This window comes from Lolium rigidum, chromosome 6, assembly GCF_022539505.1.
Source record: "Lolium rigidum isolate FL_2022 chromosome 6, APGP_CSIRO_Lrig_0.1, whole genome shotgun sequence".
Classification (NCBI taxonomy): Eukaryota; Viridiplantae; Streptophyta; class Magnoliopsida; order Poales; family Poaceae; genus Lolium; species Lolium rigidum.
This window is the reverse complement of record NC_061513.1, coordinates 260,350,315-260,415,612: the sequence shown is the minus strand read 5'-3', so window position 1 is coordinate 260,415,612 and position 65,298 is coordinate 260,350,315. Positions and strand designations below refer to the sequence as shown.

At 44.4% G+C, this 65,298-nt stretch overlaps 1 protein-coding gene and 1 pseudogene across 1 annotated transcript; one reads left to right on the top strand and one right to left on the bottom strand.

Moving 5' to 3' along the window:
• Positions 1 to 15,227: 15,227 nt before the first annotated feature.
• On the bottom strand, positions 15,228 to 22,974 carry LOC124659951 (annotated as a pseudogene).
• A 35,132-nt stretch (positions 22,975 to 58,106) lies between these two features.
• LOC124664027 (ankyrin repeat and protein kinase domain-containing protein 1-like) lies at positions 58,107 to 63,573 on the top strand. Its single transcript, XM_047201637.1, has 10 exons — positions 58,107 to 58,311; positions 58,422 to 58,553; positions 58,720 to 58,859; positions 59,468 to 59,554; positions 59,676 to 59,804; positions 61,044 to 61,196; positions 62,074 to 62,175; positions 62,948 to 63,115; positions 63,200 to 63,279; positions 63,503 to 63,573. Exons 1-10 carry the CDS (start codon positions 58,107 to 58,109, stop codon positions 63,552 to 63,554), a joined length of 1,248 nt encoding a protein of 415 aa, XP_047057593.1. The 3' UTR covers positions 63,555 to 63,573.
• The last annotated feature ends 1,725 nt before the right edge of the window (positions 63,574 to 65,298 follow it).

The window sequence follows — 65,298 nt, the reverse complement described above, 5'->3', positions numbered from 1 at the left end:
AACGCCGCCGCCATCCGTGAGATCTCGACTACCGCCGCCTCCTCCCCATCCCCTTATCGGCGAGAAAGCCTCCTCTAGCTGCTCACAAGACATGCAAACATCGAGGTATTGCCTTGCCTTATTGCTTGTATGCAGCACGTGTTCTTTGTTTGGGATGTTTCGTACGTATGATATCCTTATAGCTTTTGTGATTATGGTGAGATCATAGGCAGTAATCGATGTCAATATAATTGTTCTTTGAATTTTAGATCTTAACACTTGTTAGTGGAAATTTTTGTTCAACGCAAATCATCGCTTTGATAAAGATAGCGGATAGAATTATGATCTAAGAAAAAATATCCTGCCCTTTCATACGTAACATAAATATGACTTTAGAAATTATGTTGCATGGCATTATACTTGCACACAAATTTTGACATTTATCTACTCGTTTTTATGAACAAGTAAGTTGAAAATTGGTGTGTGCGATGTGGATCGTTGGGTGGGCTTTGTAACAAGAATGACACAAGCTCAGCCGATGTAAACTCGCCAAGCTGATTTACAAAGCTTGATTCACATGAAGAGTATAAGTCCACGATCGTCTATACTTAGCCTCATGTTTAAGGCATTTGACGCAGAGTCAGAAACATTCAACTTGCAAAAAGATCAACCCTCGATTACTATAAAAGGAGTCGATGTGGAGGAAATTTTTGGTCTCAAGGACAAAGCAAGCAGATGGGCTGGATATTGACACCATCCTTTATGAGGATGGGGAATATGCGTAAAATGATATACCATCTCGTTTTCTCGAACAAGTCCACCGAGCAGTCCGAGTATTGATGGATTGATCTCGACGCAATCAAGAGCGGATTAGCCGACGATGACTTCCTTCGAAGAGCTGTTCTTGTGGCCCTTGGTACAGCTTCTGCACCACAGCCCAAAGAAACAGCTCCGTTGGAGTATTGGACAATTGTTAAGTACGTGTCACGCTTGAAGAATATGAACTTCAATGGTTTCACACGCTCTTATTTAATTAACAATATAAAGAAACCGCAAAGTGAACATGAGATGGTGCAATGGCCCCGCGGCAACCTAGCCCCGCTTCTGTATATTTGTCCTCACCACGTCCATTCTCTTAAAAAAAATCCAACAATGTATAAAGGTGTTTAACTCGTTGTGCCAACATATGCATGATATTTACTATGAAAAAGTGCACCCAACTCGGTTCACAATTGACGTCATCAAAGCCGTTGATGAGGAACTGGACGTAAGAAGAGGCGAGTAAGAGAGACAACATTGAATACCAACATGGACGAGGAACAGTGCTTGGTAAGTTTTCTCTTACTCATGTACTATTATCTTCATCATTTCATGTGGACTTACATCATCACTTCATGTGGACTTACATCATCACTTCATGTGCATTCCTTCTAGATTGACGACTTACATATCTCGCTAACCACGGAAGGGAGGTGATCCACACACCCGACGTTCCTCCAAGATCAAAGAGGAAGCAAAGTAAAAGAGCTAAAGCTTCAGTGTTCAAGGATGATTCAAGAATGGAGGTCATGGTTGAGCAGATTCCGATTAAACCGACCAATCACATAGACACATCACTAAGCAAACATATGGACAAAGCTGCGTACGTATCTCGCTCAGGTGACATGGACTATTTTTGTATGCTTCTATCTCGCTGAAATGCATCTCTACACAAAGATGACATTAATTACCTTCTCGAATTTTGTTCTGCGTAAAGTCCTAAAAATGCTTAACGCGAAAGGAGTTGCGTACAGTGAGGTGCAAGGCCGACATGTCTCGATGACGAAGATCAGGAGGTGGAAGACAAAAGAAGGAGCGGCCTCCACACTCTAGCCATGGCGTCCTTCCGCCTAAAGATTTCATGGACTTTGACGACATCAAGTCGACGGCACCGCATCATTTTTGAATTCAGCTAAGGATCAACATGACGATGAATTGGAAGATGCAAGTAAGAAGAGTGAGCCGATGGATGATTCGAACTTCGTGACACCCACCGACAAGAAGAAGATCGCTAATGCCGGGTACACGACACCGCCGCCTAAGCAGTGGAGACACCCCCGAAGTACCCATAATCATCGACGACAAGGCTACACTCGAATCGTCCCGCTCGGCAACTATTGATTTAACTCTTCCAGTATGCATTAGAAGAATTTGATAGCTTGAACACGATCTCGCCGGAAAGCGATAGAAAGTGGGAAGAAGGAGGAGAAAAAGATGATGTATGTGGCAAAAAGGAGGAGAAAAAGGAAGATGTCTCTCGGGAAGCGCAAACGCAGCTCCTCGCAAATTAAGTTCCCTAAGCATTGTGATGACCGAGAACCGTCCTAAACGGTTTCCACGCGCTAATGTAAAAGGTATATTTTCTCGAAATATTTTGCACTATATCAAGGAATCTTGTTCACATAATTAACTATATATGGTTGTTGTCGATAGGTCCCGATGCTTTGTTCAACAACGAATATGCCACTGACGGATCAAATCCGCCGACACCGGAGATAATCTGACGCGGCTGCCGAGTATATTCTGATAATATGCAAATCTACAAAAAAACGCGTAAGTAAGACCGTGTACGAGAATGAAGACGGGACCGTGGCGAGGGCTGATTTTCTTAAACCTATCCTTGACCGTGGATGGCCAGTGCGGCACCGTAAGTCCAACAACCGATGTCATCCTTCTATTTCTCCTAGGCTTGAATATATATGTGCTCTGGAGTGATCACCTGTTTGAATTATATGCATGTCATTGAGTGTTACTTGGCTGAGCTGAGATTAAAATTGAAGGATAGGACAATATGCCCCGCCCGGAGGGCAAATTCTATAGTCGAAAATCGACCGAGAAGGCAGCGATGGAAAAAGAAAAACCTTGACACGACGGATATTGCAGTAAATGTCAGTTGCTACGAAAGATGCGAGCTGGAATATTTTGGCACTAACAAGGTAATGATTGCTTGTACATTATTAAGTGAGAGGTTTCAAAATTAACTATTAATGCATTAATTATTAACTATGTATTTTTTGTAGGCTTATTTCTCGTTAACATTTCCAAATGCCACCGGGTCACCGTCGTCATGCACAAGTGACAAGAAGGAATTTCAGGTGCTAGACTCGTTATGGCGCCTTGAGCAGAAGCAAGAATTTTGTGGAAAAGCTGGTATGACTTTTGATCACGGAATGTAAGACCACCTTTGGTACTCAAGGCACTCGTACTTAAATTTTATGCTTCACAGAGAGAAGAAATCTTGAAGGACGCCGAGTTTGCGAACAATGAGATATCAAGAAAGAAGTATCCAGACGTTTCGAAATGGGAAATTAGAAGATACCCAATACCTATGCAAACTGATACGTGAGTCTACCGTTAATCTTACGCCATTACTATTGATGCCTATATGCAGATAGTTTACCTCCGATCTATATGCAGGAACTCATGTGGACTGTTCCCGTTAGCATGTATGGAGCACTCGGGATGGAGATAAACTAACGGCCGAATTTTCGCAGTTACCTCTTATCTATAGTATCTTTGTTACACACATGTTTATCTCTCCCGGTAATCTAAACTACATAATAATTGTTGCAGGAAACGATAAACAAGAACAGGAATATGACCGCCGCCAAAATTATAATGGCGTAATCAAACATGCACGAGAAGGCGAAGAAGGATGTCCTTGACATCGCGGCGAAAGCACGTGCGTAAAAAACATTATCAGATATTATTTGCACTAGTTGTAATGCTAGGGTGGATTTGTGTCCGAAGGTCTCATAGACCCGTAGAACTTTTTTACTTTGGGTGTTGAACTTATTTGGGGTTGATGTTATTTGTTCCACAATGAGATAAGTACTTTTTTGCACGATAAAAAGTACGTATAAGTAATTCAACCTTTCGCACGTACATAATTCAAACGAGTAGCACACGACATGACATAGAAAAGCGGGAAACATAACAAACACATGTTAAAACTAATGAAACTAAACATGACCATCCTCAAGTAGCCCCGGCAGCCTTCACCGCCATCGTGAACTTCACTCCTCCTCCTCCTCCTCCTCCTCTCTTCGTCGAAGTTGTAGGGAAGGGTGTGCATCATGTTGCGCTGTGGGAAAGTGGCACTCAAAGTTGGTGTAGATGTTGAACGTAGTGAATGCTATGAACTCGCAGCCGCACCAAAAGACTTTGCCGAGGAGCTCGTACGCGTCGTAGCGGTTGGTGAAGGTGACCGTGAGGAACAAGAGGAAGGCGCGCGTGTGGTCACGCGGCCTCGTCGAGGCGAAACATCACCGGCGCGTCCGAAGGGAGGTGGGCAAAGCCGGCGGTGAGGAACGCGCGGGCGAGCTCGACCGGTCCCCTCCACCTGGAGATGGCCCACACGCGGAGTGTGTTCTCCACGACGACGCCCGCCGGGTAGCGCCGCTCGGGCACGGTAGGAGGCCGACGGAAGACCGGTGCGCTGAACCGCATCCTACCGGTGCGTTGCAAGGTCTTGGGTGGGGATTAGCTTCAAGTGGAGAATATATGGATTGTGTGTCGCGCCGAGTGAAGAGGGAAAGAGGGGGTATAAATAGGGCGCCAAATCGATCAATTACAATGAGGCGCGCCTTACAATGAAACGTCGCGCGTGTGTGTATCCGTGTCAATGCGGTGCGCCCGATTCTGGCCTTTCCTTATTGCTCGAATCGTCGACCATAAATGGCTCTGAATCGTCGTCCCGCTCGCCGAGCGCTCGAGTTGGCGCGGCGCATGCATGGCGAAGTCTCGCGACGGGACAAAACCGTGCAACGGTCCGAACCACGTCTCCTCCCTAGACTAATCATACCGCGGAGTGAGCCTCTCGCGGATCGCCGTCGCTCGCCAGATCGCAGCCGTGCACGGCCTCCATCCAACGGCGTAGAGCTAGGTATTGTAGGGCCCGCCCGGAGTCGCTTCGACCGCCACGTGAGAATGGCCATTCCTCGGCTCCCCGAGCGGCCGCCGCCCACCTCTCGCTAATGAAGTTATGGCGCGCCCGGGTTATTGGCGACGCCACGCGTGCCCATCGCCCGCCGCCCACCTCTCGCCAATGAAGCTATTGGCGACGCCACGCGTGCCCATCAGCCCGCCGCCCACCTCTCGCCAATGAATTTATTGGCGACGCCACGCGTGCACAGCCGGCCGCCGCCGACCACGGTTGCTCGGGGCATTATATAGCGGCGCTCGTTCGGCTGCTCTCATCTACTCCCGCACAAACCCTAGCCGCCGCGAACCCGCACCGTAGCGCAGCCCACCCACAAGCCCACGAAGGAATCCATGGCTGGTTTTGGTGGGCGGCGAGGCGGTCGAGGCCGTCGAGGCCGAGGGCGCGGCCGCCGTGGCCGGAGCAGCATCACCCGGCCCGCTCGTCGTCGCTGCCGCCGTCATTGTCTTCGGAGGAGGCGACGTGCTTCGAACTCATCCTACGCATCGACCAGACCCTCTCAGCATCAAGCGGCTTCCCGGACAAGTCCGCCGAGTTCGTCGATGGCGTCGAGCCGGCAGAGTTGCAGCCTACGGGAGGCGAGCTGCAACTTTCGTCGATGGCGTGTCGAGGCATTGTTCGACGGCCGGGGCAAGATGTACCCGCACACCGGGTGGGACAAGTTCGCCCGCTACCTCGACCTCGAACCCGGCCGCCGCCTTATCTTCTCGCTACGACGGGGATGGCGACATGGTCGTCAAAGTGTTCGACGGCACATCCTGGCCGGAGATACTACTACATCAGCCGAGTCAAGCTCGAGCACCGACGGCTTAGATATTTTCGAGTGTTCTTTTCTTTGTAGCGAAAATGGCCACTGGCCAATAGAACCACTAGTGTACGTTTCCGGCCTGGGTGCCCGGGAGTGTTCTTTCTTGGCAGCGAACACGAGAAACACCCGAGGACGACACTAGTTAGGTTTCCTCATTTTTCAATGTTCTAATCTTGTTTTAAACTATGTAATGGTTTGTGTAATGTTCGTATCTCGTGTTTAAATGAAAAAGAGAAAAAAATTAGGTAAAAGTTATTGGTTTCCAAAATTTGTGAAGTTTTTTATTTATTTCAATTTTTGTGATAGTAAACCTATAAATTTCTGTTAAATTCAGAGCGAAAAAAGTTGATGAGATAAAGCCATGGCCCATGAGTTCCCTCCCGCGTGCATTGGCCCGTTACATGTCCGACAGACCTAGTTTTTTAATTTTTCTTTAAATCTGCAAGCACATCCGGTTAAATTGAAAAATTCAAAAAAGTTTTAACCAACGGATTATGTTCACAAAAACGTGTGACATATTGGGTAAAAAAACTGGATTTTTTTTCGAAGGTCGAAAAATCGACTAGCTTAGAAAAAGTGGTTTGATGTAACCCAAACGATTCCGTTTCTAAGAATGTGGATTTTTCGACCTTCGAGAAACGCTCCAGTAAATTTTTGCACACACTCTCGTATCCATTCTAATACGAAGTGTGAAGGTTTTTTCAATTTTTGAATTTCTGTGAAAATAAACAATTAAATTTCAGTTAAATTCGAGTTGAAAAAAAAACAAAAGAAAACTAGAGAACCCTGATGGATGGGCCATGAGTGTTCCTTCCCCGCGTCCATGCTCCACGTTAATGGGCTTAGTAGAAACCGCGTTACATGTCTTTCGGCCTAGCTGATAAGTTTTTTAGTTTTGATTTGAATAAATCTGCAAAGCACATCCGGTAAAATTCAAAAAATTGAAAAAAAGTTTTAACCAACGGATTATGTTCACAAAAACGTGTGACATATTGGGTAAAAAAACTGGATTTTTTTCGAAGGTCGAAAAATCGACTATCTTAGAAAAAGTGGTTTGATGTAACCCAAACGGTTCCGTTTCTAAGAATGTCGATTTTTCGACCTTCGAGAAACGCTCCATAAATTTTTGCACACATCTCGTATCCATTCTAGGACGAAGTGTGAAGGTTTTTTCAGTTTTTGAATTTCCGTGAAAATAAACTATTAAATTTCAGTTAAATTCGAGTTGAAAAAAATAGAAGAAAACTGGAGAACCCTGTCTGGATGGGCCATGAGTATTCCTTCCCCACGTCCATGCTCCACGTTAATGGGCTTAGTACAAACCGCGTTACATGTCTTTCGGCCTAACCGATAAGTTTTTTAGTTTTGATTTCAATAAATCTGCAGCAAACCTGGTTAAATTCAAAAAATTCAAAAAAGTTTTAACCAACGGATTATGTTCACAAAAACGTGTGACATATTGGGTAAAAAACTGGAATTTTTTTCGAAGGTCGAAAAATCGACTAGCTTACAAAAAGTGGTTTGATGTAACCCAAACGGTTCCGTTTCTAAGAATGTGGATTTTTCGACCTTCGAAAAACGCTCCAGAAATTTTTGCACACACTCTCGTATCCATTCTAAGACGAACTGTGAAGGTTTTTTCATTTTTTGAATTTCTGTAAAAATAAACTACTAAATTTCAGTTAAATTCGAATTGGAAAAAAAGACAGAAGAAACTAGAGAACCCAGCTGGATGGGCCATGAGTGTTCCCTACCCACCGCTCCATCGCCTCCCTAAGGACTATAAAAAGGGCCAACTCTCATCGTCCCTTTCACACACAAACCCTAGAGGCTCTCTCCCCAACCCTTGCCGCCACCGTCTCAACAAGAGTTGACGCCATGGCTGGGAGAGGCGGAGGCCGACGTGGTCGTGGCCGTGGCCGCGGCAGCGCGCACGCTCGCCGTCGCCCGCCACACCGTCGGCTTCATCGCCGGAGATGGACGTGGAGGGGCCCGTGCTGTTCGAGTTCGTCCTCGTACTCAAGGGCGACCCACGCGGCATCCGGACACTTCTCGACCCCTTCGCCGTCTATGTCGCCGGCGACGATCGACCGGAGCACGCCGCATCCGCGGAGGCTTCGTCCGGCTTCTACCGGTGGATCGTCGACGTGATATACGACGGGCGCGGCAAGATGTACCTCCACATCGGGCCGGGAGAAGTTCGCGCGCCACCACGGACTCGAAGCCGGCTTCATCCTCCTCGTTCACCTACTATGGCGACAGGGACTTGAGCGTCAAGGTTTTCGACGAGACGCGCCGCCGCCGGGACAACCACGACAACCACGGCGACAACGACCGACGAGGAGGACGACCGATGAAGAGTGTTGTTTCTTCGCAGCGAATACGTGCACGGAAGTTTCCGGGTGTTCGCCTCATCCTCCCGCTGGATTTTCCAGTTTGGGTGACTCGGGGATTGTTAGCAAGTGAACACAGGAAACCTTGGATGCACGGTCTAGTTAGGTTTAGTTTTTTTGCAAAATTTTATATTTGTGTCCACCATGGTTCAAAATATGTATTAGTTTGTGGAAAACCATGTCCCAATTATGTATTAGTTTGTGGAAAACCATGTCCCAATTATGTATTAGTTTGTGGAAATTGAAATGAAAATACCAAAAAAGTATTTTAAAGGTTTCGTGTGTTCACACGAAACCTTCGATGCCAAATCAAGTGGATGGATGTGGATGTGGATGTGGATGGGGTTGCCAGGGTGAGTCCAACTGAGTGCATGGTTATTTCATGTGAGAAACCTAGGAGTGCATGGTCTATTTAGTCAACGTCGAAATAATCACAAGTACACAAATATGTGACTATTTTTTACCTCAAACTCATATGTGACTATTTTTTACTCCTTTCTTACCTGTACCTTCTATGGTAATCAAACTTGTTGATTTTAGATAACATCTCTACGTGGCAATGACTTTGTTATCGAGGGATCGAACAAGTTTAGCTACTGGAGACCGAGCAGTCTATGTGAAAAACAATCTATGCATGAGAATAACAAACAAGGCATTCATGCATAACAGCTTATAACTAGCATTTATCTAGATAAAAGAGTAACGGTTATAACTAGCATTTATCTAAACAAGGCATTCATGCTTAAAAGTTATAACTAGCATTTATCTAAACAAGGCATTCATGCATAACTGTCATAACTAGCATTTATCTAAGGCGCCTTTATCTAAACAAGCGAGGCATTCATGCATAACGAGTCATAACTAGCATTTATCTAAACAAGCGAGGCATTCATGCATAACACTCGGAGATATAAGTTCTTAATTAGTACTAAGAAATTCCATAAGTAGAACTTAAGGTTCTACGTACACACATTAAACCTAAAAGTTCTTAGTTATCCATTACAACCAGCACGTAAATAAGCTCCAAGGACATAACATATATACGGGGCGAGCATCGGGTTGAGGCATGCATGGTAGGTTCGGATGTTGCGACGCCTCTTGAGGATCCCGCCGTAACGGGGAAGGCGAGGACCCAGCAGAAACCTTGCAAGTGCCTCGTGGTCAGCCTTGCCCTGCCACTCGGGGCGCTGTTGCGAGTGTCCATAGCATGCATCTCAAGGGAAGCCGCGCGCGCCGTCCTTCACCTTGCAGGGACGAAGGGGCAAGCATGCTTTCCCTCCGCACTTGTCTTCGGAATCCGAGACTCGAATCCCTTGACCTGCCTCCGCACGTAGGACTCAAAGTTGTCCTCGTCGACGTCGTCATCTCGTGTTGTACTGCAAATAAAGGGGCACATGTGAGGAAGCGGCTAAAGGATGCAGAACATGGTATGGTATTCACAAAGTTCATATCTTCTTAATATTAACTCGCTAAATTTAATGAGTAATTCTTACAATTCATACCCGAGGAACATAGAGAGCAAACTTTAACCATGGGAGTTTGGATACACGATTTACAAACTGTTAAAGATAATGTATTTATGCTTTCTATCTTGGTACAAGATTTACATACCGCCAAGAAAGGACTTTCCACACATTCGGCAAACTCGAAGAGTCACTACTAAGCATGAATAATTTCAAAAATAATAGCTTACTAAGAGTTTCTACGACATCCAAAAACAAATCAACTGTAGGTAGGCATTCTTCAACCACCTAAAATTTCTAGGTTTGCGAGGTTGTCAAAAGGCGATCCATTTTTGGTTACCTTGTCACATATGTTGCTGATTTTGTTTCCTATATTACTTTTTTCATGAAGAAAGCAGTAGCTTTCATTTGAACATATCTTTTATTTTTCTTAGTGGAAGTCCAATTACTATTTTTCTCGTTCTGTTTATAATTTGAGCATAAGTTTGAATTTCCTTAGGACTTTATGTTCTTATGCAAGCGACGGACATAAAGCGATAGGCTGATATAATAAATATTATTTCTGGTTTGTTTGATACATACATCAGGATGTAAATGATGAGTTTTCCATCCGACATAAAAAAGCTTTCCCATAATTCACTGAATCTACAGGGAAACGGGGCAAGGACCTGATCCACAATCAAGGTCTGAAATACCAATACTTTTTCCTTGTTTAACACTTGTCAGCACATATGTTTAGTATTTATGTCTGTAAAAATTTAGATGTGCCTTATATTGCTTTTCTACACGGTTCAACACTCGTTAACTATGTTTTTCTTGTTTAAAAATTCAAATGAGAGGTCTGTATTAAAAAGTGGTTCTCAAGTCGTTTATCATACATTCTTGCGTATCCAAATCATGGTAAACAGCAAACCTTCAGCTCTTGACCCATTTCAATCCCCAACGGCAAATAGGCTCATTTCTATATGAAGAAGCTCCAAACCAACTTAGTATGACTGCAACTTTCATTTATATTAGGCAAGTGGCTTATTTAGTAGTTGTATCTTATTTGTTGTTTGAGAATAATTTAGCTGAATCCACAATAGTTTGAATGGTATCGTCTTCTTATAGTGGTACACAGTAATGATTTTAATACAAAGTTTATTGCTTTGGATACAAGATCACAATGGTAGAAGAAGTGCAAGAAAAATGAATGTTTGTTGCTTTGGATACAGATCACAACGGGCATTCAACTAGTAATATTAACTCGCCAATGTTTGTTGCTTTTAATACAAGATCCACTTATTTCCGGACGGAGGGAGTAGATCTAACTCGCAGGGCTCGATGTACTCGAGGACATAGCTGCAGCTACCGGATCGACATAGCATCCACGCGCATCTACTACATCTACTTTGCAGGGGTTACCGGATCCGAGAGGGGAGACATAGATTTACCTCGCAGGGCTGGACGTACCGGCTGGCCTCGTACATGGCGTCGATTTCCTTGTACGCCGCCTCCCTATCGGCAGCCGGCGCGAGCAGCGGCAGCGGCCACCGCATCGGCGATGCCGCCCCGGATCAGCACCCGGCAGCTCCCGCGCCGATGTCCGCCGCCGCAGCAGAAGGCGCAGCCGCTCCCGCTCCCGCAACCGCTCCCGCTCCCGCAACCTCTCCCGCGGCCGCCCCCGCAGCCGCAGCCGCAGCCGCTCCCTCTCCGCCCTCCAAACCAGCAGCAGCCGCGGCTAGGTTCATGTCCATTGCCGGATCTCGCTTCGCCGAAGAAATGGGAGTGTAGGGAGAGAGGCTTCGTTCGCCGAAGAACTAGGGTTAGGGTTTTCTCTCCTCTCGCTTTTTGCCGGAAATGGGGATGGTGGGGAGGGGATGCGGCCGGCCGGGGATAAAGTAGTGGACTCTTTTGGACTCGTGCGCGTGTGCGTGGACCCGTGTGTGGACCCGTGGGCATTGACGGGCGTGTACGCGGAAGGGGTACGGGCGTGTACGCGGAAGGGGTACGGGCGTGTACGCGGAAGAGGTGTACGGGCGTGTATGTATTCTCGCGGTGATACGCGTACCTCCTCGGGCTAACGGGTCCTGCGGGTTTTGGAGCGGGCATTTCTATACCCGAATCGAAGTTGAAAAGACGATCCTGCCCCTCGCCGCGGAGTAATCTGGGTCGTTCTTGTGTTCCGCTCAACATACCCGTTCGACGTTGGGGGTCTATGGAAGCAGTCGCCTAATTTTAATTTGAGCCGCAATGCCAAGGCTGCGTGCACCCGCGCAACCATTAAAGTAGTCAATCAACATCGGCAAGAGTACCAACACCAGTATGTCAGGGAATAAAAACCGATCTGCCTTGTCGACGTTGATGGAGAGCCGAGAATACGAATCACCATTGTCGAGGACGTAGCAACCGGGACAAGAACTGCGAGGATAATCCTCCTCGCGGCAACCATGAGAAAAGATCCAAGATCGATCTGGCGAAGTAAGATCTGAACACCCATACCTAGATAACTGTAATCTTTCAGCACCACCATTGACGTCGGGAGGGAGATCTCGTCGTCGAACGAAAGGCCGAAGATCACTTATTGCAGACGATGTCATCTCCATTGCGGGGAAACCAACAAGAAAACGACGACCAAAAACCTAACATAGACTACTGAAAAGACTAGTTTTATTGAAAACTCCACTCATAGATCGGGTTCCCCACTCCTCCCGACGCCGGCGAAGCTGGCCGGAGGAGGGGGAACCGATCTATGGAGGAGGCTGAGTAGGGGCGGCTAGGGCTTTTCTCAAGAGGCGGCGGCTACAGGGCATAATACGTAGTACTTGTTATGAATAGATACATCTGACAATATTATGAAACAGAGGGAGTAGTATTTCTCACACTTAGGGCACCTTCAAGGGACCATGGCAAACGGATATATTGTGCTCGGTTGCTATTCGATCGCGTGGCTAAAACAAGGCCTAGCGGTCAACCACATTTCCACCGCAAACACGGTTGTGTCTATTCCGCCTGTATTTTTCGGCCCAAAATTTGGGTTGGGTTTGCGGTGGCCACAGATAGCCCACGTGTCCACGGTAGAATGCGTTGGGCTCGCTTGTCAGCTACCGGGGAGACGCGGATCCATGGGGTCCACCTGCACGCACGCGACCTTCTTAAATGAAGACTCGTCGTTCTCTGAGGGATCCCACTTCTAGTCCCTACTCCGGAAACTTCCCATCGACCAAAACCCTAGCTCCTAGTGGCCACCCAAACCCTAGCTCCCACCATCCGTGGAAAAGGGCGGTTGGTTACGGCTGAGACGCAATGACCATGAGGCTACTCCTCCGGCGGCGGCAATGGAGGACGCCGCTTCTCCCACGCGTCCACGCAGAGGCTGCCGGGGCCACCTTCGATGCCGCACTCGGAGCGGCGTGTGTATTAGGAGGTGGTGATGGTGCGGGTGGCATCTCAACCAAGCGGGGGTGCTCTTCCCGGCAACCCATGTGTGCAGCCCTGGTCGCCACCGGGAGATCCTACATCACGCACTTTTCCTGCCACCGGATCTGTGGCGGGACCCGTCTTACACCTTGGAATCACCATTGTGGACGTGGTGGTTCGAGGACGAGCATGACCATCGGTGGAAGAACATCGAGGCTCACCTCGAGGACCTCGATGATATCGATATCAACTACGAGGAGGAGGCACCGACATCTGGCCAGGCGCCGCCGACGCCCGTGATGGAGGACATGTTGCCGACAACAGTCGCCAGGGTACATCTTTCCCATGTCGTGCCCCGGCTACCCTGATTGGTCGCAGTACCACGGGGCCTACACCTAGTATGTGGAGCCTCTCCTGTGGCTGCTGGCGTCCCCCCTCCCCCGGAGGCCTACATCCGGGGAGGCGTGGAGGACCCGCCGGAGGATGACGACACGGCCTACAAGCCAATAGAGGAGGCAGAGCTAGCGGAGGAGGAGGCCTTGGCAGGCACCATGACCATCTCGGAGGCGGAGGAGCGCGCGAAGTGGATTGGCCTTGAGGAGGCCATCCACCTCTCGTAGCCTTAGGGCCGGCACCTCACAACAACTGACCAATTGCCACCGCCTCCTCCAACGGCCAATGCCTGGCCACCGCCGTTGAGGATATACTTCATGGTTATTCTAATGATGTAGTCCAAAACTGGCAAGTCTGGGTGACCCACCAATGGTGGTTGGGCCGATGGCCCAACCGGACGGTCCAGTTGCTGATTGAACAAGATGGGAGGTCCAGGATAAGAAGCTCTAGCTGGATCTGCACCGACATAGTTAGCCGGATCCGTACCGGCCTAGGTTAGCATGATCCTTACGTGTACGAAAAGTTGTACCGGATTAGGTTAGTGCTAGTAGAATCTAACCTGGACTACTCATTGTAACCCTAGATCCTGGTGACTGTATAAGCCGGATCCCAGGAGCCCTTGAGGCATAACAAACATCATCATTGTAATCGTGTACTTGTTACCCTTATAGTGAATAACAGCAGCATGTAGGGTTTCGCCACTATTGCGAGATCCGAAACTGGGTAACTTGTGTCTCATCGGACTGGTAGCTTTCCTCGCCTTTTGCCCACCTCTCTCTTTACACGCCATGAGGTACCCTCCATGCCGTACTCGTCATTCACACCACGACAGCCCCAGGTCTTCATCAACCTCGGCGAGGAGGACTAGAAGCTGCCGACGAGGAAGACCTGAAGGCGGCGGTCAGGATGAGCACACGCGGGCTTGCTCGCCATTATCATTTTTTTTCCTTTTTTTTTTGTATGTACCGTGGAATTTTTGGCCCAGTTTTGAACCATATATATATATTATATTTTTGGATTTTTTGGGGTTTACGACTGCTGGGGCGGCTAGCAACCGCATATGGACCAATGTCTGTTTCGTATTAAAACAGACCGATCTTATGTTCGAAATGTAGTGACCCGTTGGGGTGGCCATACAACATCGTGTCTGTGGTGAAATATCTACACTATACTGTGTACGCACCACACTGGTGAAATACAATGACGTACTCCTGTCTTTTGCCGATGCCATTTTGGTGCAAAGATGCTCTTGCGCAGCAGTATGTATATTCCATTCCAGTAAGATACTGAGTAGCATATGCGCAAGGACAATCCATCCCGGAAAATAATAGCAATAATAGTGCTACAAGTGTTATGTCCCTTTCGCGGGATAAGTGATGACTTGACGACATGCCTTGCAACTGGCGGCGTACGACAGTTTCAGACACGGAGCTGATTTGGAATGCTCATCCAGGCCCTGCTAGAACTAGCAATAATTGTTCCCAATAATTGATGGTCGCGCACGGTTAAGCTGGTTAAAGAGTTGTTTATGGTATGGCGTGACACGACGAGCATGTTCAGATAACACCAACTTTGCTTCTAAAATATACTCACTTTGTTCCGTAATTCTTGTAGTGACTGTGGTTAACACGACAAAAATTATAAAACAGAGGGAGTAACATATTTCTCAGACAAACTAGCTATAGGGTGCGAGCTGAGGCCGGATGCGGATACTCAGGCGATCGCTTTGACATGATACAAGACCCGGCCCCTCATATTTATGCAGAAACCAGATACCAACATCACTGGCAGACTGCAGACCAACAGATCACGAAAATTCACAAGTATAGAAGAAGGAATCCGAACAATTAGAGTGGGAAAACAAACTCATCTAGACAAGAAGGAACTGCATACGGCCGGGATGATCCACAGGGTACAAAAGGAAATCTCATTCGACGTCGTCTACAGAAGAGATTCAGAGATTTTGTTCCTAACAGAACATAAAGGGGGTTAGACATTCCTGCTAGCTCTACTTTAGTGAAAACCGGCACAGGTTGCAGTCTGCAGTCCAGTGCGCACGGCCGCGCCTCACTGCTCACCATCGCGAGGAGAACTTTCCATGAGTTCCCTAGCCTTCCTGCAGGAATTCAACCGGGTGGAATGGACATGTCAGCTCTAACAATAATCCCTCAGTATGTAACTCACTAACTAGATGATTCCTCTCTCTAGGACTGGCATACTACTCCAGCAAGATAAGTTACCGAGACCCGAGTGAAACAGTACAAGTTCTTTTCTCACGCATGCACTAATATGACATCATAATCAAGTATGCAACTGATTCTCATCACTATAAACGTGTTTTGCCAACCTAAAATCATACTAGCATTTGGAAGAGACTCAAAATTGAAAGAGATAAGCAGAAGAGATTATGTTACCGCAATTCACTTTCAATCTCGGCATTCCCAGGATCCATCTTTTGTGCATCTTTGAGGGCATCACATGCTTGTTTATATTCCTGGCAGTGCAGAGCAAATCAAGGAACACGACCAGACTGTAAGATCAATGTGAAATAAGCCACAAGTCCACACACCGACAAGCTAGACGCACCTTTAGTAGCATGTGAGCTGCAGCTTGACGGTAGCAACCTTTTGCCCAATTAGGTCGCAGCATTCTGCACTTGAGAGCATCTGCGAAAGCACCGTCACCATCGCCCATGAGCAGCTTACAAAGACTCCTGTTTGCATACAGTGCTGCACTCTCTCCATGGCCTATTGCCTATGATCAAATATGACATGTGCAAATATTAGTCTCAACTGAAAATGATGACACACGTTAGTTCTATTTTAAGTCATTCACAGGATTTGGGCATGCAAACAGGTAGAAAACTATCTATAAACCTTTACTACGTACTCAGTAGAACAGAAGAATGGAGATATTCTATTACTAGACTGGTTGGGTTGTTCATTTTATATGTACCGTCAATTTGACTATAGTTGAACCATTTGATACACAGTGATCAATTATCAGTCAGTACATCGAACACATTAACAGGAACAGAAGACAACAACATCAAAGCTGCATATTAACCGAGAAGAAAAAACCAGGTTCATCATGGTGCTAGCTTCCTAACGTTTCCGCCGCGACAATATCCGCATCCTTGACATCGACTGTGACTGTGAGCCATGTTGTCAACACCAAAGCTGCATCTCTGTACAGTTTCTATTCATGGCTATTGTGCCTGGCTCAGGAGCCCAACTAGGTCTTTGATCTGGCGATGATTTACGTGGGGGCCTGTCGGGTAGGTGGGCTGTCCCCGGTGGCCTGCGGATATAAAGGCTGCGGTCTTTGGGCCGGACCGCAGCTCTGGACCTGACAGCCTTGTCCCAAGTTTCGGCCGATCTAGGTGTTGGTCGCACACGAGTGGCTCCAGTACACGAAAAAGCAACATTTTAGACATGTCTTCAGTCAAAATTTGACCACCAACATCGTTTTAAATATTTAGATTGGGTTAAAATCAAATGCATATTTGTATCGAGAAGTACTTTTAGAATGTTATTATGGTGTTGGCCGTTATACGTACACTGCAAAGGAAATTGGCGGCGGAAGTTATATTGTGGAGACCACTTCAATGGCCCAAAACGTCACATTTTATATTGAAGTTCAGTTATATGTCTCCAATTTGTTCCCCGTTAAGAATCATAGATAAAGTGCAAGAGGTTTACCAAATCATAGCACTTTGATGCCAGCTTATAATCCTTCCGCTTGAATGCCATATCAGCCTGTGACTTGAACAAGCATTTTCTTCTTTCAAGGTGTCCTTGCTCCTAGACAACAAATAAATGAAACATGTATTGAATATTTGAATTTTGGAATTAATCATCCCCACAATGTGTGGGAGCTTTCGGCACTGGTACGCCCCCATCATCACCACAAAAGACATTCAGCAACTGTGTTCAGCATTCTTAATAGTTTGGTATCTAGGTGGTTAGCATCGTTTACTGGCCCCGGAACTTATAGTTCACCAACTAGCCCAGAATTGAGCTTCAAAACAGGCGTATTTACTGAATCTAATTGATTCAGTAATCAATTGAGCACAAAAAAAATCATATTTCAACATTTCAGAAAGTTTTTGAAAATAAATCTCACATGTATGTTTACATTTCATCTGCATACATGTAATGTTTCATTAATAAATATTCTCATTTGTGTCATGTAATGTAGTTAAACAAAAGTGTGGATCTATAATAGTGAATACCAAATAGTAAATACATTAGTGGGAATGTATACAACTAGTGGACATCATTTCAGAATTTATTGAAATTTCAAATGTATTTTCTGACTTTAAGATACATGGGCTCCAAGTGCTCCCAGCACTACCCTAAAAATGAGGAACGGTAAGGCTTTTTTCTTTCTCTAGTTCAAAGAAGTATGCTACTAGAGCACAGTCATCCTTTAATTTACCATCCCGTAGCAAAGGGGCTCAGGGATGTCCTGCCTACAACCTGGGATGTTCACTAAATTTTGGTTGTGTAATAACACTGTAAACCTCTTAGGAGGCGTGTAACAACTTCTATCTATTCAATGAAATGAAACGCAAAGATTCCTTTGCGTTTTCTCGAAAAAAATCCTTTAGTTTACCATCAAATGATATCGCCGAAGTTAGAACAATGCTGAAATCTACAAAGATGGAAGCATTCCAATAGGAAACATGGGATGTCGGTAGAGATCATGGTGTCTCTTCTTTCACAAAAACAACCAACACGTTGCATATGTGCTTGTCAGTAGGTACACCATGGGTTATAAGGGCTTGAATTATAAATCAAATGTTGCATATTCCCAAGCAACAAGAACTGAGACACAAGAAAAGAAGAGTGCAACAAATTTAGAACTAGTATGTCACAGTAGTAAAATATATTATTCATGCGGCAATATTAAGAGATACTAACGAATGTCACACCAGGTACATGATGCTAGTGCACTTCACAACCGTGGAATGAAATCCATGACTATGAGACATATTCAAGCATTAATGTACTAAAGAGCATCTAACTATTCTACATTACTATGGTATTTTCTTGATACTGTACACAACGGTAAGTTTACAACAGTTAATAAAAATAAGATACAGGAGAACAATCTACATGCAAATGTCATTTTGCGAAGAGAACAAAAATTGCCTTATCTTAGAAATTGACTTATCAGGTGCAAGGTGTTCATACCTTTTAACACAAGAATCAGGGAATCTTTCCTCAATGATTTCTACAAATTATTCAGCACGAAAACCAAGTTTGGATAAAATTTTCTATTCACTACACTCCAGGGTTTGTTCATATTATGTTCTGTTATCAAATTGATAGTGCATAAGGCAAATGGGTTCATGATGTTTATTGGTGGGCAGCCCTTTTGTTACTGCATGATCATATTAATTTTGTAAATTAAACTTGGTATTTTGTTCTCAGCTTTTCAGCACTAATACCTTTTCTAATTTATTTCCTTTATGATGTTCGCAAGTTAAGGCAGAATAAATAATCGTGATTCTCTCATTGTGAATGTGGTACAATGCACATAGTAACCACAGCTTACAATAACACTGAAGTACAAAGCAATATTCAGTACGAAAACAGCATAAGAGAACAAACTTACCATTGGCTTTTTCTCTTCAAATTTTGCATGAGAAATCACTCCCTCAATGCTCCAGTTTGGGACATTTGGTATTGCGGAAGTCAAAGGAAACAACATTTCAACCTCTTCCTTGCAATCACGTTTTGCAGCAAGCTCTATTGGCAACCTGCCCAACTGGACAATGCAAGGCAAAATAACTTGCAATTTCTTTTAAAAATTGTTATCGTCATTCAAGAAAGGAACCATTTAGAATATAGAAGAAGAACATTAACATGCAATATGTAGAAAGTATAAAATTAAGAGATTGAGGATGAACCAGGATCAACATAATAATTTTATCAAATGTTTCAACAAGGATTTACCCCTCAAGCATTTACAAATTTGCTAAGCAATTCAAACTGAGCAAACACAAGGTTTCAAAGGGACATTTCAACAAGAGTTGATATTGAGACACCACGAGAATTTTTAATGGCATCCCACTTGAGCTCCATGAAAGCAAATGATTTTTTTATCACCCACATAAGCTATTATTTTAGAGTAGAAGAATTAGAACATAATACTAACAACTGGATGAAGAACAATATAAAGTTCTAAGAAAATTCAATCTATTTTAGTGTTTACTCATACTGCACGAGTAAATTTGAGAAATGCTGCAACGCAGACTGTTACATGATTAAATCTAAGAACTCATCAACTGTTAATTTACGAACCGATATGACCTTCTTTTGAAAAGGAGAAGCAATGATACATGCTGGGTACGTGCTGCAACAGAGTAGGCATGGTACTCCGGTATGTACCACATAATTGACGATCAACAGAAATAACTAGTGTATTGAATGGACACTGAGAGCTGGGCTGTATCACAGTACTAGATGTGCAGTGGTAAGCCTTGCCCAGGAGGGTTCAATTCCCTTGAGGCGAATTGCTGTCTGGCTGTGGGAGGAGGCCTCATAGTATGTTTTAAAAATGATATAGACTGTTGGAATGAAAGATCAAGACACCGTTGCTAGGCACACATGCGATTTCCCATCAGCATAGTAAATAACACAAAGCAACCTAAGATCATTGCTAAATAGTTCCCCAACATCCAACATAATCAGAACAGTTCAGTAATAGTATCAACAGGGGCTTTAGCAGATATGGTGAAATGCTGCATACTAGGTGAGCAAAAAACCTAGGAAATATAGAAAACATACATCATCGGGAATATTAGGATCTGCTCCAGCCTTCAATAGAAACTGAATGAAGTTGGTGTAGCCTCCTCGCGATGTAGCAAACAATAAAGGAGTCATAAAGGAACCCCTGACATTAACATCAGCACCAGCCTGTGAAAAGTATTGTGCAATAGAATGTTCATGTTGTTATCTCCAGCTATATCAACACATAAGCATGTAAGAGATGGTAGATTAAGAAAAATCACAACATAGCAATGGAAAAATAATTGAGAAAATACTCGCCTTAATGAGTAGCTTCATGCACTTCAATGAACGGTAAATAAGAGCACTCATCAGGGGACTTGCAACACCACTGAGCGTGACGTTAGGCTGAAAGCAGGGTATTGTGTTATTAAGATGAGACATGCAGGTGGCACGATAAATTCAGAAGTTACTTTTGAGATGAACAACAATATCATAATAAAAAAGAATGTCACTGTATAATCTAGTAGTGATTTTGATGATTCAAGGGATCAGATGGTAAGTGGATCAGCCAATCCTAATCTTGACTCTAACACTACTTGATTCGTTTGAGGATTGGAATGGGTTGCTACATCAAATCAATCACACTTCAAGATCTCTATCGAGTGTCATAAACCTACAAAATAAATTTGCACTGCCATTTCTAAAAAATATTGGAGGCCGTATATACATTTGCGTGGTGGTCCAACAAAATCTTCAGTGTCTTTTCCTTCTCATTTGTAGCAGCCAGATAGAGTGGCGTTCCATGACCACAGTCTAGGTCGACTGGCACTCCTTTTGAAAGGAGGAACTCTGTTACCTTGCAGCATCCTGTGATGAATGAAATAATTCAGTATGCCAATTGCCCACAGCATTGAACAAACCGCAGAGTCAATAATTACTAGTAAAATGACCAGCTTGCAGAAATTATGTATCCATCTGTATCAGGGGCTCAAGAAGGAGCACCTGAAGAAGCAGCATGGTGGAGAACAGTAAATCCTTTGTCATCTGCTTTCATCAGATCACCCCCATGATCAAGAAGATACCTGACGGTAGGAACATCACTAGACTGAGCAGCCGCCATAAATGGAGTCAAACCTGTAACAAAATGCACATCCTCAATTCAATTGCAGATCTCATAGTACACTAAACATTGATATGGCAGCCACCAACTTAGAAATTGAAGAAAGAGATAGAGAAAGACCTATAAATCCCAGTGCATCTGCAGTAGCATTCGCATCTCCTCCAAGCTCAATTAAATACTTGCAAATTTCCAGATGGCCTGCGCATGCCGCGTAATGCAGCACACCAAGCCCCTTCAGGTTGAAAGAAAAAATCACCGATGGGTCGCCTTTTCGTTTGGTGAAACTCTTTACAATACCTTTCCCAGAAGTAAACATGATAAAATTATAGAAGGGAATAGAAAAACTAACAAACCAGAAAACCAAAAGAAAAGAAGCAAACACGTTCAATCCACAAGAACCTCGTGAGGTCAAAGGGACACAGATCTATCGATTTGCTGGAAAGAGTCACCTGGTTAAAATACTTAATGGTATATCATTTTAGAGCACTTGACTATATTGCAAATTTGAATGTAATGGATAATTGAACTGCATCATCAAAAGTGGTCAAATTTATCCCATGGCATGTTGAGTGGAAGAGAGGACTGTCAGCCCAGTTTATGTTAACTGATCTGTTCTGCTGAGTTCAGTCTACAGTAGAGCAGAAGATGTAATCAATGCAAAGTGCAATGATCGCTCCTCAAATTATCATGAAGAAACTATTCTTTATTGAGTACTAGAAAAAAAAAACCTTTTGCAGAGGTGTTGGATAGCAAAATGTTACGGGTAAAACATCCAACTAAAGTAGAGGACAATTTCATATGACAATTTACACGAAGCAAACTGTACAGGATGGTGGTGCGCACTGCATCGACGCAAAAAACTGACCAATGCATAGAAAATGGAGCCAAATTAACAAACCATACTAGAAGGCCATGGGTGCTAATCAAACGCCCATGTCCTGGAAGTATCACCAAATCAGGCGAACAACATATAGCATCTGATCAGATCAAGAAAACCACAGCATCGCAATTCACAGAGAATGAAATCAGGAAAGAGGCACCTGGTTAAAATACTTAACAACACATCATTTTAGAGCACTTGACTATATACTAATTTGGATGTTGGATAACTGGACTGCGTCATCAAAAGTAGTCACATTTATCCCATGCCATGTTGAGTGAAAGAGACGACTGTCAGCCCAGTTTCTATTAACTGATCTGTTCTGCTGAGTTCAGTCTACAGTAGAGCAGAAGATCTAATCAATGCAAGTGCAATGATCGCTCCTAAAATTACAGGCAGCGGTTCTCATGAAGAATCTATTTTTTATTGAGTATCAGAAAAAAAAAAGCTTATGCAGAGGTGTTGGATAGAAAAATGTTACGGGTAAAACATCCAACTAAAGTAGAGGACAATTTCATATGACAATTTGCACGAAGCAAACTGTACAGGGTGGTGGTGCACACTGCAACGACGCAAAAAACTGACCAATGCAAATTTTCGTTCAGAGGGAATGAAATCAGAAAAATGTAACATTTCAGAAGGCGAAAAGGCAGTGGATGGTCAGTCAGACGCGGCAGGCACCGCAGCATGTCTGAAACGCCTCTGACGACGACCCCGCGAACCAGCAGGCGTCACTGGACTAGAATCGGAGCGAGGAGAAGAGGGGAATGGTACCTTTGAGGACGTTGAGGTTGCCGTCCCGGGCCGCCCTCATGAGCGCCTTCTCGCCTGCACACACGCGCGCGGGCGCACGATCGCCGTTAGGAACACAGCCAGTGGCCAGAAAGAGGGGAACGAGCAGAGAGTAGGAGCAATCGGGCCGGGAAGGAGGGGGAGGGGTTGGGGCTAAGGCTCGACGTACGGGTCTCTTGGCCTTGGGCGGGGCGGCAGTACATGAACGGAGCCGCCATGGCCCTGCCCCGGCGGGGTTGAAGCTTCCTGGAGGCGGCGACGATGAACCCTGCTGCCTGCGCTGCGGAGAAGTTGGGGGCTTTCGTTCCCCCAGTTTCAGAGCCTGCCTCCTTTGTTTGGTTCAGCGCTCTCTCGTGCACCCTTCTTGCTACGACAAAGATCCGGTGCATAGGAGAGAAGCAGAATGTTTTTTAAAAAAAATTCGCCCATTGGCATTTATTCAATCGACGACATAAAATCTAGCTGAACAACCTCAGCTAGAAATCCAGGAATAGTATCATAAGAGACTACAGAAACATCTAAAGAAAGAGCAGCTCGCGCACACGCATGTGCCACTTTGTTCGAGAGAAGCAGAATGTACACACAGTCGATGTGAATGACACAAGCGGGCCACAAACATGAGCGAATCTTGGCACCGAGTAAAATAAATAAAAATGAGAAAAAAGAAGGAAAATAAAAACGGGGAACAGAGTGAAAAATTGCGACAAACAACTTACTAGTGGGTCTACACGGCAGATTTGCGATAGTTGCCGAGTTTAGGGCATCCGACTTTGCCCGGAAGCTACCAGAGATTGCTAAGAGAGGTATTACCTTTGTCCATTTTTTGATGTCAAATTTTTTGTCTAAATTTAAATATATAGACACTCTTTAGTGCATAGTTACATCTAACTTTAAACGGACCTTCCGACACCAATTAATGGACGGAGGGAGTACTCCCTCCTTCACAGTTTATAAGGCACGGGCGTACCCCTAGGTCGCAAATTTAACCTATATAATTTAAATTATATAATACAAAATTTATATCATTAGAAAATAGAATATCTGAACTTTCTAATGATATAATTTTTATAACATATAACTAATGCTAACTTGATCAAATTTACGACCTAGGGGTACGCGCGTGCCTTATAAACTGTGAGAGAGGGAGTATGTAAAACTACTTTCGATGGTGAAAATTTAAGATATTAGCCACATATGCTATAGCAGGAATTTTTTGCAAGAACGGATGCAAGGCGGCAATATGGCGATGTCACTTGTACATCAAGTTGTAGAGCGGACTGCCTTACGATGTTACAAAATGATAGTGGTATTTTGAACCGATGTTTGATTTTTTTTGTTTTTTTTTGGGGGAGGGGGGGTCTATATCTAACATCTTGTGATGACCTTTGTGAAACAAAACCAATGTTGAGTAAGTTTTTTATAAGGCCATCGTGAGTACTTTGCCTTTCTCAAGAGTTAATCAAGCTACACAAGCACAAATTCGTAACGAGATGCTGACTGGGGCAATTACACGGGTTAGAGCTAAACAACTAAAGAACATACAAATTTAATATTTATAAAAATAGTAAATCATTTATAAAAAATGTACAAATTGTCCAGATTTGGCCTAATCAACAAATCTGGATGTACTGTATTAGTTGCCTTCGTGATCAGATTTCGATTAAATATATAAACGCAGCGGAGGCATTTCTAGTTCTCCACGACACACGTGATTAGCGTAGTTGTTTTTGTTCTGCAGCGCATGAGACGTCAAATAAAATGGTTTATCAAATCAATGTACTACATGTTTTATCCCATACATCAATCCAGCGGCACGTACTGAATCATATTTCAACCACAATCACATCTATCTAGATGTATCGACAATAATTATTATTTGGTATCAAATTTCACCTTACACATCGGGGTGTGACATCAGCATTTGGAGTTCTTTCCTATGGATTTAAAGTACGACGACCCATGAGGACCGGATCTGCCGCTGCTGGTATATGTTCGCGACAGCAGCAAAGTTCTGAATTTACGCAATATGCAAGTTGTTTTTGGAAGCCGAAACGAGCGCAGTCTTCACCACACACTTCATCGATGCAATTCGGTTCCGCTAGGTTAGTGCAAATATCTGACAAAAAAGTGTATCAAAAGTGTTAGTTTTCTATGCTCTACAATCTGCATACATGCATGCATAGCAATATAGAATATAGAATGAGAAAAAAACACCAACCTATTGGTTTTGAAAAGGACAGCAAGGTTGTGGCCATGAGTACAAGCACTACCAAGCTGGCAACAGTACTTGTGTTCCTCTTGACAATTGCCATGGCGAATTAGCAGGGCTATTCTCCCTTTTCGAATCTTGTAATGCGATATGTAGCTTGATGCAAACATTGCCTTTGCTAGTCTTTATATACAAGTGTTCCAAGAATACGTATTAATATCACATTAATAACATTTAATTCGTACCCTCCATTTTTTTTAGAAATGATTAATTGACATCTTAATTACTGCACTATTGACAATTTAACATCACAATAATACCTATAATAACCTCCATTTTTCACCCATATATTAATTGATATCTTGAAATAAGACTGAGATAAGCTACCACAATTATTAATTATAACGTTTTGATTAAAATAAACATACAATAAAAAAATGTGTACTCATAATCCATTAATAATAAAAAGGAGAAGTCTTTTTTTTTCAAAATCAAAATAACCACTTAGCCAAAAAGCAAGCAGTGGAAAATATTAAAAATTGAACCTGAAAAACATCACTAAGGGGAGGGTTTAACACACAAAGTAGAGTATCTCATTATATGCATCATATGGATCTTAAACATTGTCCTTCTCGTACAATGATGCTATTTTAGAGTCTATGAACTATGGTAACTCGCGGTTGTCAAGCAAATTCAATCTTGCATGTCACTTGTTATTTTACTTTTTTCGAGAACCTTTTCAAAAGGAGACACATTATCAATTGCGTTAAAAAACTATTTGAAAATATAAATCGAGGGTGTTACTGACACAAGGGTCGAGTAATCTATTGGGTGGGTAGTGGGACCATGGAACGCGAAACTGCGTTAGCGGAGGTCCATTGTATCGACAACACCATTAGGACTTGAACAACTACTTTAGTAGTCATTTTAGGCGTCATATAGACACCGCTAACCACAAAACCCGGAGTGGGATGGGAAATTCAGTTTTACCTCTTTTCTTCTCGTATATCCTCAGATACTTAGTTAGGTTGGTTCCGTTAAGGAATTGAACGGGTGGAAGCCCAACATCCCCATTCCATGCCGTGGAGTGACAACTACTACATCATAGGGGGCGGGGAGGGTAGTTGAGCATAGGTTCCGTGACCGAAACTCATTACACCGGGTGGATTGCGGGGACGCGAAGAAGGACAATGATTAGCTTGTCTTTTAGTCGGGCCTCATACCTTAGGAAGTATGTACCAGTTGAGCATCAAGGCTTTAGACGTTTCTTGGAAAAGTAGTGCAACTATTGAGAGTGTATCAAGCTGTAGGATAACGTTGCATAGAAAACAAAAAATTTCCTACCGCGAACACGCAATCCAAACCAAGATGCAATCTAGAAGATGGTAGCAACGAGGGGGTATCGAGTCTCACCCTTGAAGAGTTTCCAAAGCCTACAAGATGAGGCTCTTGTTGCTGCGGTAGACGTTCACTTGCCGCTTGCAAAAGCGCGTAGAAGATCTTGATCACGATCGGTTCCGGCGCCACGAACGGGCAGCACCTCCGTACTCGGTCACACGTTCGGTTGTTGATGAAGACGACGTCCACCTCCCCGTTCCAGCGGGCAGCGGAAGTAGTAGCTCCTCTTGAATCCGACAGCACGACGGCGTGGTGTCGGTGGTGGTGGAGAAATCCGGCGGAGCTTCGCTTAAGCGTGCGGGATATGGTAGAGGAGAGAGACCGCTAGGGTTTGGGGAGAGGGCGCCGGCTAGGGCACCCTTGAGGGGTGCGGCCATGGTGGTGGCTTGAGTGGCCGGCCAGCCCCTCTCTCCCCCTCTTTATATAGGTGGAGGCCCCAAGGTTTAGGTCAAAGAGTCCGAATAAGACCCCAACAAAACCTTCCAAGTGTCCAAACCTAGGGGAAGTGGGACTCCCCCTTTTCCTTGGTGGGGTGGCCGGCCACCATGGTGGGGAGTCCACTTGGGACTCCTCCTCCCTTAGGTTGGCCGGCCAAGGTGGGTGGAGTCCCAGAGGGACTCCACCTTCCATCCTTATTTCTTCCGGACTTTTCTAGAACCTTCTAGAACCTTCCGTAGAACCTTCCGGATCATTTTAATTCACATAAAATGACATCCTATATATGAATCTTTATTCTCCGGACCATTCCGGAACTCCTCGTGATGTCCGGGATCTCATCCGGGACTCCGAACAAATATTCGAACTCCATTTCATATTCAAGTTTTACCATTTCAACATCCAACTTTAAGTGTGTCACCCTACGGTTCGTGAACTATGCGGACATGGTTGAGTACTCACTCCGACCAATAACCAATAGCGGGATACTGGAGATCCATAATGGCTCCCACATATTCAACGATGACTTTAGTGATCGAATGAACCATTCACATACAATACCAATTCCCTTTGTCACGCGATATTTTACTTGTCCGAGGTTTGATCTTCGGTATCACTCTATACCTTGTTCAACCTCGTCTCCTGACAAGTACTCTTTACTCGTACCGTGATATGTGGTCTCTTATGAACTTATTCATATGCTTGCAAGACATTAGACGACATTTCACCGAGAGGGCCCAGAGTATATCTATCCGTCATCGGGATGGACAAATCCCACTTGTTGATCCATATGCCTCAACTCATACTTTCCGGATACTTAATCCCACCTTTATAACCACCCATTTACGCGGTGGCGTTTGGTGTAATCAAAGTACCTTTCCGGTATAAGTGATTTACATGATCTCATGGTCATAAGGATTAGGTAACTATGTATCGAAAGCTTATAGCAAATAACTTAATGACGAGATCTTATGCTACGCTTAATTGGGTGTGTCCATTACATCATTCATATAATGATATAACCTTGTTATTAATAACATCCAATGTTCATGATTATGAAACTAATCATCCATTAATCAACAAGCTAGTTTAAGAGGCATACTAGGGACTTCTTGTTGTCTACATATCACACATGTACTAATGTTTCGGTTAATACAATTATAGTATGATATATAAACATTTATCATAAACATAAAGATATAAATAATAACCACTTTATTATTGCCTCTAGGGCATATCTCCTTCACAAGCATGTTATGATACTCCATGTTCTTGGAAAGAACTATGATCGCAATGGAAAAGAACTCCATGAAGTTCTCACAATCTACGCTACTTAAAAAGGAGGAACATGTTCCTTATTCTGCCTACCTGAGCCATACGTCAACACTTTCGTCATCAACGTCGTACTCCTCTCCGTTCGCCCAGCACGCCTGCAAATGGGCCAAGCCCAACAGATTTGAGAAATCGGCTCGCAGTCCATGTACACCGCACACCACACGCATGACCTCGCCCATCCGCACCGCTGCCTCCCCTAGCGTCCGCCGCCGCCGCGCCGGGCGAGAGCGCCATGGATGGTGCTACCGTGCGCCCGGCGAGGTCTCCGGTGGGAACGGCCTTCGCGACGACTGTTACGCTCGCGGCCTGATCCCCTTTTGTGGTCCCTGACTAACTGCTGGTTGGGGACGGATGAGATTCGCTCGCCCCTTGCTTGCCGCGTGTCCAGGAGGTCGTCGCCATGGTCACGTCAGGTAGAGATGACCATGGGGGACCAGAAGCCATATTCGCCACCAGTTGGGTATGCCAGTGCCGTTCACGACGACGAGGAGAGGTGCATCAGGGTCGTCTACAGGAAAGACTGCTCATGGCCTCCTACAGCGTACGTGCTCCCCTTCCTCATCTACAGTTTCTAGACAATGGAAATATGCCTTCCGCGTCAAGATTTGGTGAGTCAGATTTTTCGTTTCATTGTCTCCTGGCGCTCTGCTCAACAATATACAATATGCTCAATCTATGACTAAACTCACCAAATAAGGACGTTTACAATCCTGCTCATGTCAGCTCCATTTTTTCTCCAACAACCGGGACTTTGAAAATAGATGTATCTTTGTTGGTTCCTACAGGTTAGGTTTTTATTATTTGGTACTACATGGATGTTTACTGACCTACTCGTGTTTTGTTACCCATATGCTTGTACAATTTGTTTGTCTGATTTGCAAATATAAACGCATGCCCTACTGACATTACTTTCCCTAAAAGAACATTTATTCTTTCAGTTCATGAAATTATTTCTCATTATCTTGCAGAGGAACAAGTATAACAAAGTGTAAGATATTTTTCCAGAACTGATAGCCAAGCCGAACGATATGGTAGAAACTTGCTTGTTGGACTTCTTGATTCATTAATTATACACTTATATAGGTCTGTCTTCTACTCCATTTAGTTGAAGAGGTGGATCAGTCTTGCATTTACATAATTTTTTATCTTTAGTCTCTGATCATAACTCATTTACATTTTGAAGAGGTGGACCAGTCTTGCAATCTGAAGATGTCTATGAAGGTTAATTCGCTCAATATGTTACTTACCTTTGGTTGTATTCTGCAATCTTGGATGCTTTGTAGTGTAATCATCATAGATAGTTTCTATGGGATCTAAATGTTCAAACTTTCCCGGTCTATTTTCTGGTGAAACATCTCACTCCACACCAAAGTCCATCATGGAAAAATTCATGGCATTCTTCAACAAACTGCTGAGTGAGTGCTGCCAGCAGGTGGATAAGACGCATGTTCAGGCAAGGGAAAGGACATTGCGACCACCCTGCAGCAGTGTGCTCTTCAAGCTCCACAAGAAGAAGGTGTGCACCATCTTCCACTACCCATCTACTGCCCCCTTGCACTACACCAGGTGAGAAAAACTCTGATTTAGTACGGTTCTCTGTCTAATTTCATATGTTGTTTTCATCAGCTCAATTCATATGTTGTGCTAAAATTTTGTTAGGTTACTGGTCGAAGAAAAATTTGTAGACTATGTAGCTACTCTTATTTGGTAACCACCCACTTTTGACACCAATATTATCTCTATCTACAATTCATTGTTTCAGCTTCAGAAAACAGAAATATGTGGAAGGTCTTTGTTGGGTTATGTGATACTACTATCATGGTCTTTGTTCACGTTAGTGGTAGGTAATCATTGACCAGCAACTGGAGGTGTAAGCTCGGTAGTTTGTTCACTTGTGTTACCTACATGGTATAGACTATACTTATTAAATGATAGAATATATGATACTTCTATTCTGGGGAAAATGGAGCAAAGTTCCGTGTTTATGATCAAAGTCTTAATTGTCCTGTAAATTAGAAGTGGTACCTGGAACTAATTCTGCATCCATTCTTTTTTATGCTATGAAGTGTAATTTGACACTATGAAAGTACTTGCATATGCCTGATTGATTTCTGAATTTATATTTATTCTGACACTTATATGTATTACTTGCCTTCATATATATACAGTGTCGCTGCCATAAATCCTGATTGTGAGAAATGTAAGAATCCTGATGCTATGTCCTGCTGCTTGTTTGAGAGCTGACATTCAAGAGTGAACAGATGCTATTTTGCCTGTATGTGTTTGCTGCATCAAAGAGTAGAGAAGATTCAGATTATTTTTTTACTTGTGTTGTCGTCGTGGTGAACGGACAGATGCCATAGGATGGCTTAAGTTGGGGCCGAATGGACGCAAGAGGATTCGGGGGAGGGTTTGTGATTAGATGGGATGAACTTCCGGATGGTTTCCTCAAGAACTTAGCCAAGGCTAGAGGTTGAAGAAGAAAGACATAAGGAAGAACTCGCTCTAGATCATCTTCTTTATTGATCTCAACAGGCTACAAGTTTCTCAGTACAGGTTCTCCTGTGTTCATACGCGTGTGTGTAAGAAGGGCTGCCCCTCTCCTTATATAGGGGAGAGGGTGGCTTACAGGGCAAGAAACCCTAATGGCATCTTTGACTAGACAAACTACTTTACAAAGCTACTTTAATCATAGAAGACACCGGAGTCCTCTTTAATCAGGGATGCTGACGTCCTCCGGCTTCTTTGACCGTCATCCTTCTCTTTATCCTCAGCCCTTCGTCTAAAGTTACTTTGCTTAGCTCATCTTTGTCTTCTAGCTCTGGAGAGAATCTTTGACCAGTCCTGCCGACCTGCTCGTTCTTCCGGTGGCCCGGTATCTTCTTACCTGGTTCCGGCATACCCCTCTTGGGGATACCGGCTTAGCTCCACTTAGTTATCTTTAAGTTCCGGTACGAACATTAAACCGGTATCTTGATGGCTTGAACCATCCGGTTTGGCATGCCTTTGGCATACCGGGGGTCATCCCCCCAACATTAGTCCCCGAAGCTGGTATAGTCTGGCGGATCCTATCCAACAGACCATGCCAGGTTCTCTCTTTCTAGGATACCGGTTTAATCTACCCGGCCTTAGGCTTGGATCCGGCATCTTTGCCCAGATCATCGCTATCTCTTCTCCTTAAGGCATTATCCGGCGTCTTATCCTCCGGCATCTTAGTCATTAAACACTTCCTCGGCGACGTCGAGAATATCTCGGGCTGTAGGATAACGTTGCATAGAAAACAAAAATTTTCCTATCGCGAACACGCAATCCAAGCCAAGATGCAATCTAGAAGACGGTAGCAACGAGGGGATGATCAAGACTAACCCTTGAAGAGATTCCAAAGCCTATAAGAGTAGGCTCTTATTGCTGCGGTAGACGATCACTTGCCGCTTGCAAAAGCGCGTAGAAGATCTTGATCACGATCGCTTCCGGCGCCACGAACGGGCAGCACCTCCGTACTCGGTCACACGTTCGGTTGTTGATGAAGACGACGTCCACCTCCCCGTTCCAGCGGGCAGCGGAAGTAGTAGCTCCTCTTGAATCCAACGGCACGACGGCGTGGTGTCGGTGGTGGTGGAGAAATCCGGCGGAGCTTCGCTTAAGCGTGCGGGATGTGGTGGAGGAGAGAGACCGCTAGGGTTTGGGGAGAGAGGGGGTTGGGCGCCGGCCCTCTAAGGGGTGCGGCCAAGGCTGAGCTTGAAGTGATTCAGCCCCCTCTCTATGCCCCTCATTATATAGGTGGAAGCCCCAAGAGATCTAGTCCAAGTCTTCGAATAAGACCCCAACACTAAAACCTCCCATATGTGGGAAACCTACTCAAGGGGAGTCCTACTCAAGGTGGGACTCCCACCTTTCCTTGAGGTGGGGCTGGCCGGCCACCCTAGAGGAGTCCACCTTGGACTCCTCCCCTTTAGGGTTGGCTGGTCATGCATGTGGAGTCTCTTTGGGACTCCACTTTCCAAAGTGCCATTCTTCCGGACTTTTCTAGAACCTTCTAGAACCTGCCATAAATGCACCGGATCATTTCCAAACTTGGAATATGACTTCCTATATATGAATCTTATTCTCCGGACCATTCCGGAACTCCTCGTGATGTCCGGGATCTCATCCGGGACTCCGAACAAATATTCGAACTCCATTCCATATTCAAGTTCTACCATTTCAACATCCAACTTTAAGTGTGTCACCCTACGGTTCGTGAACTATGCGGACATGGTTGAGTACTCACTCCGACCAATAACCAATAGCGGGATCCGGAGATCCATAATGGCTCCCACATATTCAACGATGACTTCAGTGATCGAATGAACCATTCACATATGATACCAATTCCCTTTGTCACGCGATATTTTACTTGTCCGAGGTTTGATCATCGGTATCACTCTATACCTTGTTCAACCTCGTCTCCTGACAAGTACTCTTTACTCGTACCGTGGTATGTGGTCTCTTATGAACTTATTCATATGCTTGCAAGACATTAGACGACATTCCACCGAGAGGGCCCGGAGTATATCTATCCGTCATCGGGATGGACAAATCCCATCGTTGATCCATATGCCTCAACTCATACTTTCCGGATACTTAATCCCACCTTTATAACCACCCATTTACGCGGTGGCGTTAGATGTAATCAAAGTACCTTTCCGGTATAAGTGATTTACATGATCTCATGGTCATAAGGACTAGGTAACTATGTATCGAAAGCTTATAGCAAATAACTTAATGACGAGATCTTATGCTACGCTTAATTGGGTGTGTCCATTACATCATTCATATAATGATATAACCTTGTTATTAATAACATCCAATGTTCATGATTATGAAACTAATCATCCATTAATCAACAAGCTAGTTTAAGAGGCATACTAGGGACTTCTTTGTTGTCTACATATCACACATGTACTAATGTTTCGGTTAATACAATTATAGCATGATATATAAACATTTATCATAAACATAGAGATATAAATAATAACCACTTTATTATTGCCTCTAGGGCATATCTCCTTCAGTCTCCCACTTGCACTAGAGTCAATAATCTAGTTTACATTTGTAAAGATATAACACCTTGGCCTTATGGTGCTATATCATGTATTGCTCACGGGAGAGGTTTTTAGTCAACGGATCTGACACGCGCAGAAACGTATGTATTTTGTAATTCATTTGCGTCTCAACGCATCACTCATTTCCAAATGAGTCGGCATTAAATATGTTTGATCTTCTGGTGGAACCTTAATTCCGCTGTCTGAAATATGTCACTAATATTGTCACACACAATATAGCTTCAAAGTTCTGACTCTGTCGGAACTACACCAAGTTCTCAAAGAACCTCTTGACTTAACATCCTTTGTCATAGTCAAAATAATGACATACTTTGCCTTCTTTTGTAGAATCCGTCACAATATTTAGAACTCTTCTAAATCTAGCATAGACAACTTCTAGCTCATTGTGCTACCTTTTAAACAATACTTAGTCTAATTTGAGATTGAAATTATATTTTATATGTGACAAAACCAATATCGGTGTAACACCTTACAGCGATTTGTTTTTCATTTCTTCATACAAAAATATATATATATATCCTTAGTTCTTCTAAAGTACTCAAGGATATTCTTACTGTCGTCCAATGATCATCATATGAATCATTCTGATATATGCTCATAACACTTTATAGCACATGATATCTGATTGTGTACATATTATTCGTGATCTATAATCACTCATGTGTTTTTACTCATTGAGTGTCAGATACACTCAAGTCTTGTTAAACCTTCACATGACAAGAACATTTTCTTAATATTTCTATATTGAACTACTTCAATATCCATCATATGTACTTTGACTTAAACTTATTTACATGTTTCAATCTATCTTCATAGATCTTGACACTAAATTTGTTTCGATCCATATCCTTTCATTGAAGTTAATTTCTCAATGAAACCTTTTTAATCAAGTATATAATTACATCATTTATAACCAACTATATGTCATCTACATAAAGTATTATAAATATGTCCCAGCGCTCCCACTTAATTTCTTGCAAATGCAAGCCTCTTCATCGTCTCTGATGAAATCAAAAACTCTTTGACTATTTCATCTGGTGAAGATTCCAACTCCGCAATACTTACTTCATCCAATTGAAGTTCGTATACCTATCTAGTATTCTACGGACCAGCAAAACTCTTGGTTGTATCTTGTATACATCTTTATTACACACTTCTGTTAAGTAATGTATTTTGCCATCCTACTAGCATATCTCATAAAAGAAATATGTAGCGATTACTAGAATAATCCTCATAGACTATAAGCATTGATACGGAAGATCTAATCTTATCGTAGTCAACTCTTTGAATTTTGTCGTAAACAACTTTTCTACAAGTCGAGCTTCTTCAAGGATATTTCATCCAAGTCCATCAATTCTATAGATCCATTTACTTTCAAAAAGTATTTATCTATCTTGGATTTCATGGCGTATAGCCATTTTAACGGAGTCGAGGCCCATCATAACTTCTTTGTTTGTAGTTGGTTTATCATTGTTCAAAATCAATTCTTTGTCCACAAATCATTTATTTGATCACAAAGTAAACCATACCTACAAGGTTCAATATGTACTTCGATCTCCATGGCTAAAACACTTTGTAGTCATGGGAGCCATGATCGTTATGGCCGCTTCCGAAACCAATTTCGATGCTGCGCTACTCTGATCATTATGCTCAGGTTCATAAACCTTATCAAATTATATTGTCCTCCCACTCAAATACTTCACTAGAAACAATTTCTCGGAAATAAGAAACATTGACAAACACTTTTGTCTTTGTCTTGTGGGAAGAATTCCCAATCAAATCTCTGGGATAACCAACAAAGACATTCATCCGATTTTGGTTGTAAATTCTTAGACCAAAATTTAAAGAAAAGACTATTAGGGTTTATACCCATACCATAACTTGTATGGTGTCATTTCAACGGATCATGATGATGCTCTATTTAGTGTAAAAGCGGTAGTCACTAAAGCATAATCCATAAAAATATAATGGCGTCATAGTATTTTATCTCATCATTAATCCAACAAGGTTTGGATACATATCTCAGATACTATATCATCATTATGATACTCCAAGAAATGTGAGTTTTAGAACAATTTCATAACTCTCTTAGATGTTCGCTAAAACTCGTAATTCAAATATTTCCATCATGATCCAATCATAGATATTTGATTTTTCTATTACGATGATTTCCACTTCATGCTGAAATTTATTTGAATCCTATTCAAATGTTTCAAACTTTTCCTTATTGAATACATCCACATATATACTCAATTCATTGTTTGAAAGTTTTCATGAAGTAGAAGAATCTTCCGCACACAACTATGCCCGAGTGAACCACATATATCATTATGTATGTTTTCACTAAGTTAGTTGCCCGTTCAACTCTTCGGCCTATGAACGGTATTTCCGTCATTAACTTTTAGAAAAGATTTTGCAAGTGCCAAACGATTCAACAAATCGAATGACTCCAAAAATCCATTTGCATGGAGTTCCTTCATGCGATCCTTTCTAACATGACCTAAATTGCGGTTCCACAAATAAGTGGAATTCAAATCATTTGCCTTATAGCTTTTTTAGCGTTAGTGTTTATGTGTGTTTCACCATTAAGATTTATAATAACTTATCCATCGTATATGGAGTAATGTCATAATTTGAACAACTCATTGTTTTCATTTGACAAGAGCAAAATAACAATTATTAAGTTCTTTATTATAAATTATAAGGGCTAGATAGAATGCCAACGACGAACATAATAACACTTTATTTTGTTCCAGACGTGCATTCCTATCATATTTCTTGTCAGTCACTTAGGCCATTGTATTCTTGTATTGCGTTGTTTTGTATGACACTTCATACCAACCAATATGGTACTAATACCCAAGAATTTCATTGTGTGACTTAACTAGGAATACAACCATAACATGTATATCATTTATATACACCTGAGCTAGACTTTCTAGTCTTTTCTTTTCTTTTGCCAAAATATCTTTTGCAGTTTCTCTTTTAGCTTTCCTCATTATTCAGAAAAACATTTCAACATTAATAACTTCTAGGTTTGTTGGTCAAATACCAATAACCTTGAGGTTCTTACTTTGAAGTTGATCATCATATGACAAGTGTTTCAGATTTCACTATTAGTAAAATTGTAATACGATGAACAATTTCACTCATAATTTTATCCATCAATTCATGATAACTTTACGAGACCATGTACTGTACATGCTAGGCTCATAAAGTTTAAACCTTAGTATTCGCATTTGCAAATCTGGCTTGCACCCGTTGGAAGCACACGTAGAATCTATAACACCCGATCATCACGTGATGCTTCGAAACGACGAGTCTTAGCAACGGTGCATACTAAGGACAATCACTTCATGGATATGCGAATATCGTTAGTGCCCCAATAGTTGGAGGATTGGGACGCCTTGCGTCTTCAACCTTCGTACATTCTCATAAAACTTATGATTTTATGTAGTCTCACCAAATTTATATTCTATCATCTTGCAATAAGGTCTTAGATATCACATATATCTCGTACCTTGATTATTTCTGAAAACTAAATTTTCAGCTCCTTACTTTTCAAACAAATTTGAACTTCAAGTTTCACGGAGACAAGATAACTTTAGGTACTAATTGAAACCATAGCTCTCTGAATCAACAAAATGAGTTTCACTAAAAGTTTGCAATAGGACTTAATCATTTCTTGATTCATTAACAATACGGTACCAATCCGTAAAGTTTCTAGTCAGATTTTAACAGTATTTCTATCTCAATTATAAGACTAGCGCATAGTAGTAAACGGATGCCAATACTACAAAATTAATTCAAAATACTACCCAGACTATGTTTATGATAATTAGTTCATGTTTTAATCTAATTACTAATGAACTCCCACTTAATACAACATCCCTCATAGTTGTTAAGTGGTACACGATCCAAATACACTACACCAAAAACCGATCATCACGTGAGATGATGTAGCTTCAATGGTGAACATCAACATGTTGATCATATCATCCATATGACTCGTGTTCAACCTTTCGGTTTTCGTTGTCCCGAGGCCATGTCTGTACATGCTAGGCTCGTCAAGCAAACCCAAGTATTCCGCGTGTGCAACATGGCTTACACCCGTTGTATGTTTGAGTTTATCACATCCGATCATCACGAGATGCTTCAAAACGTCAAACTATATCAACGGTGCATACGAGGGGAGAACACTTTATTATCTTGATATTAATGTGAGGGATCATCTTATAATGCTACCGTCGCGATCTAAGCAAAATAAGATGCATAAAGGATTAACATCACATGCAATTCATATGTGATATGATATGGCCCTTTAGTCTTTGCGCCTTCGATCTTCATCTCCAAAGCACGGATATGATCTCCATCATCAACGGGCATGATCTCCATCATCGTCGGCGTAGCGTCAAGGTTCATGGCGCCGTCTTCATGGTTGTTCACCTCATGTAGCAACTATTACAACTACTTTGAAATACTACTCAACATGAAATTTAAAGACAACCATAAGGCTCCTGCCGGTTGCCACAATACAATAATGATCATCTCATACATATGCATCATCATATTATGGCCATATCACATCACCAAACCCTGCAAAAACAAGTTAGACGCTCTCTAATTTGGTTTGCATATTTTACGTGGTTTAGGGTTTTCGATATAGATCTAATCTACCTACGAACATGAACCACAACGTTGATACTAATGTTGTCAATAGAAGAGTAAATTGAATCTTTACTATAGTAGGAGAGACAGACACCCGCAAAGCCTCTTATGCAATACAAGTTGCATGTCGAACGAGGAACAAGTCTCATGAACGCGGTCATGTAAAGTTAGTCCGAGCCGCTTCATCCCACTATGCCATAAAGATGCAAAGTACTCAACTAAAGATAACAAGAGCATCAACGCCCACAAACCATTGTGTTCTACTCGTACAACCATCTATGCATAGACACGGCTGCGATACCACTTCGTAGGATAACGTTGCATAGAAAACAAAATTTTCCTATCGCGAACACGCAATCCAAGCCAAGATGCAATCTAGAAGACGGTAGCAACGAGGGGATGATCAAGACTAACCCTTGAAGAGATTCCAAAGCCTATAAGAGTAGGCTCTTATTGCTGCGGTAGACGATCACTTGCCGCTTGCAAAAGCGCGTAGAAGATCTTGATCACGATCGCTTCCGGCGCCACGAACGGGCAGCACCTCCGTACTCGGTCACACGTTCGGTTGTTGATGAAGACGACGTCCACCTCCCCGTTCCAGCGGGCAGCGGAAGTAGTAGCTCCTCTTGAATCCAACAGCACGACGGCGTGGTGTCGGTGGTGGTGGAGAAATCCGGCGGAGCTTCGCTTAAGCGTGCGGGATGTGGTGGAGGAGAGAGACCGCTAGGGTTTGGGGAGAGAGGGGGGTTGGGCGCCGGCCCTCTAAGGGGTGCGGCCAAGGCTGAGCTTGAAGTGATTCAGCCCCCTCTCTATGCCCCTCATTATATAGGTGGAAGCCCCAAGAGATCTAGTCCAAGTCTTCGAATAAGACCCCAACACTAAAACCTCCCATATGTGGGAAACCTACTCAAGGGGGGAGTCCTACTCAAGGTGGGACTCCCACCTTTCCTTGAGGTGGGGCTGGCCGGCCACCCTAGAGGAGTCCACCTTGGACTCCTCCCCTTTAGGGTTGGCTGGTCATGCATGTGGAGTCTCTTTGGGACTCCACTTTCCAAAGTGCCATTCTTCCGGACTTTTCTAGAACCTTCTAGAACCTGCCATAAATGCACCGGATCATTTCCAAACTTGGAATATGACTTCCTATATATGAATCTTATTCTCCGGACCATTCCGGAACTCCTCGTGATGTCCGGGATCTCATCCGGGACTCCGAACAAATATTCGAACTCCATTCCATATTCAAGTTCTACCATTTCAACATCCAACTTTAAGTGTGTCACCCTACGGTTCGTGAACTATGCGGACATGGTTGAGTACTCACTCCGACCAATAACCAATAGCGGGATCTGGAGATCCATAATGGCTCCCACATATTCAACGATGACTTCGGTGATCGAATGAACCATTCACATATGATACCAATTCCCTTTGTCACGCGATATTTTACTTGTCCGAGGTTTGATCATCGGTATCACTCTATACCTTGTTCAACCTCGTCTCCCGACAAGTACTCTTTACTCGTACCGTGGTATGTGGTCTCTTATGAACTTATTCATATGCTTGCAAGACATTAGACGACATTCCACCGAGAGGGCCCAGGAGTATATCTATCCAGTCATCGGGATGGACAAATCCCATCGTTGATCCATATGCCTCAACTCATACTTTCCGGATACTTAATCCCACCTTTATAACCACCCATTTACGCAGTGGCGTTAGATGTAATCAAAGTACCTTTCCGGTATAAGTGATTTACATGATCTCATGGTCATAAGGACTAGGTAACTATGTATCGAAAGCTTATAGCAAATAACTTAATGACGAGATCTTATGCTACGCTTAATTGGGTGTGTCCATTACATCATTCATATAATGATATAACCTTGTTATTAATAACATCCAATGTTCATGATTATGAAACTAATCATCCATTAATCAACAAGCTAGTTTAAGAGGCATACTAGGGACTTCTTTGTTGTCTACATATCACACATGTACTAATGTTTCGGTTAATACAATTATAGCATGATATATAAACATTTATCATAAACATAGAGATATAAATAATAACCACTTTATTATTGCCTCTAGGGCATATCTCCTTCACGGGCCCCACGCATGTCGGCGACATGCGCAGCGTGAACCGACGTGCCGGTGTCGTGGGTCACTTCCTTCGACTTCTGCGCGGGCATTAACTGCCTCACAGCGAATCCCAACCGCTTTACTTGGATCCGTGGGTACCTCCCTGTGGCTTATCATTTTTTCGCGTGTATCACCGCGCCACGTGGTGGCTCGTGGAGCGAACCGTCGCGGCCCACGACCCAAGCCGCCGAGGCCCAGCGGTTTCGGCCCACATCTCCCTCTTCCTTTATAAGGGGAAACCACTCCTCCTTCTTCCTTTTCTCGCATTCTCCACCTCCTAGCGCACGGTGCTTTCGCTCTCCGGCGCCTCCGCCGCTCCGTTTCGCCGCCTGAGCTCCGCCGCCCAGGCGAACCTCCGATATCGCTTCGCCGGACGCCGCCGGACTTCGTCGCGCAAAGAACTTCTGCAGGCGCCTCTGCCCCCGCCGCGGCATTGGTGCTTCTTCGAGCTTCTTCTCGCCTCGCCGCCGACGGACTACCTCGCCGGCCTTTGGCTCGTCGCTCCTCCGGCGAACCTCTTCCTCATCTACTCCGCCGCCTCAGGTTAGGCCTAATCTGGATTCACTCCTCTTTTGCTTGCTTTCTAGATCTCTGCTCGGTAGTGTATTTACTTCTTCTTTTTCTTGCTTTTTCTCTCTTTCGTAGATCTTCACGCGGGGGTAAATTGTGGGATTCTTGTTTCTCCTTGCCGAACTCCATGTCTAGTATGGAGTCCTCCTCTACTTCTTCTTACGCCTCTTCTTCCGCCAGCCGGTGTAGCGGATCTTCCGACGGGCTTACCGCCGATCTTGCTCGGATGGATGCCGAGTCCGGTAGCAATCGTGCATCCGTAGCAACCGTGCCTCCGGTAGCAATCATGCATCCGGTAGCTCTAGCGAAGGTTCCGGGAGGCTGGGGCACCTGCTGCCTTACGCGGAGCGATGGAACGCCGCGGACATGTCCAAGGCGACCCGCGGCTTGGGCAAGGACCGGCTACCAATGCCAGACCCTGCCGGTGAGCGAAGCTCGGAGGAGCACTTCATGCGGCTACGCCGGGCCGTCAAGGAGCTGGACAGTGCGTGGTTTGACGCCACGAACAACTTGATGGTAAGTTCTTCAAGGACTGTTTCATCTCTTTGACTTACGTTGATTTCTCTTCTTCTGGTTTTCTCATATCTTTTCCTGAACTTTCAATGTTATGCCGGTTTCTCCCTTGCTGAATCATATCCATTCTCCCAGTCCCCGAGTTTGGGGTTAAGAACTTTGTTCTTAGCGCTAAACTTTACTTAGAAACGCGCGAAACCGGCATTGCCGGTCCCGAGTTTCGGGTTAAGAACTTTGTTCTTAGCGCTAAACTTTACTTAGAAACGCGCAAACCGGCGTTGCCAGTCCCCGAGTTTCGGGTTAAGAACTTTGTTCTTAGCGCTAAACTTTACTTCTCACACTTGTCTCCTTTGAACAGAGCACCGCGGACGCCCGGAAGAAGCTCTTTGAGGAGCTCCTGTGGGAGCATCGGGACCTTGCGGAGGCTCATGGCCAATGCCAAGGTTAGTTTTCCTTTTTCGCATCCGGCATCTTTTGTACCGGAAAGTCTTATTTCTTACCAGCATCTTTTGCTTACTAGCTGTCCCGGAAGCTACCATCGAGACGCTCCGGAGCCCAAATCACCACTCTTCGGGGTATCGTTTTTCTTTTCTGGTTAATCCGTTGTTTTCTTATCCATCAACTACTGCTTTACTGATACTCTTCCTTCCGTTGTGTAGGCGAAAAGAGCAGCTTATCCGGCAGCAGCAGGAGGCCCTTGACGCCCAGAAAACTAGCTTCCAAGAGCTTAAGGAGCAGGCTATGCAGGCCCGGCTCCAACATGAGCAAGAGCTGAAGGACGTCAAGGCCGCAGCCGAGGCTAGGCTGGCAGAAGTCGTGGATGACTCCACGAATTCCAACGCCGTGCTGATGACGGAGCTGGAGGAAGAGAGGAAGGCGCGGAAGGCTGCGGAGCACCTTATTGAGGTCATGACCACTGATCATAAGGAATATGATCGGCTGATTATGCAGATTGATGCACTGTGTCTCCGTAAGTCTTTGTTTTGTCCCTTCTTTCGCTTATAAGCTTTACTTTCCGAAAATGCATCCGAGTTTCTTTTCCTTTCGGCAGACCGTTTTCCGGTATCTTAAGCTTATTTTCTGCCTTTCTTCTCGTAGAACACTTCCCGGACTCCCAGGCACACGCTGTGAAGAAGGTGATGGAGGATCGCGTGGCGCGGGAATTTCCCAACATGGACGCGCATTGGGATGGGTACGACTATCTAGTCGCCCTGTCTGCTCGTGTTCAACATATGCGTTCCGTGGACCGGCTTCTTGTCGATCTTCCGGACGTCGCCATCCACCTCTTCAAAGTGTTGTGGCCTGGGGAAGCCGTGCCGGCTAACATGACCCTCACCGCCAACCGGCTTAAGGAGGCAGGACCGCGGATTCGCGAGTGGCAGTGCTCTGCGGCTCGCGCTGGTGCTGATGTTGCGCTGCGCTCCGCATGCTCCTGGTATCCGGAGCTGGATCTGGCCGCGCTCCAAGGCGTACGCGAGGGTGCTTCCACGGACATGGACCCCTCTCTTACTGCGAAGCGGCAAGATCGGGTCTACCGGCTTGCCGAGTATGCCGATGTCCGCACCTTCATCCCTCCCCCTCCTGGTGTCACGGATTATCTCCTTGATGAGGAAGAAGAAGAGGGAGATGAGGATGAGGATGCCGAGGACGCGCCGCCGGAAGCTCCTGAGGCCAGCCCTGCTCCCCATGAAGCCCCTGAGACCGGCGCTGCTCCGCCTGACGCCCCTGCTGCCTGAACTATCGCAAGTGTTACCTGCCCCTGCTTGCCTCACCAGAAAACTCGTTAAATTCTACCCCGGGATGCCGGGGTTTATGATGTAAAACTTTAAACCTGCTTTTGGTTGTGGCACAACAGTTTATGCCGGTATGTTATACCGGTGTTAATTATCTTATGTTTGCTTTAGCACACTTGCTCATGGTTTTGTTTTTATCCTGTACTGCAAAGATTTCTAGATCGTTTCCGCATCCAATTCGATGCATACTTGGTTCTTTTGCCTTGGCTCTGCCTGCCTTCTCTGGGCGTTCTTTGGCGTATGAGCACAAGGTTCTTTCACCAAAACAAGCATCTCTTTGAACTTAGAAATAACTCGAAATTTTTGCAAAAAACCGGCATAACCGGGGTTAGTTAAACTTTTCCGGATTGTTCTTTCCCGCTCCTCCTCTTCGCAGTTCATGTGCTTATCCCCTACCGGTTTATCTTGCTTGCCATGAAGCCGGTTTGCGGACAGCAGCAGAGTCGAAGACTCCGGTAGGGTTTAGCACACTACTAAACCGGAAAGAAAAAAACGTTCAATAAGCAACCGGTAAACTGAAAAAAATAGACAAGTTACATGCAACCTTAGTGGGGTAGTCCCCGAGATTCATTCGAGGTTCCGACATCTTTTATTCATAGCAAATAAGGTACAAAAAGGAACTTCTTACACCACAACTTCAAGAGTAGAAAGGACGCAACAAGGCTACATTCCATGGACGTTTGGTCTCCTCTCCGGACCTGTCCGCCTTTCCTTTCTTCCATTCCTGTGCATCAATCAGGTAATAGGCATCATTGTGGAGAGCCTTGCTCACAATGAAAGGCCCTTCCCATGGCGGGGAAAGCTTGTGCCTGCCTTCAGTGCGGCTGCACTGGGCGTAGCACCGAGGTCCCCTTCTGGAACACTCTCGGATTAACCTTCCGAGCCGTGATAGCGTCCGAGGTTCCGCTCGGTAAATGGCTGTTCTTGCCAAGGCCAGCTCTCTTGCTTCTTCTAGCAAGTCCACATCGTTTTCTCGAGCTTCCTTTACCTCTTCTTCGTTATAGAGTTGCACCCTTGGTGAATCATGGAGAATGTCGGTTGGTATGACCGCTCTGCTCCATAAACCATGAAGAATGGAGTGTACTCGGTAGACCGGTTTGGAGTAGTTCTTAGGCTCCACAGACCGATGGCAGCTCATCGAGCCAACACCCCGACGATTTTTCCACCGCATCGATGAGTCTCGGTTTGATACCGGAAAGCACCAAAGCGTTTGTTCTTTCCACTTGGCCATTGCCACGTGGGTGTGCGACTGAGCACAAATCCAACCGGATATTCTTGTCCTCACAAAACCTTTTGAACTCACCTTGAGCAAAGTTTGTGCCATTGTCAGTGATGATGCTATGTGGGTATCCATACCGCAAAATTACATCTTTCAAGAACTTAACCGCTGTGCGCCCATCACACTTTGCGATGGGTTTGACTTCTAGCCACTTGGTGAATTTGTCCACCATAACCAAGATATGGGTCATGTTTCCCCTTGCTGTTTTGAATGGGCCAACCATGTCTAGGCACCACACTGCAAACGGCCAAGTCAACGGTATTGTTTTCAAGCCGGAGGCTGGGGTATGATTTTGCTTGGCGTACCTCTGGCACCCATTGCATTTTCTTACCATATCCTCCGCATTTTCCAAAGCTGTTGGCCAATAGAACCCATGCCGGAACACCTTTGCTACCAGCGCCCTTGAGGAAGCGTGATGTCCACACTCTCCTCGGTGAATCTCCTCAAGCATTTCCTTTCCTTCTTCCGGTTCCACACATCTTTGAAGGACACCGGTAACACTTCTCTTGTACATCTCGCCATTGATGATGGTGTAAGCCTTGGACCTCCTTTGGATCCTCCTTGATTCATCTTCGTCAACCGAAGCAAGGTGCCGTTGACCGAGAATTCCTTAATAGGTTTAACCCACGACGGAGTCTCCCGAACTAGGAATACCGGTACGTCTATGTCCATGCTATCCACCGGCATTGTTTCTTCCGATGCCGGCGCGGCAGTGGTCGATCTTACCGAACAGGTCCCCGAGCTTGCCGGATCAGTCCCGGGTTTCCTTCGTCAATATCCATTGGCACAATGTGTGATTCCGGTACAAAAATTGATTCCGACTCTGGACTTGGCTTGATTGATGGTACTCTCAGGTGTGCCAAGGCTATTCCGGGAGGAATTTCTTGTCGGGATGAGCCCAGCTTGGACAAAGCATCCGCAGCCTCATTTTACGCACGCGGTACATGGTGAAATTCACGGCCTTCGAAGAAGCCGGCAATCTTCGCACGTGAAGACGGTACGAGGCCATGTTGGCATCTTTTGCGTCCCAATCTCCGGAACACTGCTCTGTACCACAAGATCTGAATCTCCATAGCAAATGATCCGGTGTGCACCGATTTCTTTTGCGACCTTAAGCCCATGGATCAAGGCCTCATATTCAGCGACATTGTTTGATGCCACTGAAATGCACTTGTAAAACATACGGGAGATGATCTCCCTTTGGTGAGGTTAGCACCACACCGGCACCTAGACCCTCCTTGAGCTTGGATCCATCAAAGTGCATCTTCCAATATTCCGAGTCTTTGATCAGGGGCTTGTATTGCATTTCCGCCTAATCGACCAAAAAATCAGCTAAAGCTTGCGATTTGATGGCGTCTCTTCTTTCGTACACCGGAACATACGGTGATATCTGTATTGCCCATTTCGCAATCTTGCCGCTAGCGTCCTTGTTGCACATGATATCGGAGATGGGTGCTTCACTCACCACCTTCATAGGATGTTCCTCAAAGTAGTGCTTGAGCTTTGTGGCGGCCATAAACACGCCATAGGTCATTTTCTGGAAGTGCGGGTAGTTTTGCTTTGAGAGGGAGAGCACCTCGCTCAGGTAGTATACCGGCCTCTGGACGGTTTTTCCTTCTTCTTCTCTTTCTACTACCACAACAACGCTCACGACCCGGTTGGTTGCTGCTATGTATAGCAACATTGGTTCTCTTTCCAACGGCGAAGCCAATATTGGCGAGGTAGCTAACATCGTTTTCAGCTCCTTGAACGCCGCGTCCGCCTGAGGGGTCCAGGCGAACTTATCGGATTTTCTCATCAAAGCATATAGCGGCAAGGCCTTTTCTCCTAACCTGCTTATGAACCGGCTTAGCGATGCTAAGCTTCCGGTAAACTTTTGTATGTCCTTCAGATCCTGCGGTACCGTCATTCTCTCAATTGCCCTGATCTTTACCGGATTGACCTCAATGCCTCGGCTTGAGACGAGGAAACCCAGCAGCTTGCCGGCAGGGACACCAAAAGTACATTTTGCCGGATTGAGTTTCATCCGGAACCTTCTTAGGTTATCGAATGTTTGCCGGATATCATCAATTAGGGTATCTTTTACCTTAGTTTTTATCACGATGTCATCCACATACACCTGCACATTCTTTCCGATTTGATCAAACAAACATTTTTGGCATACGAGCGCTGGTACGTTGCACCGGCGTTGCGCAAACCAAAAGGCATAGTGATATAGCGATAGCCCCGTGCGGGGTAATGAACGCAGTTTTTATTTGATCTTCCTTTTTCAAGGGGATTTGGTGGAAACCGGAGTACGCATCCGGGAAAGACAACAACTCACACCCAGCGAGTGGAATCAATCACTTGATCGATCCGCGGTAAAGGAAAGGGGTCTCTTGGGCAAGCCTTGTTGAGGTTGGTGTAGTCGATGCACATGCGCCACACCTTCGGAGCCTTTGCCTCCAGGTTCTCGTCCTTCTTCTTTTCGACCATTACCGGGTTGGCCAGCCACTCAGTATGCGTGACTTCCACAATGAAACCGGCAACCAGCATCTTCATCACCTCTTCTCCAATTATCTTCCTCCTATCTTCAGCCGAACCGGCGCAATGGTTGTCGCACCGGCCTGGCATCCTTCCGAACGTTTAGAGAGTGCTCAGCCCAGCTCCCTCGGAACACCCACCAAGTCATCGATGAGACCAGGCAAAGATATTCCGATTCTCACGGAGGAAGGCGACGAGCGCGCTTTCCTATGCCTCACGAGACCGGCACCGATACGAACGGTACGCTCGGGAAAGCCGGGTCCAGCACGATGTCCTTTGTTTCCTTTGTCGGTTTGAACGCTGGGGCGCTCGGACTTGCACTCATTGCCGCTAAGCTCAGCCGCGAGGACTGAGCCAGCGCTAGCCGCGGTTTGCATCCTTCTTTTTCCCTCCGCGATCACCGGCGATTCCGCTAGGTTCGATCCGCAGAGATCTTGTTTCCGAGTGAGATCTTGTAGTTTCCCACCACGGTCGAGGTCCACGAGGTGCCGGCATCTTCATCTTGAGATACGCCGTGTGGGTCGAGGCCATGAAGGCCGCCTGTGCCGGTCTCCCCAGCAAAGCATGGTACGGACTATCTAAGTCCACCACCTCAAACTCAAGGTTCTCAACCCGGCAATTGTCACGTCCTCCAAACGACACATCCACCGGGACTTTTCCAACCGGTGCGCAGGGACAAACCCGGAACGATTCCATGGAACGTCGTGTGCGTTGGCTGAAGCATGTTTTCGTTATGCCCGAGTGTATGCATGGTGTGCTTGTACATTATGTTTATGCTGCTCCCATTGTCTATCAGGCACCTTGCTCGAACTTGACGCGAGTCGTGGGCCCTTTCATGATTGGGTCCACCACGAGAGCGTAGCCACCCGGGTTCGGCATGATTTTAGGGTGATCCCGGTATGACCACGAGAGTTCCTGTTCTGCCCATGGCATGTATTTTGGTACTGCCGGCATCACTGCGTTCACCTCCTTGGAACGACGGCGCAGGCTTTGCTTGTCTGTAGGCTCGGTTACGAACACGACACAGCACACATCAGGGTCCTTATAGACGTTCCGGCCCAAAGGTGTCGGTGGAGGTGGTTGGCCGTAGCCGTCTCCCACCTGATTGACTTGCGCGTCACTGCTGCTGTTTCTGTCGAGGGTGTACCGGCAAGGCGTTTGCCCCGGTAAGCGGTGGTGGTGGTGGTAGCTGCTGCTGACGCGGCATGTCTGGCGGTGGCATAATAGCATTGCCCCCTTGTCCTTGGGTGTCTTTTACCGCCCCCTTTTGCATCAAGTACTTGGTCCAGGTACAATCTTTTGTCAAGTGGTTCGACGGGTGAGCCGGATTCGGTGTGTGCCATCGGCAAGGTTGATCCATGGCAGCTTCCATGGTGTATTTCGCGGGTTCTTGCCAGTTCTTTTACGGCCCCGGGGTTTCTTTTCGACCCATTGTTTATTAGGACCAGCCCATGGCTGCGATCCGAGTTCTTTGCCTCGGCTGCCGTCGGCATCGAGTTTTCCTGCACTAGCTGACAACTTGCTGCGAGCCATACCTTCGATCCGGGAAATCTTCCCTCCTTTTGTTGTTCCGGTTGTCTCGGTACTGCTGTTGAGGCGGGTTTGATTGTTCCGGCTCAGCTTGTATCGCCGATTGCATTGGGTCTCCCAACGCGTAGTTATCCGCCACACGCATCATCTCCGCCAACGTTGTTGGCATGTTCCTCTGCAGCCTTTGCCACAAAGGCGAACCTCGCCGGCATCCTTGGCTAAACCAAGCGATGGCCTGTGCCTCTATCACTCCTTCACAAGAATTTCTGGTGGAGTTCCACCGGGTCAGGTAATCCCGGTCTGTTTCCTGCGGGCGCTGCACGCACAAAGCAAGCTGCTGAGGCCTGTTTGGCCTTACGCAGGTCTTCTTGAAGTTGCTCACAAAAGCTTCCTCAAAGTCCAACCAGCCATTTATGCTTCCTTCCGGCAAGTTGTTCGGCCGGATTCTTGCCGGTCCTACTAGAACGTCGGCACAATTCTCACGGCCCAACGTCGGTTTCCTCCTCCGGCTATGACTCCTCCACCACCAGCCAACGTATACCGCGGTCACGTAATCCGCGAGCCGGTCTTCCGGCTTAGTGGTGCCATCGTATGTTTTGGTGTCACGGGGCAACGTGAAAGTTGCGAGCCGGTGGTGGTTCTTTCATGATCCTTGGGCCAAAACACTTTGGACCCGGAGGGCCCTCTCGCCTCAATCATTTCGGACGGGTATACTCGTCCGGACGGTGCCTCGCATCCCGTTCCGGCAAGTTTCTTTCTCCCAACCGCTCTCCCAACGGTGTCCGGTAGGCGGTGAGTCTCGTTGAATCAGCTTCATCGTAATGCTCTGGTGCCGCGGCCCTTGCCTGCCGGTACCTTGGTGGAGGCATCTCCTCATCATCATACGCTGCCCTTGCCGCCGGATAGTTTTGCCCGGTTTCGTGTCTACCGGCATGATTGTTTCCGGCATAGCCTTCCTTGGCGTAGCCTCGCTCTGCCCCTTGCCTTTTTCTACCGGCATCGTGTTGCCCGGCTTGTTGCTTACCGGCAAGGACCGGATCGTACACAGTCATCTGCCGTGCATTCACTTCTTTTTCTCTTCTTACGTCCGGGATGGGGGACGAGGCCTGCCCATGGGACTTGCTTCCGGCATTCTTTGTTGAACGCGCGGATTTCGAGGCTATAGCCTTGTTCAGCTTAGCCAGCTGCTCGGCGGTCTGCTGCTCCTACGGTATCTAGCGGCTCTCGACACGCTCTTGTTGTTTTGCCGAGCCTCTCCGGTAAGCGAGTCACACGGATCTACAGCAGCCTTAGCAGCTTTTATGGTTTTATCCAGACTCTTGTACTTAGGTTTCTCTACAATGCTAGCGGATCACGGAGAATGCGTGCTTGCGTGAGACACTCCTTACGCAAATCTGATCTAGATTGCGTGCCTTAAGCCGGTTTTCCGGTATCCTAGCGAGCATGAGCGCTAACGAAGCAAAGCCATGGGCAGCGTTATACTCACGTACGGTTAGGTTCGGCTCGCGGCTGCGCCCGACGACGTCCTTGCACGCTCTCGAGTATCTTCGCGGCGCTGCGCCTCCCGGCTCCGCTCGAGCCCGTTGCCGGGTCGATGTTGCACGCGATGGGCGTTGCCGGCACGTTCATCGCCGCTTGGAGAGGTGTTGCCGGTGGTGCGGAAGACGCTCCCGGCGCGCCGGTGTCGCGCTCCGGCGGTGGCTTGGCCGCACGGGTCGCGGCCGCCACGAGCCGGCAACTTCGTCCGCAGCCTCCTTGCCCGCGCCGTGCCGCCGGCCATCATCACCTCGACCGCTGCGGCGGCGCGGCTGCCTGCAGAGCCACCTTGGCGGGTCCGGTGCCACCGGCACGGCGAATGGCGCAGCGCACGGGGACGGTGCCGAAGTAGACGCGGTGGGCTGCCGAACTCGATGATGCGGCCGTTCTTGGGGAAGATGCCGCCGTTGGCGAAGCAGCCCGCGTTGTCGTTGATGAAGTCGATGGAGTAGAAACTGCCGGACGAGCGCGGTGCTTGTCCGCTCGCCGGCGAACTCGAGGAGGCCCGCCCGAATATGTATTCCGGCATGCGCCACTTCATGCCCCACGGTGGGCGCCAAGCTGTCGTCGTGGTGAACGGACGGATGCCATAGGATGGCTTAAGTTGGGGCCGAATGGATGCAAGAGGATTCGGGGAGGGTTTGTGATTAGATGGGATGAACTTAGGATGGTTTCCTCAAGAACTTAGCCAAGGCTAGAGGTTGAAGAAGAAAGACATAAGGAAGAACTCGCTCTAGATCATCTTCTTTATTGATCTCAACGAGGCTACAAGTTTCTCGATACAGGTTCTCCTGTGTTCATACGCGTGTGTGTAAGAAGGGCTGCCCCTCTCCTTATATAGGGGAGAGGGTGGCTTACTGAAGCAAGAAACCCTAATGGCATCTTTGACTAGACAAACTACTTTACAAAGCTACTTTAATCATAGAAGACACCGGAGTCCTCTTTAATCGGGGATCTTGACGTCCTCCGGCTTCTTTGACCGTCATCCTTCTCTTTATCGTCAGCCCTTCGTCTAAAGTTACTTTGCTTAGCTCATCTTTGTCTTCTAGCTCTGGAGAGAATCTTTGACCAGTCCTGCCGACCTGCTCGTTCTTCCGGTGGCCCGGTATCTTCTTACCCGGTTCCGGCATACCCTCTTGGGGATACCGGCTTAGCTCCACTTAGCTAAGTTCTTATCTTTAAGTTCGGTACGAACATTAAACCGGTATCTTGATGGCTTGAACCATCCGGTTTGGCATGCCTTTGGCATGCCGGGGTCATCCCCAACATGTGTGGTGCTACTTGTTCGGAGGCAAAGAGGGTTGAGAGAGTATAGATTTATGTTCTGATGGTTTTACAGAGTTCTTGCACACAACCATATGAGGCCGTTGACCTACTTTGGAGCTATTGAATGCTAAAAAAATTCACTAGCTTGTTATGTTCCTGTAATCACTATTATTTATCTAGATAGAGAATTTGAATATTGGGCCATTAAACATCTACTTTTTGAACATTTTTTAATTGTGTGAATTATTTTTGTATCGAAATTTGGTTTGTATGCATGCTGTTTTGGAGACAGGTTTGAAAGTTGTAAGAAGTCAATAAAATGTCAATGTGGTTTGGTGACTTGAGTTGGGTGCATAGCAATCGTAATGTTGCTCATCGTTTCACATTTGGATGGTTCTTGTGAAGTAAGGAGTTTTTATTCTTAGGTTAGTCGTGCCAGAGCGTTGAGAAGACGGAATTTTGAAGAGCATTGTTTGTTATATTTGTCACTTGGTTGATCATCACTTTAGTTTACAAGACTCTTTTGCTCTCTGTAATTGGTTAATAATTATGAATTATTATATTATTTATTTTTCTTTCATATATACGATGATGAATTGACAAAGATACTGGCAAGGGGTATATTTTTGAGCCACATCGAAAAAAATAATTTCAGCTACTTCTCGCATTACTCTCTGATGTGCTTCTTAGAACCTGAATTCATTAGGAGGCACCAGAGAGGTCTCAATATTTCATAGGGACATCTATTATCTAGCAATAAAACTATTGTAGCACTCAGTGCCAATTACCAATTAGGCATTCCTAGTATGAGCACCGAGTTAAAACCGGTAATGCAAATTATGAACCATCTCATATTTTAGGTTTTCCTATTATTAACAACACTCCTAAAAGTAAGTGACTAACAACACCCATGAATAGATCGGTTCGACGCTTTGCTCAAAAATCTTGTTCAACTGCCTCTGCTTGCTAATGTAAAGACAATAAAAGCTTGTGTTCAATAAATGTAATTTGTATATAATGAGAACTGACCCATGAGTATGTTGTCATGCTACGATATTTTGCTTGTCTAACAAACTGTTGGTGGATATCCAAAGGGAAAAGATAGTTATTTGAACAACCGCACAGCCGGATAAGCAAATTATTTACACCCAAATCATTTCTATCAAAGCAAAGGGTATTTACACCTAAATCATTGTTTGATCAAATGCCTATTAGAATATTTTGTGCTCGAGTACAAACGCATCCTATTTCCATTGATGCACTGAGATATTTGAATATTGACATGCATTACATTCATATATCTAATAGAAAGAATTTTTTGACCCGTGGCAACGCATGGGGCATTTTTACTAGTAATAGTAAAGATGTGCTCTAAGTGGGTCTGCGGAAGCGAGTGCAGGGATTTTTGCAAGGACGGATGCAAGGGGGCAATATAGCGATGGCACGTGTACATCAAGTAGAGACCAAAAGCTACAGATGCGAACTGCCCGCCCAATGGTACAAAGCGACCGTGATATTTTGAACCGATGATTGATTAGGGAGGTCTATATCCAGCATCCTCTTTATCGTGATGAGCTTTGTGAAACAAAACCGATGTTGAGCAAGGTTTTTTTTATAAGGGCATTGTGAGTATTTTGCCTTCTCTCAAGATAAAATCAAGCTACATAAAGCATAAATTCGCATAGAGATGCTGACTGGGGCAATTACACGGGCTAGATCAAAACAACTAAAGAACATATAGATTTGATATTTACAAGAACAGTAAATCGTTTATAAAAAATGTATAAATGTATCTTCATTTAAACACCCCGAAAAAATGCCCAGATTTGCCCTTTATTTGCCCTAATCAACAAATCTGGATGTCTTGTATTAGTTGCCTTCGTGATCAGATTTTTATTAAATATATATACGCAGCGGAGGCATTTCTAGTTCTCCACGACACACGTGATTAGCGTAGTTGGTTTTGTTATGCAGCGCATGAGTCGTCAAATAAAATGGTTTATCAAATCAATGTACTGCATGTTTCATCCATACATCAATCCATGGGCACGTACTTTGAATCATATTTCAACCATTTCCATCACATCTATCTAGATGTATCGACAACAATTATTATTTGGTATCAAATTTCACCTTACACATCGGGGTGTGACATCAGCATTTGGAGTTCTTTCCTATGGATTTGAAGTACGACGACCCATGAGGACCGGATCTACCGGCTGTCTGGTATACGTTCGCGACAGCAGACAAAGTTCTGAATTCTACGCAATATGCAAGTTGTTTTTGAAAGCCGAAAGCAGCGCGGTCTTCACCACACACTTCATCGATGCAATTCGGTTCCGCTAGGTTAGTGCAAATATCGACAAAAAGTGTATCAAAAGTGTTAGTTTTCTATGCTCTACAATCTGCATACATGCATGCATAGCAATATAGAATATAGAATGAGAAAAAAAACACCAACCTATTGGTTTTGAAAAGGACAGCAAGGTTGTGGCCATGAGTACAAGCACTACCAAGCTGGCAACAGTACTTGTGTTCCTCTTGACAATTGCCATGGCGAATTAGCAGGGCTATTCTCCCTTTTCGAATCTTGTAATGTGATATGTAGCTTGATGCAAACATTGCCTTTGCTAGTCTTTATATACAAGTGTGCCAAGAATACGTATTAATATCACATTAATAACATTTAATTCGTACCCTCCATTTTTTTAGAAATGATTAATTGACGTCTTAATTAATGCACTATTGACAATTTAACATCACAATAATACCTATAATAACCTCCATTTTTCACCCATATATTAATTGATATCTTGAAATAAGACTGAGATAAGCTACCACAATTATTAATTATAACGTTTTGATTAAAATAAACATACAATAAAAAAATGTGTACTCATAATCCATTAATAATAAAAAGGAGAAGTCTTTTTTTTCCAAAATAAAAATAACCACTTAGCCAAAAAGCAAGCGAGTGGAAAATATTAAAAATTGAACCTGAAAAACATCGAGTAAGGGAGGGTTTAACACACAAAGTAGAGTATCTCATTATATGCATCATATGGATCTTAAACATTGTCCTTCTCGTACAATGATGCTATTTTAGAGTCTATGAACTATGGTAAGTCGCGGTTGTCAAGCAAATTCAATCTTGCATGTCACATGTTATTTTACTTTTTTCGAGAACCTTTTCAAAAGGAGACACATTATCAATTGCGTTAAAAAACTATTTGAAAATATAAATCGAGGGTGTTACCGAGCACAAGGGTCGAGTAATCTATTGGGTGGGTAGTGGGACCATGGAACGCGAAACTACGGTTAGCGGAGGTCCATTGTGCGACAACACCATTAGGACTTGAACAACTACTTTAGTAGTCATTTTAGGCGTCATATAGACACCGCTAACCACAAAACCCGGAGTGGGATGGGAAAGTCAGTTTTACCTCTTTTCTTCTGTATATCCTCAGATACTTAGTTAGGTTGGTTCCGTTAAGGAATTGAACGGGTGGAAGCCCAACATCCCCATTCCATGCCGTGGAGTGACAACTACTACATCATAGGGGGCGGGGAGGGTAGTTGAGCATAGGTTCCGTGACCGAAACTCATTACACCGGGTGGATTGCGGGGACGCGAAGAAGGACAATGATTAGCTTGTCTTTTAGTCGGGCCTCATACCTTAGGAAGTATGTACCAGTTGAGCATCAAGGCTTTAGACGTTTCTTGGAAAAGTAGTGCAACTATTGAGAGTGTATCAAGCATGTTATGATACTCCATGTTCTTGGAAAGAACTATGATCGCAATGGAAAAGAACTCCATGAAGTTCTCACAACCCGTGAAAAATGTCGAACATAGTTTTTATAATCTAAAACTCATGTTTTCTAAAAACCAATTACGAAAACCTCATAAATTAAGTCTAGGATCACGAATCCACGACTGTACATAGAGCACCGACAACCGCCATAGGACTTGCTGAGTGCAATAGTACTCAATCTATTACTTCTTAAATCCTTGTTTAGAGCACGAGAGGACTGAGGAGAAAACGACCAATGAACCCTAAGGAGATGAAGTCTACTACGAAGAACCAGATATATCCGGATGCACTAAAGGAGTAGACTATGATATCGTGTATGGAGTGGAAGATGAGGAGGCGGAACAAGATAATTAGATTCCTTAGAATAAGTTAGACGAGTCGAGCAGCGTAGAATCCTACTAACTAAGTTGCTGAGCTCAAATAGCGTCAGCCATAGCTGTGTCATTTTGCTTCAAGACCATCATTTTGGATTGCTTATTTGTCGTGAATCCTCATTGGACCGAGGAAGATCTGGAATATTTTGTACCCTTGATGTGGATATAAATAAAGAATAATTTTGGACACGCCATGTTTCTATTGTACCACTCGGTTGGGTGTAATATTTGTGCATTGGTGTTCCAATCATGCCAATGACTTACACACTACGACATGCAGTGATGTGTCAGGTCACTGCAAAGGGGTTGGAGCTGTAATCCACCGATAGATTTATCAAATTTGGGAGAGTTTTGGGATGGATTTGAGTTGAGGGAGAGAGGAACGGTTGGGTCGGGCGAGCACACAAAGTACTCCTGGATGTGGTCCTTGGTCAGACAAGGCTAGGCTCACGCGGCCTATAACTAACAAGAGCATATCGGTTAAGCCATCAATGCTATGCTCGGCACATAGTCACTACTTAGCCGTGGGTGGGGCTAGCCGGGCCCCGACACGCCTACATGAGGTGTAGCGCAGAACACAACGAATTTAAAGGCAACTTTATCTACGGTGTCTCATCTACCGTCCACTTTACATTTTGAGATTGGTGAGGCTTTTGGCATTTGTCTAATATAAAACTAATAATTGAAACACAAGTGAAACTTTATGAAACTAAAGTGGTACATGAAAAACATTGTGAAGCGAGTCTAACAAAAAGTGAAAGCTGATGACATCATCGTTGACGTTACTACGGTTTATTTCACAAAAATATTCATGTTTCAGTTATATTTTAATTATGTTTTATAATTTTGTGAAAGAATTGGTCGAGCATATTGCTAACGTTATTCTTGACATCACTCTGGTAGGTAGGTGCCATTGCGAAAAAGAGGTTTTTCGGTGTAGCGCCTGATTGTTTGGCGTTAGACAAGAGCATAGCGTCGCTCTGTTTGGGGTGAATTTGTTTTGTAGAGAGTTCACTTTGTGAATTATTTTAGCCTTTGGGTCAGTTTTACTTTTAATTTTTTGTGCACGTTCACTTTGACTTGCCACGCCAGTCCTCAATGCCGCGGCAGCGTTCGTCGCGTCCCTTCAAGCCACGTGTAGACGGTTGACAGGCGCGCCCGAGAGCGAAGTGGCTCTGTTCCCTGTGGGCCAACAATGTCAGCGAGTGTGTGTCGCGTCGGGCGAGGTGACCGAGCGGCTGGAGCCATTTTGCTTCGGGCCTGGGCGGGGAGCCTGCCACAGCTGGACCGGGTCTTCCTGCACCAAATCCACGGTCCGGTTCACGAGCCAATAACCGAACTCGGTGGTGCACCAACACCAGGTTCTTCCACTCTACTGCGCCATCCCCCTCGTCCTCCTCGCCTCGCCAAAAACCCCACCTGCTCCGCGCCGCGCCGCGCCGCGCCGCGCAGGGCTCTTTCTCCCATTCCCGCCGCCCCCAGAAGCTTCCAGCAGCAGGCGACGGAGACATGGCGCCGCCGTTCATCTACTTCCCCTCCGACGACAGCAGCAACGGTACATACATCGAGCCCTCGCTTCCCGTCCCGTTCCCTCTCCGATTTCCCCCTCTTTCTGGCCACTGGATACGTTTCTTTCTAACTATTGCCGGTCGTTCCGTGCCCTCGTGTATGCAGATGAGAAGGCTGTCATCAAGGCGGCCTTGGACGGCAACCTCGGCCGCCTCAAAGGTACCCTTCTCCTTCTCCTCTTCGCCACCGCATCCATGCCCTCCGCCCCAATTTGGGTTCAGTCGGCCAAGCTATTCTATCTTGTACTGTAATTGCAAGGTACCATGATTCCGGACCAAAACAAAATTCTGATTAGCAATCTTTCTATCTTATAACAGTTCAGAGTATAAATGTGACAACTTTTGATGATGGGATCGGTTTCTCTTTACATCCAGATTTTTTATGTAGTCAACTACTCTAAACTGATATGCATGTTGTCAAAGTTTTAACCCACATGTTCAGACCTTCTCATTATGTGTTCAATCTTGTTGACTTGTTGACTGTGTTGGCGTGGTCGGAGGTTCGTTCACACTTCACACGGGCTAACTTTACAACTTTTATGATCTACTGTATTCCAGAACCAAACATGAATCTTTCGATTCATTTTGCTCTCACGCTCCTTTCTACATTGCCTCGCCTATCATCTGTTACACCTTGTCTTCGGAAATTCTATTTTCTCTCCCGTCAATCATTCTTTTTTTCGGGATCTGTGGACAGATCATGTGTAGGATTCTATTTTCTGTGATGCTAGTTAAGCTTGTCTTGTTTCCATAAGCTAGCTGCCGTATATACATATATAGATTTTTTTATTTCGCAATGTGTTTAGAAACATGGACATCGATGGCCAAGCTATTCTATCTTGTACTGTAATTGCAAGGTATCATGATTCCGGACCAAAACAAAATTCGGATTAGCAATGTTTCTATCTTATTTCAATTCAGGGTATAAATGTGACAACTTTTGATGATGGGATTATCGGTTTCTCTTTACATCCAGATTTGTATTGTAGCCAACTACTCTAAACTGATATGCATGTTGTCAAAGTTTTAACCACATGTTCAGATGTCCTCATTATGTGTTCAATCTTGTTGATTTGGCCATTCATTTTGGTAATGCGTGCGTGATGATGTTTCCTTTTGGAAAAGGTATCGCAAAGAGTCTTGCCAAGCGAAATAACGGCGACCACTCTGCGATTTTCTCTTTCAACACGGGTGGGGCTAATGCGTTGCATATCGCGGCGTACGGGGGCCATCTGGAGGTCTGCAAGTATTTGGTGGAGGAGCTTGGGGGAGATGGGAATGCTCCTGGATATGGACCTCTAGCTCTAGGTCCTTCTCTATCGATCTCTTTATGCATTCTTTTAATTGGTGGCTGCCATGTCAATGTTTCCCAGTTTGAGACCTGACATTCCGTTCATGATGTGCATTTTTTTCTACAGGATCCAGCCCGTTCATGATGTCTGCTCAGTCGGGTGATCTTCCTACCTTCAGATATTTTCTTGATCGTGGTGGTGATCTGATGAAAGCAGACGAAAAAGGACGCACAGCTCTCCACCATGCTGCGGGTAAAGGTGCTGCCCCCAACACACACACTCACCCACTTAATTGCTCTAATTTTGGGTCAATTGTACTAGTCATTATTTACTCTACTATGCTCAAGTTTTTTTTTTTTTTTTTTTTTTTTTTTTTTTGTTTTGCGAGAAACTATGCTCAAGTTTTTCAATGTCTACCCCACAGGAAGTTGCAAGATAACAGAGTTCCTCCTTTCAAAAGGAGTGCCAGTCGACTTGGACTGTGGCCGTGGAACCCCACTCTACATGGCTGCTACAAACGAGCAAGATAAGACAGTGAAGATTTTACTGGACCACCATGCGAATGTATATGACCTCTACTGTTTCTTATTTCTTCTGAGTAATAGTTACTTTGCACAGATTGCTTTTAGTTTCCAAACCAGTTAAAATGACATGGACAAATATGTCTTAACGTGGGGGTGTTTTAGTTGCTTGTATTCAAACATACAGATATTGCAGTACATAATCATTTTCAAGGTTTATGAAATTGATTGAATAGAGAGCTGGAAGTGTGTTTGATTTGACGGAGCAACCCATTCCAATTCTCAAACCAAACACTAGAGATGCAAGTTTGTGACCCTTAGGTTACCCTCTAACTTTTTTCTAGTTCAAACAAATAAACTGATTTTCATTAAAAGATGTGATTTGTGGAAATTTAGTTCCTTTGATTCAACTAAAGAGGGTTGAGGTTACCCACTTGCATCCTTACCAAACAATCGTGGTAGGTCAAGATTAGGGTTTGATCGTACACTTACCATTGGGTCTCTCGAGCCACAAAACACACCAGTAGAATAGTAGATTATATGATGGCATGATTTTTAATTGGTATGTCCTTGTTTATCTCAAAAAATGAACTCTTGAGTTCATCATGCCACATGCGTTTTTTAATACATAACATAATACCTTGCTTTCAGCCTAACATCATTATTAGCGGTATTGGATCTCCCCTGCTGAGTGCTATTATTTACCGTTCATTGAAGTGCGTGAAGCTACTGATTAAGGTGAGTATTATCTTGATTATTAATCATTACTATGTTATGATTTTGCTTACTCTACTTCCCTACCATCTCTGCCACCTGCTGATTTGCGCATGAACATTCTATTGCATAATCCATTTTACAGGCTGGTGCTGATGTTAACGGCAAGGGTTCCATCGTTACTCCTCTGGTAGTCTTAACGATGCAAGGAGGTTACACCAACTACATTAAGTTGCTACTGAAGGCTGGAGCAGATCCTAATATTCCTGATGATGTATGTTCTGTATGTATGCTAGATATTTTACTGACCTGGTATGCAAATTTTCAATATATTCTGCTAAAGCGTCTCCTCTGATGATGTTGGAGAGCTATTTAGCAATGAGTTTAGGTCAGCTTTGTGTCGTTGACTATGCTAATGCAAAATTTTAGTTGTGCCTAGTATAGTTGTGAACCTTCCAATCAAACAGTCTTTGAAGGTCTATGTGGGCTCCTCCTAAGGGCATAATTTGCCTCACAGGATTTTAAGTCTGGTAGGAGGGGTGACCTCACTGCACATCCACCACTGGAATTCACAATGGTCTATATCAATAGACTTGTTATTTTCTTTAGATCATCAATTATTGAGTTCCTATGGAAGGACCATGCCTATTCCGTTCCAGCATATATATATGGTATATGTTGCTTAGACACAACAGTACCCAACATATATCGGTATTTTCCATTTTTGAAATAAGTTTATATCAATGCTTAACTTAGAGTTTATGAGATGCTGAGATCTCATTATTTACCATTCTAGGTATGTAGCAGCATTCCTCAGATGCATACTCATGCAGTAAACACTATAATAAATGGACTTTTCTTAGCTTACCTTACTGTTCTTCATCCTGTTGTTATTCTGTTTCATTCTCTTACTCCAAGAACCTGTTTATATTAATGTTCCCATCAGTAAAAGGACGAGCTAAAACAAATCCTATGAACAACCACTTCTTGTTTTTTTTATCTGTATGTATACATGGGGACTCAACTGTGTTCCCACTAGAAATTCCTGTGGTGTCCCAGTTTCAACTTTTGCTGAAATTCCTCTCTTAGAAACCTTGTAAATGCTTGCTGGATAAATCCTTGTTGAAACCATTTGATAAAATATTTGTAGATCCTGGTTTCTACACTGTTGGTGAGAGTTGATGAGATACTGAGGTATCACCAAGTATTATGTAATATTCTGGGAATCTGGGTAGCAGCATTTCCCCAATGTACTTATGGAATAAAAACTGAAATAAATTGTCTTTTCTTGGCTTAATGGATCTGGTTCTTCATACCAATTGTCGGTATTCTCTGTTGAAACATTTGATAAATATCATGATCCTGTTTTGTTGGACAATATTTTACTTTTCTACAATGATTGTATGTTATGCAGTGATCACATTCTTTTGTTATAATCTATTTAGTTTCATTCTTTAATGATGTTGATACTTCTTAAAAGACAATGACATATTATTTTCCTTTTGTTGCCCAGCTGGGTACGTTGCCAATAGAGCATGCTGCATTACGTGATTGTATGGAAGAGGTTGAAATGTTGCTTCCTGTGACTACCCCAATTCCAAATGCCCCAGACTGGAGTATCGAGGGAGTAATTTCTTATGCAAAAATCGAAGATAAAAAGCCAATAGTATGTTATCTTCTGTTCTCATGCTGTTTTCATACTGAATATTGGTTCAGAACTAAGCAATTGTTTTCTTCTTCAGTCAAATGTGTCCATTCAGTGTGCTGGAAACTGTTGTTACTATCTATAATTAGAGGATCACGACATATTTTTAGCAGTTTGTTTATGATTTCCATCTTGTGAAGATAATTTTTAAAATAAGTTATATAAGTGCTGATTAGCTGAGAAGAAACTACAAACTGTCATTTAGAAGGGTAATATGCTGAAGAAGAGATATATCTGGCCCTGGCCAGCCAACAATAGACATCATGAAGACATGAACCCGTGGATGTCTGCGCTGTCCGTTTGTAAGGAATAGAAAATGTTTACCAAACTCTGGCTGTCTGCTTGATAATAGATTGAAATCATTGAGGAAAAAAGTTACTGCTGCTTCCAAGGTTGAAAAGTACAGGCACCTTTACACCTGATAAGATAAACTCTTGAGACAAGGCAACTGCTTTAATTTTTGCAAAACGACATTTGCATGTAAATTTTACGGCAGTGTCAGTTCTGGTAACTGCCATTAACTTGTCATGGTGTAGAGCACTCAAATCTCATAATTCTAAAGAATAGTTAGATGCTCTCTGCTACATTATTTTTATCTAGTAACTATAGGCAGTTGCACAGGAGTCCCTTCAATTAAGACCTTTTGGGTTTGGTCAAAATAAAACTTGGCATCACTGATCTCTGAACCAATGAAACATTCAGCCACGCCGTTTTGGATACTCCTTGGGCTAGACCAAATTTTGGACTTTGAGCAACAGAAAATTTATTTATCGTATCAAAGAATGATTAATTCCAAAATCTAAGTATTTTATTGCTGTTTCTTCTACTTATTGTCTAGGAGAAACGTCATATTGAAAGAAGATACACTTTGCTCAAGTCACAGGCTGATACGGCATTCAGGCAAAAGGAGTATAAGATGGCATCACAGTTTTATGATTTGGTATGTTAAGTATATTAAATCTCCACTTCCTATTAGCTTGGTCTTGTGGGGTAGTTGGTCGGTAGAAGTACTCTAACATGGTAAACCTCCTGCACTTTGTCCTTTTCTATGATGGTTTAGAAGATAAAATTTTGCCATTTATAGGAACCAATTGGAGAGCATTCTTTTCTAATTATTTTTTGTGTTCTCTACTGTAATTTACATTATTAATCACTTGGGGTATCTATAAGCAACGGTTTCCTTGATGCATATCTTGATTATATATATGAAACAACAAATGGGTCACGTTTAAATACTAGGTAGTGTTCATATTATCTACCAATATACTGCTTGTTAATTTGCCATGTATGTTGGACATACTGATTGGGACTGATGTTAACTGACGGATATTAATATGCATGGCAAGCATACTTGACTTCACTTAAGAAGCTTATTTGACATAATCCAGGCATGTTAAAAAGATGACTTCATCAATACATCTCCAGAATCTATGAGAAGTTTGTTTATCATTGGCCAATATGAATCTTTGATATGGTTGTCTACTTTTCCGTTGATGTATTTGATGTGATACTGATGATTGATTACCGTACATGTAAAGGAATAGAATGCCTTCCATAAGCTTTTCTGATGTACTACTGGGTAGTAAAGTTTTAGACAGTTTTCTACCTGGTTGCATGCGTGAAAGCCCGTGAATAATTGTTCACATAGAACTTCTGTAGGTCATCATTTTCAGTTGAGAATAACATTCATGACTTCTCATGTTTGACCGTAGGCAATAGATATTAAAGAGAGTGCAACGCTGTATGCAAACAGGAGTCTTTGTAAGCTGCTCATGGGCAATGGTGATGGAGCTTTGTCAGATGCGCTCAGGTGTAGAATGCTACGACCTAGGTGGGCAAAAGCATGCTTCCGTCAAGCTGCAGCTCACATGCTACTCAAGGTGTGTCTAGCTTGCCAGTGTGTTCAGTTATCTCATACTGATCTATAGTCTGGTCACGTTCCTTGATCTGCTCTGCACTGCCAGGAATATAAACAAGCCTGTGATGCTCTTGAAGATGCACAAAAACTGGATCCTGGGAATGCTGAGATTGAGATTAAATTACGGTAATCTATTATCTTCTGCTTATCTCTTTTGATTCCGAGTTTCTTCCAAATGCTAGTATGATTTTACAAGTGCTTATGTACCGTCAGTGCAAGTCCTTTCACAAGTGCTTATGTACCACTCTTGTGCCTCCGTAAAGAGGAATCATGTTGTTATTGAGTTGCATAGCGAGGAAGTTTTGGCAGAGCTGACATTTCCATTCCATCCGGTTGAAAATTCCTGCAGGAAAGCTAGGGAACTCATGAAGAATCCTCCTGGCGATGGTGGTGAGCAGTGAGGCACGGGGGTGCGCATTGAACTGCAGCCTGCAACGTGTTCCAGTTTTCACTGAAGTAGAACTAGTAGGAACTTCTAATCCTAGTGCTTTGATAAGAACCAAAACTCAGGCCAGGCTGCAACATGTTCCAGTTTTCACTGAAGTAGAACCAAAAGGAACTTCTAATCCTAGTGTTTTGGTATGAACCAGAATTCTCAGCCCGGGCCCCGGGGTATGCCCAACCGAAACTAAAAATTCTGTCGTAGGACGACTCTGTATGAAATAGTCTTGTCCGACAGTGGATTGTGCCGGCAGTATGCCAATTTCTTTGCTTCTGGACGAGTATGTTTGCATCTCTAACTAGCCACAACTCCACGTAGGTAGGTGCTCACCAGCTGTTGCTAGCCAACTATCAGAGGTGGCAGGTGCCTCAGTGGCTGGATGGACTATGGAGGCGATGGGAGGGTAGCTCAACGGCGTAGTTGTGGTGGATGTTGGAGGTGTGGGAGCATGGCCTTCGTGGATCTAGGTGCCAATATCCGACAGTGTAGATATTTGAGAGGCAGGGCCGGTCCTGAGATTTCGAAGGCCGGGGCGGAACTAAAATTTTGGGCCCTTCCTATTATAATTTTTTTCCCATATGATGATGAAAAATAAATACTTTAAGTATACCCAACTACAATATTCATATAAAAATAACAATCGTCCTCTATATCGACATCATCTTCTACATCAACATTATTATGTGCCCCCATAACAACTAGCGCCAACTAATGTGGATTGCTCGAAGTGCTCGCGCTGTTCTTCAAAAATTAAACATAGACCCTATGTGATTTTATATTAGTTTATGTTATTGCTATATCCTTCTTATTTTCTTAGCATCAGGTTCAGGCGCCATAATCAGTTAACCTCGCTCCCAACAACTACTAATCAAAATTTAGAACCCAGATTAGAGCATATAGTAGAATTTCAAGAGAACCGCGGCGAGTGTTCTTACCTTCTATCTTAATCTTCTATGCAGATTGGGTGATTACCTTATTGGGGACATGGGACTGCTAGACTGGGACTGGGAATCTGGGACTGCGGCGGCCGGCAGACCAGCAGGCAGGGCAGCAGATCGTCGCGCACAATCGCCAGTCACGATCGGGAGAGCAAGAGCATCCGAGCAGGAAACCGCCTGGGCGAGGCGATAGCCGCGACATTTTCGTTCCATATCGAACCAACTATCGATCAAAGGCGACCTTTGGTATCGCTGTATGACTCTTATCGATCAGATGGAATCGTACGTGCGCTGAGTGAAGTCCTGGCCGGCCGGATCGGAAACGAAAAGGAAAATAAAACATCCAAAGTATAGATCCAAGCCCATCTAAAAATGTTTACTGTTTTCTTCTACAATGTATAATAAGCCTATATAAAAATTTGGGCCCCTAATTTTTCTGGGCCCGGGGCGGCCGCCCCGCCAGACCCCCCCAAGGGTTGGCCCTGTTGAGAGGCTATTGCACGGGTGGAGGATATGGCGGCCCTCTCGATTGTTGATCCTATGGTTGGGGTTGATGGGCTTTTCATGGGGTGTCACCGTAGACCGAAGGTGGCATTTGTTTTTGGATAAAGGAATATATTAATATGGAGAGATATGAATTACATTCAACCTCTACAACAACACAAATACCCTAATGGTAGTACAGATGCACACAACCAAAAAAATAAAAAATAAGAAACAAAAGCCCCGTTACGATATTTCAACCCTAGTAGCAACAATACATCC

Coding starts and splice junctions, on each gene's coding strand:
- LOC124664027 (XM_047201637.1), top strand. CDS start 58,107: ATGATGTTTCCTTTTGGAAAAGGTATCGCAAAGAGTCTTGCCAAGCGA. Junction 58,312..58,421: donor ATATGGACCTCTAGCTCTAG/GTCCTTCTCTAT, acceptor TTTTTTCTACAG/GATCCAGCCCGTTCATGATG. Junction 63,280..63,502: donor GAGATTGAGATTAAATTACG/GTAATCTATTAT, acceptor AAATTCCTGCAG/GAAAGCTAGGGAACTCATGA.